Source organism: Panthera tigris, chromosome X (assembly GCF_018350195.1).
Source record: "Panthera tigris isolate Pti1 chromosome X, P.tigris_Pti1_mat1.1, whole genome shotgun sequence".
In the NCBI taxonomy this organism is placed as follows: domain Eukaryota; kingdom Metazoa; phylum Chordata; class Mammalia; order Carnivora; family Felidae; genus Panthera; species Panthera tigris.
The window spans coordinates 123,875,191-123,947,279 of NC_056677.1; the positions used below are offsets into that span (position 1 = coordinate 123,875,191).

The 72,089-nt window shown below is 41.4% G+C and overlaps 1 protein-coding gene across 2 annotated transcripts; it reads right to left on the reverse strand.

Moving 5' to 3' along the window:
* Positions 1-28,835: 28,835 nt before the first annotated feature.
* On the reverse strand, positions 28,836-44,708 carry GABRE (gamma-aminobutyric acid type A receptor subunit epsilon). 2 transcript variants are annotated; one of them, XM_042974518.1, is made up of 9 exons: positions 44,396-44,708; positions 41,972-42,189; positions 41,479-41,546; positions 37,896-38,116; positions 37,095-37,177; positions 35,610-35,747; positions 31,183-31,335; positions 30,859-31,058; positions 28,836-30,565 (listed from the first exon to the last, which is right to left on the reverse strand). In XM_042974518.1, coding segments are annotated over exons 1-9 (1,374 nt in total). In that variant the 5' UTR covers positions 44,398-44,708; the 3' UTR covers positions 28,836-30,274. The 2 variants fall into 2 exon arrangements, with proteins under 2 accessions (XP_042830452.1, XP_042830451.1); XM_042974517.1 differs by having other exon boundaries at positions 28,836-30,569.
* Positions 44,709-72,089: the final 27,381 nt, after the last annotated feature.

The window sequence follows — 72,089 nt, forward strand, 5'->3', positions numbered from 1 at the left end:
TGTTCTCAGTTTTTAACAGTCTCTTATGCTTTGGCTCTCTCCCACTCTAACCTCTTTTTTTTTTTTTTTTTTCTTTCCTTCCCCTCCCCCATGGGTTTCTGTTATGTTTCTCAGGATCCACATAAGAGTGAAACCATATGGTATCTGTCTTTCTCTGTATGGCTTATTTCACTTAGCATCACACTCTCCAGTTCCATCCATGTTGCTACAAAAGGCCATATTTCATTTTTTCTCATTGCCACGTAGTATTCCATTGTGTATATAAACCACAATTTCTTTATCCATTCATCAGTTGATGGACATTTAGGCTCTTTCCATAATTTGGCTATTGTTGAGAGTGCCGCTATAAACATTGGGGTACAGGTGCCCCTATGCATCAGTACTCCTGTATCCCTTGGATAAATTCCTAGCAGTGCTATTGCTGGGTCATAGGGTAGGTCTATTTTTAATTTTCTGAGGAACGTCCACACTGCTTTCCAGAGCGGCTGCACCAATTTGCATTCCCACCAACAGTGCAAGAGGGTTCCTGTTTCTCCACATCCTCTCCAGCATCTATAGTCTCCTGATTTCTTCATTTTGGCCACTCTGACTGGCGTGAGGTGATATCTGAGTGTGGTTTGGATTTGTATTTCCCTGATAAGGAGCGACGTTGAGCATCTTTTCATGTGCCTGTTGGCCATCCGGATGTCTTCTTTAGAGAAGTGTCTATTCATGTTTTCTGCCCATTTCTTCACTGGGTTATTTGTTTTTCGGGTGTGGAGTTTGATGAGCTCTTTATAGATTTTGGATACTAGCCCTTTGTCCGATGTGTCATTTGCAAATATCTTTTCCCATTCCGTTGGCTGCCTTTTAGTTTTGTTGGTTGTTTCCTTTGCTGTGCAGAAGCTTTTTATCTTCATAAGGTCCCAGTAATTCACTTTTGCTTTTAATTCCCTTGCCTTTGGGGATGTGCCGAGTAAGAGATTGCTACAGCTGAGGTCAGAGAGGTCTTTTCCTGCTTTCTTCTCTAAGGTTTTGATGGTTTCCTGTCTCACATTCAGGTCCTTTATCCATTTTGAGTTTATTTTTGTGAATGGTGTGAGAAAGTGGTCTAGTTTCAGCCTTCTGCATGTTGCTGTCCAGTTCTCCCAGCACCATTTGTTAAAGAGACTGTCTTTTTTCCATTGGATGTTCTTTCCTGCTTTGTCAAAGATGAGTTGGCCATACGTTTGTGGGTCTAGTTCTGGGGTTTCTATTCTATTCCATTGGTCTATGTGTCTGTTTTTATGCCAATACCATGCTGTCTTGATGATGACAGCTTTGTAGTAGAGGCTAAATTCTGGGATTGTGATGCCTCCTGCTTTGGTCTTCTTCTTCAAAATTACTTTGGCTATTCGGGGCCTTTTGTGGTTCCATATGAATTTTAGGATTGCTTGTTCTAGTTTCGAGAAGAATGCTGGTGCAATTTTGATTGGGATTGCATTGAATGTGTAGATAGCTTTGGGTAGTATTGACATTTTGACAATATTTATTCTTCCAATCCATGAGCATGGAATGTCTTTCCATTTCTTTATATCTTCTTCAATTACCTGCATAAGCTTTCTATAGTTTTCAGCATACAGATCTTTTACATCTTTGGTTAGATTTATTCCTAGGTATTTTATGCTTCTTGGTGCAATTGTGAATGGGATCAGTTTCTTCATTTGTCTTTCTGTTGCTTCATTGTTAGTGTATAAGAATGCAACTGATTTCTGCACATTGATTTTGTATCCTGCAACTTTGCTGAATTCATGTATCAGTTCTAGCAGACTTTTGGTGGAGTCTATCGGATTTTCCATGTATAATATCATGTCATCTGCAAAAAGCGAAAGCTTGACTTCATCTTTGCCAATTTTGATGCCTTTGATTTCCTTTTGTTGTCTGATTGCTGATGCTAGAACTTCCAGCACTATATTGAACAACAGCGGTGACAGTGGGCATCCCTGTCGTGTTCCTGATCTCAGGGAAAAAGCTCTCAGTTTTTCCCCGTTGAGGATGATGTTAGCTGTGGGCTTTTCATAAATGGCCTTTATGATCTTTAAGTATGTTCCTTCTATCCCGACTTTCTCAAGGGTTTTTATTAAGAAAGGGTGCTGGATTTTGTCAAAGGCCTTTTCTGCATCGATTGACAGGATCATATGGTTCTTCTCTTTTTTTTTGTTAATGTGATGTATCACGTTGATCGATTTGCGAATGTTGAACCAGCCCTGCATCCCAGGAATGAATCCCACTTGATCATGGTGAATAATTCTTTTTATATGCTGTTGAATTCGATTTGCTAGTATCTTATTAAGAATTTTTGCATCCATATTCATCAGGGATATTGGCCTGTAGTTCTCTTTTTTTACTGGGTCTCTGTCTGGTTTAGGAATCAAAGTAATACTGGCTTCATAGAATGAGTCTGGAAGTTTTCCTTCCCTTTCTATTTCTTGGAATAGCTTGAGAAGGATAGGTATTATCTCTGCTTTAAATGTCTGGTAGAACTCCCCTGGGAAGCCATCTGGTCCTGGACTCTTATTTGTTGGGAGATTTTTGATAACCGATTCAATTTCTTCGCTGGTTATGGGTCTGTTCAAGCTTTCTATTTCCTCCTGATTGAGTTTTGGAAGAGTGTGGGTGTTTAGAAATTTGTCCATTTCTTCCAGGTTGTCCAATTTGCTGGCATATAATTTTTCATAGTATTCCCTGATAATTGTTTGTATCTCTGAGGGATTGGTTGTAATCATTCCATTTTCATTCATGATTTTATCTATTTGGGTCATCTCCCTTTTCTTTTTGAGAAGCCTGGCTAGAGGTTTGTCAATTTTGTTTATTTTTTCAAAAAACCAACTCTTGGTTTCGTTGATCTGCTCTACAGTTTTTTTAGATTCTATATTGTTTATTTCTGCTCTGATCTTTATGATTTCTCTTCTTCTGCTGGGTTTAGGCTGCCTTTGCTGTTCTGCTTCTATTTCCTTTAGGTGTGCTGTTAGGTTTTGTATTTGGGATTTTTCTTGTTTCTTGAGATAGGCCTGGATTGCAATGTATTTTCCTCTCAGGACTGCCTTCGCTGCATCCCAAAGCGTTTGGATTGTTGTATTTTCATTTTCGTTTGTTTCCATATATATTTTAATTTCTTCTCTAATTGCCTGGTTGACCCACTCATTCGTTAGTAGGGTGTTCTTTAACCTCCATGCTTTTGGAGGTTTTCCAGACTTTTTCCTGTGGTTGATTTCAAGCTTCATAGCATTGTGGTCTGAAAGTATGCATGGTATAATTTCAATTCTTGTAAACTTATGAAGGGCTGTTTTGTGACCCAGTATATGATCTATCTTGGAGAATGTTCCATGTGCACTCGAGAAGAAAGTATATTCTGTTGCTTTGGGATGCAGAGTTCTAAATATATCTGTCAAGTCCATCTGATCCAATGTATCATTCAGGGCCCTTGTTTCTTTATTGACTGTGTGTCTAGATGATCTATCCATTTCTGTAAGTGGGGTGTTAAAGTCCCCTGCAATTACCACATTCTTATCAATAAGGTTGCTTATGTTTATGAGTAATTGTTTTATATATCTGGGGGCTCGGGTATTTGGCGCATAGACATTTATAATAGTTAGCTCTTCCTGGTGGATAGACCCTGTGATTATTATATAATGCCCTTCTTCATCTCTTGTTACAGCCTTTAATTTAAAGTCTAGTTTGTCTGATATAAGTATGGCTACTCCAGCTTTCTTTTGGCTTCCAGTAGCATGATAAATAGTTCTCCATCCCCTCACTCTCAATCTAAAGGTGTCCTCAGATCTAAAATGAGTCTCTTGTAGACAGGAAATAGATGGGTCTTGTTTTTTAATCCATTCTGATACCCTATGTCTTTTAGTTGGCGCATTTAATCCATTTACATTCAGTGTTATTATAGAAAGATATGGGTTTAGAGTCATTGTGATGTCTGTATGTTTTATGTTTGTAGTGATGTCTCTGGTACTTTGTCTCACAGGATCCCCCTTAGGATCTCTTGTAGGGCTGGTTTCGTGGTGACAAATTCCTTCAGTTTTTGTTTGTTTGGGAAGACCTTTATCTCTCCTTCTATTCTAAATGACAGACTTGCTGGATAAAGGATTCTCGGCTGCATATTTTTTCTGTTTAGCACACTGTAGATATCGTGCCAAGCCTTTCTGGCCTGCCAAGTTTCAAAGGAGAGATCAGTCACAAGTCTTATAGGTCTCCCTTTATATGGGAGGGCACGTTTATCCCTTGCTGCTTTCAGAATTTTCTCTTTATCCTTGTATTTTGCCAGTTTCACTATGATATGTCGTGCAGAAGATCGATTCAAGTTACGTCTGAAGGGAGTTCTCTGTGCCTCTTGGATTTCAATGCCTTTTTCCTTCCCCAGTTCAGGGAAGTTCTCAGCTATTATTTCTTCAAGTACCCCTTCAGCACCTTTCCCTCTCTCTTCCTCCTCTGGGATACCAATTATGCGTATATTATTTTTTTTTAGTGTATCACTTAGTTCTCTAATTTTCCCCTCATACTCCTGGATTTTTTTATCTCTCTTTCTTTCAGCTTCCTCTTTCTCCATAACTTTATCTTCTAGTTCACCTATTCTCTCCTCTGCCTCTTCAAGCCGAGCCATTGTGGTTTCCATTTTGTTTTGCATTTCGTTTAAAGCGTTTTTCAACTCCTCGTGACTGTTCCTTAGTCCCTCGATCTTTATGGCAAGAGATTCTCTGCTGTCCTGTATACTGTTTTCAAGCCCAGCGATTAATTTTATGACTATTATTCTAAATTCACTTTCTGTTATATTATTTAAATCCTTTTTGATCAGTTCATTAGCTGTTGTTATTTCCTGGAGATTCTTCTGAGGGGAATTCTTCCGTTTGGTCATTTTGGAGAGTCCCTGGCGTGGTGAGGACCTGCAGGGCACTTCCCCTGTGCTGTGGTGTATAACTGGAGTTAGTGGGCGGGGCCGCAGTCCGACCCGATGTCTGCCCCCAGCCCACTGCTGGGGCCACAGTCAGACTGGTGTGTGCCTTCTCTTCCCCTCTCCTAGGGGCGGGATTCACTGTGGGGTGGCGTGTCCCGTCTGGGCTACTTGCACACTGCCAGGCTTGTGTTGCTGGGGATCTGGCGTATTAGCTGGGGTGGGTAGGCAAGGTGCACGGGGGCTGGAGGGGCAGGCTTAGCTCGCTTCTCCTTAGGTGATCCACTTCAGGAGGAGCCCTGTGGCAGCGGGAGGGAGTCAGATCCGCTGCCGGAGGTTTGGCTCGGCAGAAGCACAGAGTTGGGTGTTTGCGCGGAGCGAGCAAGTTCCCTGGCAGGAACTGGTTCCCTTTGGGATTTTGGCTGGGGGATGGGCGGGGGAGATGGCGCTGGCGCCTTTGTTCCCCGCCAAGCTGAGCTCTGCCGTCCGGGGGCTCAGCAGCTCTGCCTCCCTTTGTCCTCCGGCCTTCCCGCTTTCCGCGCAGAGCTGTTAACTTATGACCTCCCAGATGCTAAGTCGCGCTTGCTGTCGGAACACAGTCTGTCCGGCCCCTCCGCTTTTGCCAGCCAGACTCAGGGGCTCCGCTTGGCCGGCGAGCCGCCCCTCCGCCCCGGCTCCCTCCCGCCAGTCCGTGGAGCGCGCACCGCCTCGCCGCCCTTCCTACCCTCTTCCGTGGGCCTCTCGTCTGCGCTTGACTCCGGAGACTCCCTTCTGCTAATCCTCTGGCGGTTTTCTGGGTTCTTTAGGCAGGTGTAGGTGGAATCTAAGTGATCGGCCGGACGCGCGGTGAGCCCCGCGTCCTCCTACGCCGCCATCTTCAGCAGTCCGCTAATTTTGATTTCATTACTTTCTGTTCTTACTATATTATTACCATCCTTTTCTTGCCTTGGATTTAATTTATGTTTCTTTTTTATATTTTCTTACAGTAGAAGCTTAGATTTTTTAATTTGAGTTCCTTCTTCCCTATATAAGCACTTATTAACATAAATGTCCCTGTAATGCATGACTCTGGCTGAATCACACAAACTCTGACATTTTTATTTTTATTAAATTGAAAGTGTCTTCTATTTCACTGAATAGTTTCTTTTGATACACGAGTTAGTAAATATGTGTTTTGTAGTTTCCAAATAATTGGAGACTTTGCAGAGACCTCTTTTGTTATATTCTTCAGTTTAATTCCATATGGTTAAGGAACGAGTAAGTTGATTAATAGTGTTGTTAGGTTTCTTCTATATTTCCAGATATTTTATTTATCTTCTACTATAATTTACTCAGAAAGCAGTGTTTAGCCTCTGAATATAATTGTAGATGTGACTATTTCTCCTTTTAGTTCTATCAGTTTTTGCTTCATGTGTTTTGAAGCTCCAATTTCGGTGTATACATGCTTAGGATTGTCATGTCTTCTTAATGAATAAACTCTTCCATCACTATGTAATGTTCCTATCTATCCACATTAATTTTCTTCCTTATGAAGTCCAATATTTCTGATATCAATATAGTTACCCCAGCTTTCTAGTTTTCCAAATTATCAAATGGAAATTTTTTTCCTTTTGGTATACAGTTCTAAGCTTTAATGTACATATAGATTTGTGTAACCACAACCACAATCAGGGTATAGAACTCATCATGCTCCAAAAAAAATTTCATGTGCTACTCATTTATAGTCATACCTTCCCCTGGCACTTAACCTTGGCAACAACTCATCTGTTCTCCATCACTTTACTTTTGTCTTCTCAAGAAAGTCATATAAATGAAATAATAGAGAATGTAACTTGTTGAGACTGGTTTCTTTCACTCAGAAAGCTGCCTTTGTGGTTCATCCAAGTTGTATGTATCAATAGTTCATTCCATTTAATTGCTAAGTAGTAACCCATTGTATGGATGCACCAAAGTTTGTTTATCCATTCATCTGTAAAAGGACATTTGGGTAAATATGAATATATTTTGGCAAATATTAATAGAGCTGCTATAAACATTCATGTCTAGGTTCTTGTGTGAACTTAAATTTTTATTTCTCCCAGGAGTGGAATTGCTGACTCATATGGTGTCTGTATGCTTTGGAGAAACTACCAAATCATTTTCTTCATTGGTTGTACCATTTTATATTCCTACCAGTAATGTATGAAAGTTTCAGGTGTTCTTTATCCTTGCTTGCATTTAGTGATGCTCTTTAAAAATTAAAAACACTTTGGGGCACCTGGGTGGCTCAGTTGGTTGAGCATCCAACTCTTGATTTTGGCTCAGGTCATGATCCAGGATCATGGGATCTAGTCCTGCGTCAGGCTTGGTGCTGAGTGTGGAGCCTGCTTGGGATTCTTTTTCTCTCTCTCTTTCTCTGCCCCTCTCCCCAACTTATGCTCTGTCTTTCCCTCTCTAAAATAAAATAAGTTTAAATTTAAAAACATTTTCGTTTTAATTTTAACCTTTCTCAAATGTGTGCTGTGGTATTGAATCATAGTTTGATTTGCATTTATTTATGGTTTATGATGTAGAACACTTTGGTGGAGTGCTTACTGACATCTTTTGCCAATCTTAAAATTGTGTTCTTTCTTTTCTAATATTAGAGCTTTGAGACCTCTTTATATATTATGCACATAAGACTTTTGTTGGATATATGATTTGCAAACATTTTCTTTCTGTTTGTAATTTGACTTTTTATTCTTTTTCTCAGAGCAAATATTTTTAATTTTGAATATACCTAATATATCAATTTTTCCCTTTATGGATGATGCTTTTGGTGTCATGTTTAAGACTTCTTTGCCTAACTCCAGGTCAAGAAGATTTGACTCTAGGGTTTTTTTAAACATTTGTAGTTTTTCATTTAACATTTAGATCTTAATTTTGGTATAAAGTGTGATGTTTAGGTAAGAGATTCATTTTTTAACATAGATGTTTAGTTGTTCCAATATATTGAAAAGGCCAACATTTCTCAATTGAATTGGCTTTGTCCTTTGTAAAAACTCTAAGTAAAAGGTCTGTATGCTGAAAACTATAGGAAGCTTATGAAAGAAACTGAAGGTGCAAAGAAATGGAAAAACATTCCATGCTCATGGATGGGAAGAACAAATATTGGTAAAATGTTGATACTACCCAAAGTAATCTACACATTCAAAGCAATCCCTATCAAAATAGCACCAGCATTCTTCACAGAGCTAGAACCAACAATCCTAAAATTTGTATGGAACCAGAAAAGACCCTGAATAGCGAAACTAATGTTGAAAAAGAAAACAACAGCTGGAGGCATCACAATTCTGGACTCTAAGCTGTATTGCAAAACTGTAATCATCAAGACAGTATGGTACGGGCACAAAAACAGACACTCAGATAAATGGAACACAATAGAGAACTCATAAATGGATCCATAAGTGTATGGCCAACTCATCTTCAACAGAGCAAGAAAGTATCAACTGGAAAAAAGACAGTCTCTTCAGCAATAGTGATGGAAAAACTGGACAGCAACATGTAGAAGAATGAACCTGGACCACTTTCTTACACCATACACAAAAATAAATTCAAAGTGGAATAAAGAGCTCAATGTGAGACAGGAAACCATCAAAATCCTAGAGGAGAAAACAGGCAGCAACCTCTTTGATCTCGGCTGCAGCAATTTCTTACTAGACATGTCTCTGGAGGCAAGGGAAATAAAAGCAAAATGAACTATTGGGACCTCATCAAGATAAAAAGTTTCTGCACAGCAAAGGAAACAATTGACAAGACTAAAAGGCAACAGTCAGAATAGGAGAAGATATTTGCAAATGACATGTCAGATAAAGGGTTAGTATCAAAAATCTATAAAGAACTTATCAAACTCAACACCCAGAAAACAAATAATGCAGTAAAAAAAAATGGATAGAAGACATAAATAAATACTTTTCCAAAGAAGACATCCAGATGGCTAACAAACACATGAAAAGATGAATCATCAGGGAAATACAAATCAAAACCACAATGAGATACCACTTCACACCTCTCTGAATGGCTAAAATTAAGAATGCAGGAAACAACAGGTGTTGGCAAGGATGCAGAGAAAGGGGAATCCTTTTGCACTTTTGGTGTGAATGCAAACTGGTGCAGCCACTCTAGAAAACAGTAGGGAGGTCCCTCAAAAATTAAAAATAGAACTACCCTATAAGCCAGCAATTGCACGCTAAGTATTTATCCAAAGGATACAAAATGCTGATTCAAAGGGGCCCATGCACTCCAATGTTTATAGCAGCACTATCAACAATAGCCACAGTTTAGAAAGAGCCCAAATGTCCGACTGATGAGTGGATATATTTATGATACATATATGATATATATGATACATGATATATATATGTATATATGATATATGTATGATATATATAATGGAATACCACTTGGCGGTCAAAAAGAATGAAATTTTGCCATTTGCAACAACAACTTACATCCAGGAACTAGAGTATTATACTAAGAGAAATAAGTCAGTCAAATAAAGATAAATATATGATTTCACTCATATGTGGAATTTAAGAAGCACCACAGATGAATATAGAGGAAGAAAAGGAAAAATAAGATAAAAACAGAGAGGGAGGCAAACCAAAGAGACTCTTAAATACAGAGAACAAACTGGGGTTGCTAGAGGGGAAGTGGGTGGAGAATGTGTTAAGCGAGTGATGGGCATTAAGGAGGGCACTTGTTGGGATGAGCACTGGGTGTTGTATCTAAGTGATGAAGCACTGGGTTCTATTCCTGAAACCAATACTACACTGTATGTTAACTAACTTGAATTTAAATAAATAAATTTTATAAAAAAGCTCCACAGGCATTTTTGTATTAATCAATTTCTGGACACTCTAGTTTCATTGATCTGTATGTCTATCCCTTAGCCAATACCACATGGTCTTGATTACTATAGTTTTATAGTAAGTCTTTTTAATTTTTTAAATGTTTATTTTTGAGAGAGAGACAGAGACAGAGACAGAGAGCAGTGGAGGGACAGAGAGAGAGGGAGACACAGAATCAGAAGCTGGCTCCAGGCTCTGGCTCTCAGCACAGAGCCCAACGTGGGAGTTGAACTCACAAACTGTGAGATCATGACCTGAACTGAAGGTAGACGCTTAACCAACTGAGCAACCCAGGTGCCCCTATATTAAGTTTTAAAACCAGGTAGTGTGGTTCTTCAAACTTTGTTTTACTTAAAAAAAAAATTAGCTCTTATAGTTCCCTTGCCCTATGATAAACTCTTTGAATCAGCTTGCTTATATGTACAAAAACTTCTGCTGGGATTTTGATTGGCATTGCTTTTACTCTATAGATCATTTTTGTGAGAATTGACCGCTTTACTAAGTTGAGCCTTTCAGTTCATGTTTTCTCTATTTATTCAGTTCTTCTTTGATTTCTGTCATTAGCATTTTGTAGTTTTCAGTATACAGATAATATATTTTGTCAGGTTTATACATAAGTATTTCATTTATTTGAGGTATTGAAAATAGTATTTTAAAAATTTTGTGTTCCAATGTTTATTGTTGTTATATAGAAATATGATTTACGTTTGTGATTTACCTTCTATCCTAAGATTTTGCTAAGCTCACTTGATAGTCTAGGAGTTTTTTATAGTTTCCTTGAAATTTTTACATAGATAATTGTATCTTCTGAGAATAAGGACAATTGTTCCATGCCATCCTGTATACTACTTGTTTATATTTCTTGCTTTATTCCACAAGTAAGAATTCCACTGCAATCTTGAATAGGAATAGTAAGATCAGACATCCTTGCCTTGTTCCTGATCTTAGTAGGAAGACATTCAGTGTTTTACTAGAAAGTTTGATATCAGCTCTAAGTTTTTTATAGATGTCCTTTATCAAGTTGAGTAAGGTCCTTTTTATTTTTTGTTTTCTGAGCATTTTTATTATAAGTGGATGTTGTGTGTTATTGTGAAATATTTTTTCTGCTTCAGTTTAGATGATTATACAATTATTTAGCCTGTTAATATGGTATATCATACTGATAAATTATGAAATACTGAGCCAGCCTTGCATTTCCCAGATAAATACCATTTATTATTTTTATATGTTGCTGGATTCTATTTGCTATTATTTTGTTGAGGATCATTGCATCTATGTTCATGAGGGGTATTGATCTTGTAGTTTTCCTATTCTTATTCTATTTTATCTTGGTCTTAATATAAAGGTGATGCTAGCCTTATAAAATCAGTTACAACAATCTTTCTCCTGTTCTATTTTCTGGAAGAGATTTTATAGAATTGGTGCTAAGTTTTCAAAACTTTGGGAGAAATCATCAGTGAAACCATCTGGATCTAGACATTTCTTTTTCAGAATGTTTTAAAGTATTCCACCAAGTTATATAATAGTGTATAGTACTGTTCCAGTTATCCATTTTATCTAGGATGGCCTTTGGTGGTTCCTGATTTTTAAGGAATTATTCAGTTTCATCTAAATTCTTGAATTAGTTTACATAATTTTTTCTTAGTATTTTTTTATCCTAATGCCTGCAGGGTTAGTAGTGATATCTCTTGTTTCATTCCTGATATTAGCCATTTGTGTCTTATTTCTCTTTTGCTCTATCTAGAGTTTTATGAATTTTCTTGATCTCTTCAAAAAAACCCAGCTTTTGGTTTCCTTGGTTTCCTCTTTTTTTTTTTTTGAATTTTAATTTCATTGATTTCTTATCATTTATTTCCTTTCTTTTGCTTGCTTTGTTTTTTTTTTCTTTTTTCCCCAGTTAAGGTGGAAGCTTAGATCATTGAATTGAGACCTTTCTTCTTTTTTAATCTAAACATTAAATGCTATAATTTTCTCCCTAAATATTCCTTTAGCTGCATCTCACAAGCTATGTTTCATTTTAATTCAGTTCAGTGTGTTTTTATTTTCTTAAGACTTATTTTTGACCCATTGACTATTTAAGAATGTGTTGTTTAATTTCCAAGTGTTGTGGTATTTTTCCCATTGTATTTGTTATTGTTTGATTTCTAATTTGATTCCATTGTGCTCAGATAATATACTCTCTATAGGTTCAAGTTTTGAAAATTTGTTGATGCTTGTTTTATGACCATGAATATTGTCCATTTTTGTGAATATTCCATATGTGCTTGAAAAATAGGTATTTTGCTGTTGGTGGGTAAAGTGACATTTCTTCCATATGTACTTGATTTCTATATGAGTAAGCTGGGGTTGAGTTGAGGACTTGATACACAACTTGATGGAACACCTTTCTCACATTCCCTGTTCTCAACGATCTCCACCACACTCTGGCCCCTAAGGAACTCCTTTTTGGTCTAGCTAGAAAGTCTGTCTGTAGTCTGGTTCCTGCCTTGAATGGTTCTCCCCAATGGCCACATTGTGGGAGAATAAAAAATAGAAAAAGGGGTTCTTCTCACCTCACAGTTTTTGGGCCAACATTCTTGTTAGAGAGATAAATTCCCCTCTGAGAGTTTTAGGTGCCTACACAGGTTTTGCTGAAGCTCCCACCACAAGATAATAGCTAATATTTCAGTTTTACTTATTTTTGAGTTTTATGTAAATAGAATCATAAAGTCTTATGTCTGGCTTCCTTAATGCAGTCTTGTTTGTTAGATTCATCCATGTTGTTGATATAGCATTAGTTTATTCATTCCATTGCTGTTTAGTTTCTCATTGTATAAATAATCACCATTTAAAAATATAATTTTACTAGTTATGGATATTTTGATGTTTTTCTAGTTTGGAGCATTATGGATAATTTTACCATTAAATCTATTAAAAATGTCCCAGAGCAATTTCTGGGATATAAGTATGAACATGTCTTCAAATCTAGTAATACCCTAATATTCTTCCAAGAGATTATAGTAATCTACACTCTTACTAGCAGTGTTTAGGTCTTACTGGTGCTCTACATCTTTATTGACACTAGTTTTTGACTAATTATTTTATCAATCCTGGTTGGAATGTTGTATCTAGTATCTTATAGTGGTTTAATTCTGCATTCCTGTGTTTACTAAATAGGTTGACCACCATTTTACATGTTTATTGTCAATTTGAACATCTCTGATGAAGAGTCTGTTGTAGTCTCTTGCACATTTTACTATTATGTCATCTTTTCAGTATATGAAGTTCTAGAATTTCATAAATATTATAGAATATAGATGGTGGGCATATGTGCATTCATTATATAATTCTTTAATTTTTCATGTATTTGAACATTCTCATAATTAAATGTTGAAAAAATCTCCATTATCACCCACAATTCTATGTTGGGTACATAATACTGTAATGGAAACAGTCAGAGGCAAGAATATTTTTTTTTCCTTTAGAGGGAAAAATAATTAACCACCCTACTTCACAGACACAGTCATTATTATTCCTACACAGTGAAGATATGTGATTTTCCAAAACCTTACAAGAGTCACTTCATTCTAAGCAATATAAAAGATAATTACAGTATAGGTTTCTAGTATTCCATTTTTCCACCTGCAAGGAGGTCCTCACTGAATTTCAGCTCAAACGCCACTCCCAAAAACTCATTGTGAGGGCCTATCCCTTGGGAGCACTCCTAATACAAGAGTTATATCAGGCAGTGCCCAGCCTGGAAAACAGAAAGGGGGATTAAGTACAGAAAGTTGTTACACAGCTAATGAACAAACTGAGTGAGGCAACTCAGTGAAGAAGAGTAGAAAATCTCTACCACCTCCAGGTCTGGAGGGACAATGGAGGAAGTGGTAGAACCTGAGAAAACCAGAAGCTGGTGTAATCCATTAAGAACCACAGTAGGGTCAGTCCTGTTGGACCTGGGACCCAGGAGGGAATTGAGCAACCGTCTGATAGGCTGTTCAGAGCTAAGTGAGAGAGAAAGGAGCGTCCTGGTTTCTCTGCTTCTCTTATACTCCAGTATTACACATCAAGGCCTCTTCTTAACTGAACCTATATGAAAGCTGGTTAAAAGGTAACCTGAGAAATATACTTCCCTACAATTCAGAGCAGTACATGCAAAAGGGAAAGCATATGAAGGCAAAAGGGCTAATGATTGGCATAGGGAGAGCTCTCTCTTTTTTCTTTTTTTTTCCTGAAAGATTTTCTTTAATATTGATGTTCTTTATTCCTTAAATATTTAGTAAACCTTGCTGATGAAGATATCTGTAGCTTTTTCTGAGAAAATTTTTAATTAATGATTCAATTTCTTTAATTATAATGTAACTATTGAGATTTAAACATTCCTTCTAATGTATATTTTGGTAAGCTATATTCATCAGGATTTTGACAATTTTATTTAGAATTAAAAGCTTATTAGCAAAAGTTGTTTTTAATATCTTTCATGATCTTTTTTTTTCCTTTTATCATTCTTTTCTTAGGTTTATTAATTTATTTTCAGAGAGTGAGAGAGCACATGCACGTGTATCTGCATGAGCAGAGGAGGGACAGAGAGAGAAGGAGAGAATCTCAAGCAGGTTCTGTGTTGTCAGCACCGAGCCTGATGCAGGGCTTGATACCACAACCCTGCGATCATGACCTGAGCCAAAATCAAGAGTTGGATGCTTAATCAACTGAGGCACCCAGGCGTCCATCTCCTTTTATTATTCTTGATATCAATTATTAGTACCTTCTCTGATTTGTTCTTAATATAAATTACTAGGATTTTATCAATTTTTAAAAAATATTTCATCCAGAATCACAGGAATCTACCCCAAAAACCAAGAGCACACTTTGCACACTCTATGTTAGCCAATTTATGATTGTATGACTGACCATTGTATGACTGCAGCTCACTGGTGTTGCCCAGCATCAGGAGAGAGGATTATCTTATATATATATCACTAGCTAGGAAAAAGATAAAAATTAAAAATTCCAAGTACAGTTTCTCCTGAATGCGTATCACTTTCATGCCATTATAAAGTTGCAAAATCATAAGTAGAGCATTGGTAAATCAGGGACTGGCTCTATGTACATTTCACCTACGAATTTTTCCTTTACACATGACTTTTTTCTGAATCTCACAGGTGTTCATATATAATATTTTCGTTGTCATTACACCTAAAATATTATTTAATTTTTATGGTGATATGTTCTTTGACCCACGAAATATTTATGAGTACATTTCTTAATCTCCAAACCCATGGGCATTTTCCAGTTATCTTTCTGTTTTGTTTCTAGCTTAATTTTATTGTAGAAATTACTCTATATGAGAGACAACTTATATAACAGAGGACATACTTTATATGATTTCCATCTTTTGAAATATGAGGTTTCCCTTATGATCTAGCATTTGGACAACTCTGTAAATGATTCATGATCAATTGAAAATAATATGAATTTGCACTTGTTGGATGCAGTATTCTATAGATACCCACTAAATCTAGTTCACTATTTGTATAGGTCAAATATTAAATGTACCGTATTTACTAATTTTTTTGTCTGCTTGATCTTTTAGAAACAAAGGCGGTGTGAAAAAATCTCATACTACGATTGTGAATTTGTCTATCTCCATTTTTAGTTTTACTGATTTTTATTTTATGTTATATTATTATATTTAATTATTAGATAAATACAAAATTTGAAAAGTTATAGCTTCTTGGTATCTTGAAAATTTAACATTAATAACTGTCCCTCTATTTCTAGTAATGCTTTTCACTATGAACTCTACTTTGAAATTAATATAGATATGCTGAATTCCTTTTGATTTGTGGCTTTTATATCATACTTTCTCATCCTATTACTTTCAACTTTCCTGTATCCTTATATGTTATATGTATCTCTTGTAAACAGCATTTTATTCTTTCACAGTTACTATAATTACTTAAATATTTGGGATTAAGTAAATCATCTTACTTTTTGCTTTATTTTTGTCTCACCCATTCTACGTTATTTTCCTCTCTTTCTTTGCATTTTTTTCTGGATTGGTTGAGTTTTTTCCCCTGATTTTTCTCTCAAATAACTTGGAAGCTATGCATTCTTGTACTGTTGTTTTTATGCTTATCCAAAATATTCCTCTATACTTGCTTGAGTTATCAAATGCTTGTATAAATTAGTAATTATGTCTTTTTCTCTAATAAATGTTTGTATAAATGAACAATTATGTCCTTTTCTCTAATAATGCAAGAGACTTAGAATATGTTAACTCTAACTCTTCCTACTTCCAAGTATTTGTTGTTATTTTAATTATATATTTTTATTGTACATGTATACACATATAAACAAATATATAAGCATCCATGAATAATTATATTGTTTTATACAGTTAATATTTATTTAAATTTACTGATAAAGTATTTACCATTTTTTTGTTCTTTGTTACTCTTCATATCTTTGAGCTTCCAATTGGAATAATTTTCCTTATGCTGGAAAAACCTATTTTGGTATTGCCTTTAGGAGAGATCTGATGGTGATAAATTTGCTTTGTTTTTGTTTGTCTGAAAACATCCTTATTTCACCTTCATTCTTGAAGTATATTTTTTCTGAGTATAGAATTCTAAATTGGAAACTATGTTTCTTCTGTGTTTTGCAAACACCATACCATTGTGACTTCCAGTTTCTGGTGAGAATTTAGCTGTCAGTCTAATTATTGCTCTTTTTAAAAGTGTATTTATTTATTTAGAAAGAGAAATATAGTGTGAGTGGGAGAGGGAGAGGGAGAGGGAGAAAGAGAGAGAGAGAGAGAGAGAGAGAGAGAATCCCAAGCAGGGCCTGTGTCATGAGCACAGAACCCAATAATGGGCTCAATCTCACCAATCATGAGATCATGACCTGAGCCAAAATCAAGAGATGGATGCTTAACTGATGAGCCCCTAATTATTGCTCTTTTGAGGTGTGGTAGGCTGAAGAATGCCCTCTAGATGATGTCTTTGTCCTAATCCCTATAACTTGTGTATGCTACTTTCTATAGCAATTTAAAGATCTCGAAATGGGGAGGTTATCCTCAATTATCCAGATGGACCCTAAATGTAGTCACAAGTGTCCATATAATAAAGAAACAGAAATAGATTTGACACAAACAGAAGGGAAGAGGGCAATGTGACCACCGAGGCAGAGATTGGAATGATGTAGCTACAAACCACGGAATGCTGGCTGCCACAAGAAGCGGGAAGAAGCAAGGAACAGATTCTCCCCTAGATAATCCTGCTCATGCCTAGATTTTGGCCCTATGATACTGATTTCAGGCTAATGATCTTCATCCAGAACTGTGAATGAATACATTTCTGTTGCTTTAAGCCACAAATTTTGTGGTAATTTGTCACAGCAGACATGGGAAATTAATACCTGAAGATAATTTGTTTTATTTCCATATTTGGCATGATATACAATAGTTTTAGAATAATGCATCTAGAATAGCTTTATTTTTATCTTCCTTGTGTTCATAGGACTTTTTGAATCCATGGATTAATATCCTTTGTCATTGTAGAAAAGTTACCATTATCTCTTTAGATATTGTATTCACTCCATTCTCTCTCTCATCTCTTCCTCAATTCTTTTTACACTATGTTATACCTTCTCCCTGTGTTCTTTATGTCTCATTTCATCATGTATTTTTCATCTTTTTATCTCTACTTCATTCTAGATGTTTTCCTCTGATCTATTTCCCACTTTATTAATTTTCCCTCCTACTGTGACAAATCTGTTGTTATACCTACCTATTTGATTTTACTATCAGTAATTCTATTTTCTGCTTTAGAATTTTCATTGTATTATTTTCATTAATATTAGTTCCCTTAAAAAACTCACAATACATTTCATTTCCTTGAACACATAAACATGGTTATTTAAAAAAATTTGTTAATATTTATTTATTTTTGAGAGAGAGAGAGAGAGAGAGAGAGAGAAAGTGGGGGGGCAGAGAGAGAGAGAGAAAGGAGGGGCAGAGAGAGAGAGAGGGAGGCACAGAATCCAAAGCAAGCTCCAGGTTCCAAGCTGTCAGCACAGAGTCTGACGTGTGGCTTGAACCCACAGAACGTGAGACTACGACCTGAGCCTAAGTCGGACACTCAACTGATTGAGCCACCCAGGTGCCCCTAAACATGATTATTTTAAATCTGTGACTAGTAACTCTTAAACCCAGAACCCTCTGACTCCAGTTTAATCATCTTTATTAGTTCATTTTTTGTTATTGTTTTCTCTTATTTTGGGAGTCTCTGCCTCACTGAACTGGGAAGTAAGTGGTAGGGGTTGGGGGAGCAGTCTTTATTTAAATGCCATAGATTCTTGCCTTTCTTATGGAATATTTGTAGATGTTCTCAAATAGATGCTTCTTCATGTGCTGCTCCTGCTGGACCATTTCCAGGGGCATTAAATGATTGTTTTTGTTGTTTGTATAGTTTTCATTGTTTCACTTTGGAGAAGGTCAGCAGAACCCTTCACACTGTCATTCAGGAAGATTATCTCTATCCTTCATTTTTAAATTAGCACAACTCCACAGATCCTTAGGTCAATACCTTTCTCCCAGCCTTCTCCAAAGGTCATATATATGAATGTTTTTCTCCCATGGACTTGACAAAAAATTTGTCCTTAATTTTGCTACCACCTAAAGTGCTTGCTTCTTCTCTTACTGTCTCTTGGATTTAGATCTAGTCAACATCTAAAAATAGAGCATAATCACTTTTCTCATGAAGGTCTGACATTTCCTGGCATGGTATTAATACCAAGTTTTTCCTGACAGGTTGGATTTGAATTTTGACCAGCATGTGGCAGGCTGCTAATAGTTCCTTTACTATTAGTCAAACTTGGTGATAAAGATGGGGAACATCTAAGTGTCCTCATTGCAGGCTGCTGTTATTCATAAAATATTAAACAGGTTTGAAATCCATACCAAGGCTAGATTTCTATTGTGGGTCAATCATTCCTTTTCTAGAAAAGCTTCTGAAATTTTGTAAAGACCATTCTTCTGGCAAAAAAACAAAACAAAACAAAACAAAACAATTTACTGTGTTACTTCCCTTGTGCCTGAGTCCTTGCAGGACTGATTCCACCTTTTGAGAAGTGCTACATGAAGCTATCATGCACTTTGGATCACCCTTGTTGTCTATTTCATGACATTTCCCTCAAGTCCTTTACCTGAAATGTGAATACTTGACCTTGAAGAAGTTATAATGCTGCATTTCCCCTTGAGTTTATACTTACTCCAGTGGGAATTATCTGTCTGAGGGTTTTACTTGTCTGCCTTTAATTCAGTTCCCTATTAGCTTCACTGGAGTCCAGGCATTTATCAAAGAATTAAGGATGCCACATGGTTGTTGAGCTCAAACTAAGAGTGTGGCAAGTCAAGCTAGATTGAATGTGCCCTGCAGGATAAGGCAAACATCACAGTTGAAATTTCCATTCTCAGATCTTACATTTTCAAGAGAGTCTTTCCTGAGCATCATCAATTAAGAATTACAAGACCTCATGGATTTCCTTTGTTTCTTTTTTTTTAAGTTTGTTTTTAAGTTTATTTATTTTGAGAGAGACTGAGACAGCACACATGGGGGAAGGGCAGAGACAGGGAGAGAGAGAGAATCCCAAGCATGCTCTGTGCTGTCAGCACAGAGTCTGATGCGGGGCTTGAACTCAAGAAACCATGAGATCATGACCTGAGCTGAAACCAAGAGTCAGATGCTTAATTGACTGAGCCACCCAGGCACCCTCTTTGAAACACTTTTTAAATTTATTTATTTATTTGGAGGGGATTTCCTTTCTGACTTGAAACTCCAGGTGCACTCCTTTTGTGCAAAGACTGAGAATTTAAGTTATACAAAGTCTCACCTGTACAATCTTATCCAAAACACCAACAATGGTTATTGGTTCAGCCTTAATAATTTCCCTTACTGATGTACTTCTCACTCTCTTCTTCCTGGTCCCAACCACCAGAAATTCTCGCCTGGACTATTGCAATAGTCTCCTAAGTGATATCACCATATATCCCCTTTTCCAGTAACAGACTAATTTTAACACTGTAGCCTGGGATATCCTTTAAAAACAAAGCCAGATCAGGCCATTTCTCTGTTCAAGAGCACTTGCACTGAGAGAAACAGCCAAACTCCTTACAAATGACTAGGTTACCTTACATGATCTTGCTTTCTTCTGCCTCTCTTACTTCTCTAATTACTCATCCTAGAGTTCAGCTGAGTCCAGCTATCCTGGTCTTCATTCTATACTTCATCCACATCAGGCATGCTCCTGCTATCAGGGATTTTGCACTTCCTATTCCCTGTGCATGGAACATTCTTTCCCCAGAAAGCCAAATAACTCACTGTCTCACCTCCTTCAGGTACCTCTTCGGTGAGCTCTTCTCTGAGCTCTCAATATAAAAGGGGCCTGCTCAAGGTACCTGAGTGGCTCAGTTGGTTGAGTTTCCTACTCTTGGTTTCAGTTCAGGTCATGATCCCAGGGTTCTGGGATTGAGCCCCACATTGGGCTCTGAGCCCGGAGTCTGCTTAAGATTTTCTCTCTCTCTTTCCCCCTGCCCCTCTCCCCTGCTTACTCTCTCTCTCACTCAAAAAAAGCATGCTCAAAAAAAAGCTTACTCAGCTCCCAGATACTACTTAATTCCTTTATTCTGCTTTATTTTTCTTCATGGCATTTATTCATAGGCACACAGTAGGAGCTCACTCCATATCTCTTGAATGCCAAAGGTAATGATATTGCTATAAAAACCCTGGTGCCTGGGTTGCTCTGTCAGTTGAAGTTCCAACTCTTGATTTCGGCTCAGGTCATGATCCCAGGGTTGTGGGACTGAGCCTTGAGTCCGGCTCCTTGTTGAGCATGGATCCTGCTTAATATTCTCTATCTCTGCCTCTGTCTCTGTCTCTTTCTCTTCCTCTGCCCCTCCCCCCCCTCAAAACAAAACAAAACAAAACAACAACAAAAACACACCGGTATCAGAGAAATGGCAAAAATCTATGGGTAATAATGTTGAGGGGTGCCTGGGTGGCTCAGTCAGTTGAGCATCTGACTCTTGATTTTATCTCAGGTCATGATCTCACAGTTCATGGGTTTGAGCCCTGTGTTGGGCTCCGGACTGACAGTGTAGAGCCTGCTTGGGATTCTTTCTTTCTCTCCTTCTCTCTTTATGCCCCTCCCCAACTTGCACTGTCTCTATCTCTCTCTCTTTCTCTCTCTCAAAATAAATAAATAAACTTAAAAAATAATGTTGAGATGCTAGGCTAGCCTCTACATTTCATATCTTCAAGGCATGAGACTTGTGGCCACTGGTCTGCCTCTGGCTCAGTTCTTGCTGTCCAGCCAACTCCACGGAAAGTCTGTCCTGAGCTCATGAACACACAGCGACATTTTTCTATTTGAGATATAATATTATGAATCATATAGAGATATATTATTCAAGTAAAATTGAACATTTAGTCATACTCAAAATTCCTAATATGCTATCCTATATCCAAATTTTTCAAGTCAGTATAGCTAAAGATGGCCAGATGTCTCATTCTGGTGTTCTTTAGTTGTCCTTCTGAGCTAGCTGAGACATTCATGCCTCTGATAATTTAACTTCTCTCCAGATCCTGGACACAGTTATTTATCACATTCAGTATAAAATGGCTATAAGTGGAAAAGAGGAATAATATATATTCTTTCTATTTGATATGAACATTGAGGATTTGGGCAGTTTAGTGTGAGACACCCAGGAGTTTCGTCATGGCCTGCTCAGAATATCAAAAGAAGGCAAAAGTTGTAAAAGCAGTTCTTATAAGTCTTTCTACACATCAATCACCCCAATGACCAGGAACCCTCTTCCCATGGCATTTGGTTATATCTGACTATTATACTGGGAGGGACATAGGACTGTTGAAAGGAAACATGGAAAATTATTTTAATTTTAAAGCTCATAAAATCCCCAAGAAAGCCTCTTTCTCTGAAAGTCAGCTTGGAAAAGGGTTTTTGCTGCACTCCAACTATGATGATACATGTTTATCCCAATAAAATTATCTATATTTCTGTCAGTCAAGTTGTCTGTTTCTTTAATTACATTATTCTTGGTGCCTAGGGTCTTCAGCTACAGAGTCAGGATCAGTCCTGGAAACCATTGCATTCTCCTTGTTCTGCATGACTCCAATTCTTTTTCTATCAATTTGTCTCCTCTGGGTCTCTTCTTTCTACAAGACCACATAGTTGTTATATATATATATATATATATATATATATATATTCTTAGCTCAGGCTGCTATTAAAAATAACATAGATTGGATGGCTTAACAACAGCCATTTATTTCTCAAGTCCAAGATCAATGCCCCAGCAGATTTGTTTCTTTGTGAGGGTTCACTTCCTGGCTGTAGATGGCTGCCTTCCTGCTGAGTGCTCACAGGGTCTTTCCTCAGATTGTGCATATGGAGAGAGAGAAAAATTTTGTGTCTCTTCCTCTTCTTATAAGAACACTAATCCTGTCGTGAGGACTCCACTCCGATGACCTTGTCTAAGCCCAATCACCTCCCAAAGGCCCCACTTCCAAATAATATTACATTATGTGTTAGAGCTTCAGCATATGAATTTTGGTAGGACATGAATTGCAGTTCATATGAACTTTAGCAGGATACAAATTTCAGTTCATGAACATATACTATATATGTTTATACATATTATTTCTCACCTTGGGTCACTCAGCCCTGGGATTGGGCTGTGACACTGTATCAGATATTATCTGCCTCAAATACCACACACAGTTAATGACTACCGGTCTTGTACTTACTCTTGCCTTCTGGTGTTGCTTAGGCTCAGTTCAGGATGCATTGCTACTGAGTCAATCTTTGTGACTTGGTGGGTCTAATAGCAACTAGCTCCCAGACACAGAGTCACTTGGAATCCCATAGTCAAGCATTCTGTCTCTACCAAGGCCCAGAAAAGCACACCAGATTCTATTTCTAGAAAGGTGTATGGCACAGCCTTGTTCCAGAACCCCAGGTGTTGGGGTGGTGATTCTCCTACACAGGCATGCCTTGAACTCTATACTGCATTCTTTCCCCCTGCTGATACCTCTGACACCATGGGGTCGGCCAAATGAGATGGTTCAAGTGACTGCTTGCACTGCAGCCAGGACCTGCTGTAGATTAATCTCCTGCACCTGCCTTTCTCAAAGATCTCAGCCTTCTGTGTCACCTGATATATGGACAAGAACAATAATCCTGAGGGTGGAATGTTTTGTCCACAGAACCCAAAGAGGCCTAGCAGGTATACTACTTCCTTCTTTGTGGTAGAGGATTCAAGATATAATTTGTGTTTTACTTCAGAGGAGGCATCCTGGCATGCCCCTGACTACTGGACTCCTAAAAACTTCACTGAATTGGTAACATTCTGAATCTTTGCAGGGTTTATCTCCCACCCTCTGGAACATGTGTCTTACAGAAGCCTTTTACTTATCCTCTCCATCAGTATGATGGTGTCAGTATAATGGATATGGGTGATGTTCTGCATGATATCTTGACAGTCTTGATCTTTTCTCACTAGATTATGACTGGGGTATAAGAATTAACAAATTCCCAAAGAAAACTATAAATAAATGTTTTTATTCTGTCCATTGTTTTTTAATCTCTTTTCTAACTGGAATGGAAAAGCACACATTTGTCAAATCAATTACTGTATATCATGTACCTAACCTACTCTAGCAACAATATGGCAGAGCAGCTGTAATCCAAACTGTTACTTGCTGAAACCTGTGGTGATATATAGTCATTATCCAGGATCTATGCAGTTTCTTCAGGGGCCAGACTGATAAATTAAATTGAAACATACAGGGAACTTACTTGAGATGTATAAGGGTGGCACTAACTACCCCCATCTGGCTTGTGATGTTTTTGCTTTACTGTCTTGGCTGGGAAAGGGCATTTTTAGAGGTTTCCACTTGGCCTTTCCCACTATGATAGCTCTTATAACACAGATCATGGATTCAATGTGGAGGGTACTCCAACTTCCAACTATATCAAATTCAGTATGCACTTACAGGACTGGGAAGATCACCACTGAATGAGTCTGTAGATCTGGTCATCCCACTGTGAACCTCTAGCTACAATTCAATTTATTTGTTGGTCTCCATAAGTCTTCAACTCTAAGATGGAAGTCTAATTATAGCCTTCTGGTATCAAAATTAACTCAGACATATGTCCAATAGTCCTTGAGATGTCTTGCTATCTCCCTCTCTCCCAAGTCTACAGTCATCTGAGTAAGTGGCTGGAAAATCCTTTTACAAAGGAATGAGGATGTAATTACAGTTATAAGGATCTTTCTGTAGGTCATCAATACAATTTAGTAATAACAGACCAACTCCACTCTTTTTGTATACAATGTTTCTGCTATAGCCTTCAAGTGCCTGAATCAGCAACGGAGTTCCCTTCATTAGCATGTTTTCCCAGGTAACCATCATTGAATTGGGATTGGGCTGTCACATTGTGCCAGATGCTATCTGTGCCTCAGGATGGGTTGCTCCTTGCCAGCCAGATGGTGAGTGATCCCATCTCAGAACCCCATTTTACTGTGGTTTCAACTGTGTCAGTTTAGGTCTTCTGGGAAACAGATGTCAAGATGGGATTAGAAGAGCAAGAGATTGATTGCAGGAAATGTTTGTGAAAGGTAAAGGAAGAAGGAACAGGAGTAGACTGGAAAAACCTTTAAATTGGAATGAGGTCTGACACCTGAAAAGAGACAGAGAAGCAAGGACAAATAGGAGACCCTGAGACTGCAAAGCACGTTTGATGAAGTCTCAGCCAGGCTTATGGGAAGCTTGGGTGCAAAGATTGCTTGTTGGAGGAGGTCTTCTGCATCTGGCAGAAGTGTCCATACTCTGGTACCCTTCTGTGCTCAGTCTCGGGCTTGGAGCAGCCCAGAGTCAGTATGACCTCAAATGAAGCATACTTATAATAAAATTTATTTGTTATTTATCTAAAATTCAAATTTAACTGGATATCCTGGATTTTCATTTATTTTATTTGGCAACCCTATCATAATGGCAAGGTTGAAATTATATGTTAGCACAACAGCATGGTCACCTACTCACTAAGGCTGATTTAGGTACTGACCCTGCCCACAACTGAGACCAGTGGTGAGTCCCCAGTATATCACCATTCTCGAAGGAAACCAAAAAGCAACTTGGGGATAAGTTGATGACACTGAGCCTCTTCAAAACTTCATGGGACAATGATTCATCTTGACTGTAATCCACATAATTTCCTTTTTTTAAATGTTTATTTATTTATTTTTGAGATAGAGCACACTAGCGTGATCAGGGGAGGGGCAGACAGAGACAGCATTCCAAGAAGACTCCAGGCTGTCAGCTCACAGTCTGAAGTGGGGCTCAAACTCATGAACCGTGAGATCATGACCTGAGCTGAAATCAAGAGTCAGACGCTTAACTGACTGAGCTATTCAGGCATCCCAACATAATTTCTGAATACGAGTTTGCCTTTCTTTCCTGGAGGGCCTCAGCCAGCACCACTATTTAAGAATGTAGAGTGATCTACTGAGATAGGATTTTATCTAAGACACAGGATTTGACCCAGAGGTCCACTTTCTGACCAAAGGAGTTTAACATTGGGCACAAGGCCTGGGACTCTATTACATACTGCACCACTAAAAAGGTGCTAACCAGATAGAGTAATGAAATAGTATGTTGAAGGTACAGCTGAAATGTCAGTTTGGAGATGATACCCTGAGAGGGTGGGCCATCACCCAACAGAAAGCAGTATACACCCTAAGTCAATGACATCCTAGATCAATATTATATGGAAGAGTATACAAGTTTGGGTGTGGGAGTAGGAGTTGTATTGTTTGTTATCACTCCCGGTGACCTACTTGGGGAATTTGTGCTTCCCACACTTATAATTCTGTATTGTGCAGGTTTGGAGTTGTTGGCTCTAAGATTGCAAATGCTTTCTCCAGGGCACACAGGAGCCCCATTGAATTTTAATCTGTGGTTGCTACCTGGTTACTTTTAGCACCAGCCAAAAGAAAACAAGCTGCCTGGTCACGTTTGGCACCATCCAAAAGAAAACAAGTCAGCATCATATCACAGGAAATTGACCCTAATCATCAGGAGGAAATAGGGCTATCACTATACAATGGGGGCAGGCAAGAATAGATTTTGTGTCTCGGTGACCCAGTTAGGTATCACTTGGAAATGACAAGTCTTCCAGCCATGGCCCAGAAAGGGCATGGTGTCCAGAGTCTCAGACCCTTTAGGATGAAGCTTTTAGTCACTGCACCAGGTAAGATACCTAGATGAGCAGAGATAGTGGCAGAGAGTAACAAAAAATCTGGAATTGGTAGTGCAGTACAGGGATAATGAATATCAGTTAAGGTCCTAAGACCAGATCCAGTGGCTGGTGCTATAATGTCTTTCACTGATAAGTTTTCCTCAGGAAAAGAAACTTGACATAACCATGGGATAATTGCTGCAGAATTTATCTATATGGAGCAAATGAGCCTGAGAAAGGTGAGAAATGAACGATAGTAGATGCTGTGGTGTGTTGTCAAGCCCTTTTATATCCATGCTCCTTTGGCACAGAAGCTCGTATTTCTCCAGCTTCTGACACTGTTGGAGGCTGACAGGCTTCAAGTGAGTCCTTCTCTAGACATACCTGACTTCATGTATTTCCAAGTTTATGCTCACATCCAATGACTGGTCAGTACAAAAGTATAGAGGCCCAGCTCCCTTGCCTTGATTTGCAACAATTTGGAAGGCTCATCCCAACTCCAGAATTTACCATGTGTTCAGCTGAGGCCCTTATTGTGACTGCATCACAGGCCTGGCTCCCTTTCACTATCTTCAAGGGTGTTGACCTTAAAACCAGTTCCTAATCAACCTCCTGCGTTCTAATCTTAGTCTCAGAGACTGCTTCCCAGAAAAACTGATAAGTAACAGTGTGTTTTGGTATATATTACTTTTTGCTTTTGCTTCAATGATTGCTATTTCTTAGTACAAAAAAAATTTCAATATTTTCCTTTATAGTTTCTGGTGTTTTAGGCTATGCTTAGAAAGGCCTTTTCCATCCCAGGATTATAAACATACCCATATTATCTTACGGTTTCCTTAAAACATCTTCAAATTTTTGATTTATCTGTAATTTTGATGTAAAGAGAGAGGTAGTGACTCAGTTTTATTTTTTGTTTTTTTAAATGTTTATTTACTTTTTTGAGAGAGTGTGAGCTGGGAAGGCACAGAGAAAGAGAGAGACAGAGTGGGAGTGGGAGACACAGAATCTGAAGCAGGCTACAGGCTCTGAGCTGTCAGCTCAGATCCTGATGCGGGGCTCAAACTCAAACCTTGAGATCATGACATGAGCCGAAGTTAGACACTCAACTGACTGAGACACCCAGGCATACTATTTATTGTTTTTTAAATGATTCTCTTTACACTGGTTTTTTTAAAATTATCTTTCCCCCCAAATTTTCTAAGGTATAATGTGTTTTTTGTCATTTATCCAATTTCTAGGTTTCAATACATAACTCATTTTTCATCCATTGTGATTACAAATTTTTGTGAGTGCAGTGTTGGCTGCATCCCATGTGCTTTGATATGTAGCTTTTCTTCATTAATTTTAGTTTTTAGATATTATACACCCAATTTCAAATTATTTTTTGAAGAACTGTTTACATGAGCTTTTTAAAATTTACAAATGGTAGGAATTTTATTTGTTCTTAGCTTTGTTGTAGTGTGATTAAGGACTATGTTTTGCACTATTTCTATTTCAAAAACATAACCTGGCTACTTTTTTCTACATCTTTCTTTTTTTTAAATATAATTTATTGTCAAGTTAGCTAACATACAGTGTATACGGTGTGCTCTTGGCTTTGGAAGTAGATTCCTGTGATTCGTCCCTTACATACAACACCCAGTGCTCATCCCAACAAGTGCCCTCCTCAATACCCATCACCCATTTTCCCTGCCCCCTACCTCCCAACAACCCTTAGTTTGTTCTCTGTATTTAAAAAGTTTTCTTCCTTCTCTGTTTGAAACTATTTTTTCCCTTCACACACAATGAAAAAGAATGAAATCTTGCCATTTCCAACAATGTGGATGGACCTGGAGGGTATTATGTTAAGTGCATCTTCCTAATGTAAGTAAAAGTGAGGAACTATTTTCCTTGTTCTAAATTTTACTTATATTTTCCCATGGGTTAGAACATCAGAAAATACACAGTAAAAGCATCTGGGTTTCTTACAAGAAGGTTTTTGAACATCCTTTTAAGAACTTTATGGCAAAAATGTTGGCTGTTCACATGCCATTTTTGTCTCCTAGTTGGTTCTTGTTATTTTTTCTGAGTTCCCTTAGGGTTGGGTGTATCACAGGATTCCAGGGCCAACATTCTTCAATATAACCTTTAGAGAGTTTTTGTTTAAAGTGTGGATCAACTAAGCTCTCCAGACTTAGTCCTACATAAGACAGGGTGTTAGGATTCCTGAGGTCTGGTCCCTTCCATTATCTGCTTGTGTGACAGTAGACATTCCTTTCTGTGCCTCAGCATCTGCATCTTTACATGGTGGTAGTGGAAGAGGAGTGTTCTGAGTCTGATAATCTGGAGGAAACTTCTGGCTTTCTGACTAGGTGAGGTTAGAATGATAGACAAAGCAAAAAGGACATGGCGGGGAGCACGAGCATAGAAGCAAGTAAGAGAATCATTAAAAGGGGGCCACCACTTGGTCACTGTCTTCCCTTCAGTTCTCCACTGACAGAAGGTACATGGTACATGCTTGGCAGGTCTGGGAGTCATGGATGGGAGAGGAGAACAGATAGGTTTGGGTCATTGATTTAGGATTTAAACCCTGAACTGAGAACAAACTTGAATGCCATACCTTCCATGCTTTGCTGATATATTTATTGATACATTTCCCCTTTTCAGGTGATGGTGACAAAAAGCAGATGAGTCCCCCTACCCTACCCACCCCCCAATAAAATACAGACACAGATTTCATTCAGCATATACAAGCATTGGGGCGTGTCCAAATTCACCTCACTGGGTTACTGGAGCCAGGAGAGGTTCGGTCTTGGGGGCCCAGGAATTGAGCAGCCAATGCTAAAGAGAGGCTGCTACTCTGGGCCTTGCCACTGGGGTGCTGGCAGAGGCAATAGAATCAAATCATGGTGAACAGAGTTGCTTAGCCCTGTCATGTAGTCTAGAAGGTGACAGTGGGCTCCTGGGTACTTTCCAGTGAGATCCACAGTCCCATAGAAATCTGTGCCTCAGGGTTCTCATCTGCAAAATGGGGATAAGAATCCTGCTCTGAATCACAGGCTATGATAAGGCTCAAAATAGAAATAACTTCTCAAAAGTGCTTTGCAAAAGGTAAAGTGCTATACAAATTTAAGGGAATTCAATTAATTGCGATTGTGAGCGCCCCAGGATAACAGTGGACTGGCTCATGGGTCCAGGGGCCAAGGAAGTGATAAAACTCTTATGTTGTGCCTTTAGAGGGCACCAATCAGTGCTGGTAATGCCCACTGCAAAGCAAAGTTCTCTTAATTTCTTGGCCCCAGGAAGTCACCATGGCCTAGCACCTGGGTCGGGGCTGGGAAAGTCACTAGGGAAGCTACAGAAAATGTCACAGGGGTCAAGGAGGAGGAAGAAGGTGGCATCCAAAGCAGGGAGTCGTTACTATTATCACACACAAAAATAGATACCCAATGGATGCAAGGCATTGAATTTGTAGTGCAGATGAAGAATGGAAGCGGGGGGTGGAGGGAGAAGGAGGTGGCACAGCAGCAGAGGGAGATACAGTCCCAAGGGCTCTCAATTGCTGGCTCCCTTCCTCCTAAATGGATAATATTGGTGTCTATCTGCAAGGGAAGGGAGGGCAGGAAGAGAAAACCAAGAATATAACACTGGACCTAAGGACTAGGATCCTCTTACCCTTTATACTGCTGCCCAGCATTTTAAGGTGTCAGGAACAGGCAAGCAGCTGGTCTATGCACTTTGAGGCTGAGGCCAGAACTGGGCCTGGAGCACCACAAAGGCAGTATTATTTCTGGAAAAAGGCAGTGGTTATCAGCACTGTTGTCGATAGCTAATCTGCTCATATTTGGGCATGGTCTTAGGGAGCTGGTCACGGACTGCCTGTGATTTTTAGGTCTGAGCATCATTAATGCCCCTTGAGGAACAGAGAGGTGGGCCATTTTACTTGAAATTGGCTGCCATGGAGAGTCAGTGAATGGGCCAGGTAGGGGAGACGGCCAGCAAAGAGGAAATCTCTACAGGCTTATATTTGAGGAATGGGGAAGGAAAGATACTGTCTTGTTGCTCCTGCTGCTGCTGCTGCTTTCCCCTGACTCCCTTGGCAAGGGGCGTGGGACCTCCTGGAGAACTGGGGAGGCTGCCCACAGGGTACCAGCTGGTACCTACAAGTTAAGGCAAACAAGCCAATACAGCACATTGAAGAAGAAGAAGGTCACTGGGAAAACAACTCGCGAGTAGTTATCCAGGCGGTAAATGTGGATGAAGAGGCGGCCCTGCTGCCAGATACTGCCCTCACACCTGGGGACCACACAGACATACTTCTTGCACCACTTGCAGCAACCGCCAGGATTCTGGATGCCACCTGGGCTGAGAGACTGCTGGGCTGGGCAAGATGGGCCCTCCTCTCCATCACTCTCATCAGAGTCCTCAATCTGGCACACAAAAGCATCAGGATGCTGATGGGCACTGGCACGGGGAGGCATAAGGGCACGGGCATGAATATCTGGCTGAAAAGAACAAGGAAAGAAGTGGGAAAAAGTCAAATGAAGGTGAATCAAGCCTAGGTGCTGTCTCAGGATTTCTGGAGATTCTGGTCTTGGCACACTGTTTTTTGTCCACCCTCTGCAATTCCCGGCATCACATCCAAAAGTTTATTCAACTACTACCCCCAATGCCAGGTTACCCCCACCCCATAACTTGGTGAGCTGGCCTCCCATGTGCCATGAGTCCTAGTGCCCTCACTTGCATGCCTCCACACCCCAAAGGCTTGCCACCACTCCCATACCCAGGTCATACATGGCGAAGTTTTGGAGAAGCACGGGGTTTTGTCCGGTTGTAGGTCAGGAAGTTGAGCACAGCAAACTCCATCAAAGCACAGAAGCAGAAGACAAAGCAGATGGCAATATAGAAATCCAAAGCGGTGATATATGAGACACGTGGGAAATTCTTACGGGAAAAGGTGCCCAGTGTGGTCATGGTGAGTACAGAGGTTATCCCTGTGAATGCACAGAAGTAGAGGTGGGCTCAGCTACCGATCCCTATGTTACACTGCTGAAAGGCCCCTCAAGAAGGCAATTCTGTGCCCATTTGTATGCCCATTTGCATGTATTACCCACTTACCTAGAGAGGTTCTGGCTGGAGCAGAGTCTTTCTTGATCCAAAAGGAAACCCAGGAAAGCATTGTAGTCACAGAAGAAGGGACATAGTTTTGAAAGGCTATAAAGCCAAATCGCCTGCTCACATTGAAGAAAAGTGTCATGACCATGAAATCACCTGGAAGACATTAAAAATACCATTTCATTACAGCAGATGAGGGTCTCCCCCAGGCAGGACATGCATAAGGGTCTTATTCAGCTCATGGGATTCCCACCAAAGTCCTAAAATAGAGGTAGATTATTCCAATGCCATATACAGAGAATCAGAAGAAGCCCAGAGAGGAGACTCACTGTAAGACCCATTGTCAGTTAAGAGCTGAGCCAGGGCCACAAACTTCGTTGCTTCTTTTTCAGCCCACTTCCCCACACTTCAGGGTGGCAGAAGTGTCAGATGAGAGTGAAAAAATCAGTTACCCTTCTAGCTATCAACACCACACAACTAATGTCCACATGGCTGACTGAGACCTTCACGCCCATTAAGGTGCAATATCTAGTCTGCAAAATCACAGCCTGACACATGCACTACTGGTCTTTACACTGTATACTCTCAGGGGATAAGCCAAGGATGGCCTATTATGTGGTGGGAAAAGCATAGAATCAATTTGGCCTCCTTCCTATTCATTTGTATGCTGGTAAAATGCTTTAGTTGCACTGTTGTACCAAAGGCCAAAAGAACTCAGTTGCACACCCCCAAACTTTTCCTGGTTCCCTATTCCACAAAAAAGCTACAGAGTCAAGTGTGCACTTTGTAACCTCATACTAAATAAAGGCTCACCATGACTTGGCTCCAACTGACATCTTACACACACACACACACACACACACACACACACACACAAACACACACCTTCCTGTAGGCTCATCTCATACACTCTCAGATTCCCTGAGATAGCTTGCATAGTTGCACCAATATTCAAATTCTAGACTCTCTGTTCCTTAGTCTATTATCCTAATCCAAATTGGCTGCTGCAAAAAAATAGAAAAATTAGCTGAAAGTGAAAATTAGGGCATCATGTCCTTGATGTTGCCTCTTTCCCTACAGAGTGATGGCTCTTATAGTACTTATGACAATAGAAGAATTAGCATCTTCTATTATACCCTTCATGCTGCCTTATGCTCTGACATGCTCATCCCAAACACTCTACATGCTCATCAGGACTGCAGAGATTCTGATGGCTTTCCTAGAACCCAGAACTCCCCATTTCACTTTCAATATCACATAGGGTTTGTGATAGCTCAAATTCTGTTAGTGAAGCTAAGCTCCAAACTTCCACCTAAGTGATGCTGTAAAATTCCTTGGCCTTGAGTTAGGTGGTCTTTTAAAACACTACAAGGTTTAGACTCCTCATGGAAGCCCTGTGGCTTGGCTTTTGCCCATCCAAGCCCAGCATGGGCTGGAACCTAACAGATGCTCAGTGACACTTACTACTGACTGACAACAGCTTTGTAAGCAGACCAGAACACGAACATGTCTATGTGTCCTTCTATTTTGAAAAGTATATCACCTGCCTTCCAGGTCTGGGTATACTGGAGCTAAATGAGAAGAGAAGTCTTTCCTACTCACCTTGAAAGTACTGACATTTAAAGGGCAAGACTTCTTGTGATCTTACAGAAAAAAAGGTAAGGAAGTGGTCTAGGGTCAGTAGAATATGTGTAATCAGAGTAGTAGATTTGGGGATAGAACTCCTCTTCCAGGCCTGCTACAACCACTCCATTCAAAACTTATATATTTTTGTTGGAAGATGTATTATCCTATCAGCTTTTTCCATATTTATTTTCTTTATTCCAGCCAAAGAATGACCTTTTCCACTGGGTAAGCTTTGGAAAGCTGAGAGAAGGATACCAACATACAATTTATTATTTGTGAGGAATGAAGGAGCATGGGTAAGGGAAAAAGGATATCTGGGGCTGAGAAGACAAAGTCAAAGTCAAAACAAAACAATCCCTCCCACCAAACTAAAGATGCTTTTGCTTTTCTCTCGTTTGGCTAGACCAGAGTTTGTCACTGTACTGTCACAGGAATGCAATTTAAAAGACTGAGTCTAGAGTACTGGGACTAGAAGAATGAGTGGACCCAAAGCTTTGAAGAACAGGGAAGGAAAAGGAAATAGGCTGTAGAGTCTATAAAAGATTGTGACCCAGAGCTGGGACCATAATACTAGTAATTTAATCTTGACCCTGGAGAAGAGTGGGCTTACCACAAGTTCAGTAGTTCTAAGGAAAAAGAACCAGGTAGGAGTCCCAGAAACTCCAATTTCAGATGAACAGCAACAGTTTTCCAATGGACAGAGTTGTCCAGAGATGGGTGAAACTCTCTTAAGAGAAAGTGAACTCCTGGTCATGGGTAAGGTCCCATCAGAGTCTCAATAGCCACCAGTGAAAGTTACCTCACTCACTGCAGGCAAGGGTGGAGTCTCTAAAAGCCTCCTGAAGCAGTGAGAGTCTCTGGTTCAAGGCCCAAAGTGACCAAAGTAGCAAGCTACCCCCACATTCTGACCCCTTAGAAGCTGAATATGTAGATAGATAGATGATAGATAGATAGATAGAACTGCCCAGAGGCTGATGGGAAGAGTTTCAGACCAACCTCAAAAAGAACTATGATACTGGAGAAACTATAATTCACAAGCAACTAGCCTCTAGCAGAAGAGAAAGAAGCCCTCCTCTTTTTTTCCCAAGAACAATCTTTTCTCCTAAGGAGGGCCAGTGCTTACCTACTGTCATTTCTTTGGTGATGATGCTAGCTCTGGGGCTTTGTAGTCACTAGGGGGCCATTTTGAAACAATGCACAGCCATCTACTAAACAGAATCACTAGTGACTTGAAAGCCCCTGGGCCTTGTCTCTTCTGCTTCTTTTGATGATGGGTCCCCACCTGTCTGGGAAAACTGAGGTGCAGAAAGGCAAGAGGCATGCCCATGGTTAGCTGGCAGAAGAGCAAGGTTAGAGTGTAGTATAGTATAGTATAGTATAGTATAACTGCTTACCCAGAGACCCTGAGAAAAAGAAAGGCATTTGTAAAACAGCCCTCTGCCCCTGCCCTAGTACTGTGGAAGCAAATCTCTGGCCAGAGGAGCATGACCCATCCCTCCCCCCATGACCAGCTCAACAAGTACAGTGAAAGCAGATTTTCTGCCTAGGCACAGAAGCAAAGCAAGACTCCTCCTATGGCAAATGGCTGGTGGGGTGACTGTCTCCATCCGCATCCTGGAAATGATGAGTATACTATACTATACTATACTATACTATATATTATACTATACTTGGTCAGTTCGTGTGAAGAGGGTTTCCAGGGCTGCTCTGGGAGAAACCCTGGGGAGGTCCCTTAGATTTTCATTGAGATCACCTAGGAACCAAGCAAAGACACTCATACCTAATTGGAAGCTGATGGTGAAGAGACCCAGGACCTCCCCTTTAGTCCTTGTTAGGTACAAAGTCAGGAAACCAATAATAACCATGTCCATGTTGAATCCACCGTGAAGGCTTTGACAGGAATCTGTGCTTGTAAGAGCTGCGCTGTTATTTTTTTAATATAATTTATTGTCAAATTGGTTTACATACAACACCCAGTGCTCATCCCAACAACAGAGCTGCTCCTTTAAAATAAATGTTGATGCAATAGGAATTGTAGTTGCTGAAATTTCCCTTATACCATCTGAGCCCTCACCTAGCTCACATTAGAACTCTAGCCTCTACTTCCTATTAGGACCAACTTTGTTTCCCACTTAACCCAGCTTGGATTGGTTCTGGGTACGAAGAACTCACATGAGCTCCATTCCCCAAAGTCATCCAATCAGGTCGGTTTTAACAAAGATCTAGAAACTGGGGGCATCTGGGTGACTCAGTTTGTTAAGTGCCCGACTCTTGATTTTAGCTCAGGTCATGATCTCTCAATTTGTGAGATCAAACCCTGTGTCAGGCTCTGTGCTGACAGCGTGGGGCCTGCTTGGAATCCTCTCTCTCCCTCTCTCTCTGCTTCTCCTCCACTCATGCTCACTTGCTCTCTCTCTCTCTCTGTCTCTCTCTCTGCTCCTCCCCTACTCTCGCTTTCTCTCTCAAAATAAATAAATCTTAAAAAAAGACGTAGAAACTGAAGGGTCTGCATGACAAAGCTAGTTGCAAATGTTGACAGCAGTAAACTTTATCTACTTACCTACCCTCTCAGGGAGTTGGCAAAGCACTTACTCCTTTGCAGATGAGAGTGAGATGTAGTTACAAAGTCTCAGTTTCCTCTGCAAACAGTTGTAAGTGGTTAACGTTTACAAGACAGGAGTCATGTTCTATAAAATTTCCATGGGATAATTGCATACATTTATATATATGGATGGTCACCCCAGTCATTCTTACCACCCCCTTACCAGACCTCTACTAAGCCCTTGTTCCATAGGTACACATACCAGTTGGGGTTGAGACTGTTTCAGTAATGTTGGTCACTCCTGTAAAATCAAACTGAAAGAGCTTCCAGGAATTCTTCTCATTGATTTCAAGCTTGAAATCTTCCCATTTGTAGATCATCTCACTCTCAGGATAGGAAACTGTAAGGCAACGTGGGAAGGAGGGTCATGTGAGACTGGGAAACCAAGCATGGAGTCTGAGAAATGCCTTGGAGTCCTGACTCTGGCCTCACGAGCTGTGGGACCTTGCCTTTCTTCCTCATTGTTGAAGTTCACTCAATATGTGCATTTATTGAGCATTCCTTAGTACCAGGCTCTGTGCTGGAAATATAGAGATGAGCAAGGCAGAAGCCTTGCCCTCATTCACATTTAATTGAATAAGATAGTAAATATACATCTGTAATTGTTGGAGTTGCTGAGAAACTTCCACCCGTGGGACAGTGGAAAAACAGATGAGGGAAAGACCACCTGGAGACCCACCCAACAAAAATTTTATACAATAGTTGACATTTCCAATAAATCTTAAAAGCTGAGTAAATATTCTCTGTATGGGTGAGGCTGGAGGGGTGAGGAGGGTGTTGTATGCACAGAAAGGTGAAAATGCCTGATGGATTATGGAAATGCCAAAAGTTCAGGATGGCTAACTCACAGATGCTGGATGAAGCATACAGGAATGGGTGGCAGGGGCCAGTAAATGAAGTACCTTGAGAGTCATTATAAGGAATTAGGAATTGACCCATGAGATTTCAGGGAGGATTTGAAACTAAAACACGACCTAGTCTAGATGATGCTTCAGCTAGGTCACTCTTGTCATTATATGAAGATAGCTTGTGGACAGGGAGACCAGTTTTAGGAGGCCAGTGCAGTAATCCAGGCCCAATAAAATGAATGAAGGCAGGAATCAAAGCTGTGGCAGTGAGAATGCAGAGAAATAGGATCAATAGAGACTCAGGAAGGAAAACCAACAAGATATGTTGATTGATTAGATATAGGAGGTGATGGAGAAAGAAGCATCAAAATTCTTGGCTTGGACAACTGAGTGGCTGATGGTGCCTTTCAATGACACAAATGAGAACACAGAAGCAACACATTTGTTTTGGAGGTAGAGGTTGGGAGGAGACAATGTATTTAGCTCTGGACATGTTCAGTTTTAAAATAAAGATGTTGTGAAAGCCCAAGTGGAAGATGACAAAGACCTAAACCAAGGTACTGACAGTGGAAATGCAGAGGAGTAGACATACTTGAATTACATTTCAGAGGTGGGTGACTGACTTGAGATGGAGTGGAAGGAAGACGGAAGAACCCAACACGAGGTCCAGGTGAAGCAACACAGTATTGTCAGCAAGAAAGGAGATAGAGGAGGCTCTGGGAAAATCTGGCACCATTTTAGGAGAAAAGCAGAGGCAGAAAAATGTAAAGGGCAAGGATGAGAAAAAAGAAGGGGCTCAGCATGACTCTGGGGCCCCAGAAATCTAAGAAGGTACTCACAGCTAGAGAAAGACAGAGGGCAAGAGTGAGAATCCATTGGAAATTTGAGCATGTGAAGTAAACATCCAGCATCAATGGTCATCCTGGAAGGGAGAAAGGAGCCTCATTAGGCTGGCCTTGAGCACTTAGGTATCCACCCACCTTGGGCCTGGGCACCACCACCAGTGAGTGGCAACATTGGGATTTGAAACAAAGAGCTCAAAGGAGAGACAAAAAGGAAGAACAGCTTGAAAGTATCTGGCTACTTTGATTTTCATAATCAGAGAAATGTGTGGACCAATTTAGATGGGCTTTTTTTTTCTTGCCCATCCCAGCTTCCAGGACTTGCCAACACTTTCTCACTCTCTACCACCTTCACACCTCATACCACCCATACAAAATCTTCCCCGGCCAAGCATTCAAATGTCCAGCCTGTTCTTAGATAGACATGTTTTCAACTGCTGTGTTGCTGCTCTGCCTGGACAATTCCAACACCATGGATGTGTCTTTACAGCCAGTGCCCACTTGGGATGGAACTGTCCAGGCAATGTAGTCATACTGTACATTCTAGTGGGGGGACTTGTGGACTGGGAGCCAAGTAACTGGGTACCAGTCCCAGATCTGCCATGAACTTGGTGTGTTGCTTTAAGCAATATCTTTCTGTTTTGAGGCCTGGTGTCTGTGTCTATACATGAGGGGGTTGAGCTCATGGTCTAGGAAAGCTGGAAAGGCCCTTAGAAGTATCACTGAGGATGACACCTATGTTCATGATTCTTTGGCAAAAAGAGTCCCAAGAGGTAATATTCCAGAGGTTTGACATACCTAATTGTGTACAACACCTTGCCATCCTTGTGGATGCGAACCATCTGGTTGGGCATGGTGATCACATGCTCTTGGGTCCTCTTAGAATTCCTAAAAAACGTGTCCGGGATCCATAACTGGCTCACCATGTTGCCATTCAGAACAAAGCTCTCAAAGCTGCCATTGTAACGGAGGCGTTCATCATACCAGGTCTGGCAGAAGGTGATGTCAATGGTGTATTCCTGGTAGGATGGGTAGAAAAGCACACACCTAGATCTGTACAGGCAAAGAATATTCCCATGCCATTCTGCGAAGGGCCCATCAAGCAGATAGGAGACTACTTAGGTTTGCACAGAGGACAGCATGAATTAGGCTGTAGGAACTTTTCTATTTCCAGGTATTCCCAAAAGAAAGGAACATTCCCAGATAAACAACAGTCAGTGAAGACACATTTCATCTAGAAACAGACAGGCAATGGTTGTGTAACTGCACAGGCTGGGCTCATCGCATCACCACCACCTTGTAGGGTTATGGTATTACTCCAGCCAGGTAAATGCCCTCTCAGTCCCCACATTTCCATAGCAAAACAAAGGTCTCAACTCAAAATCATTTTAAACATTTACAAACACACACCTTTGGTTGTATATGGTGAAGATTCCCCTTTCAGCTTTTATTTGGAGAGCACAGATGTTAATTAACCTCAATCCTTCATTCTCCAGAGTTATATTTAAAAATGAAGTGCTTTGAGTCATAAGAGAGGTGTGTATTTAGTCTCATGTTTTTTAAATCATTGTTTTGTTTTGTTCTTCCTTTTAAACAAGGGCACCTAACCTCTGAATGTGTGTGTGCATGTGCATAGATACACCTATGATTATTTGGTCTCCAGATCATATTATCTGTCCCATAAACTATCCATTAAATATCAAGAAAGATATTTAATAGGAAGAAGCATGAGAAGCTAGAGATTTGCACTACTGGTATTGGAGGGTAAAAAGTAAAACAGCGTGAAGAGCAAGTGCCAGACCTAGGCCAAGGGGGAACCTTGAGGGTTATCCAACCTCCTTTATTTCAGTGGTAAGGAAACTGAGGCTCAGAGAGAAAAGGACCTGTCCAAAGTCACACAAAGACAGCATACTAGTTCTGATGCTCAGAGCACCATTACCATGACGTTGTCCTGGGATGGCCTTCACTGATTTCCCTCTCAATGGCTTATTTCACTTGCACCAATAATCCCTTTGGGAACCAAGGTCCAATTTCCCCATATAGAATCCCTAGGTCTTTCTCCTGAGTTATCCTGCATCAAACAATGAACACTAACCAGAAACCCATAGTGCTGGAGGCCATTGGAGCCCTCAGGGGAAAGGTCAAGACAATCCCAGCTTGGCTTTGCTGCCTAGGCCAAAAGGTGGTGATAGCAATTGCCAAATTGCTGGAAGCTAGCCTCCCAGACTGAGAAGGTTCCCTGGAGTAGCTCAGAGAAGCAGACAGAAAAAAGCATAGCTACTATTCACATGGGAGCCCACAGCCCTGCCCCACACAGCCCAACCAACCTTCATAAGTGGCTTTCAGAGTGTTTCTACAGTCCCAAGTAGCTTGCAGTTCCAACTTGGCATACAGAGCCTTCTTCATTTCCAGGCCATGTGAACTAACCCACACTACGCTCCTGCTCTGTGTTATACTGTTTCAAATAAGCATTTAATTTCTATTTAACAAGATACCAATTGTAAGGTCATTACACAGCAACTGATAACCAAAAGTTCGGTTTTTCCCCAATTTGACAATGGTACTTGGGTTGTACATCTTTTTTAGCTCAGCTGAAGCTCTAGAAATTCAGCGTCAAGAAATTGGCTTAATTAGAATTGCCTGCAACAATTATCACAGCAAGAAGCCTTAGCAACTGTTGGTGTTATGATGGGCAGTCATTCCCAGACTGGTCACTGCCTTCTAAGCTCAGGCTACGTGTCTCAAAAATTCAACCAAGAAACTGGTAGAAACATTTGATTTAAATCTCCATGCTGTGGGCTCAGGTTTCTCTCTTTAAGGACTTATCCTATGCTCTACACAACATCTGATTGACTGAGGGGTGTGTGAACTCCCCTCAAACAACCATACCTCCTCTGTAACAATGTTTGCTGAGAGGCTCAATTGCTTCAAATGTAAAATAAGGATCCCAGTGGTAGCTTGCCTGCCACACAGGCTGTCATGAAGATCCAAGGAGACAAGTGTGCTCTGTTCATTGGCTGTGCGAGAGAGACATACACTCCTTCCTTACTAAGTACAAAACTCCACAGTGTCACCAGGGAAAAGTAGACTGTATAAGATCTATCACAGTTTTAAAGAACTATTTGGAACTATGTAAAAGACCAGACTTCTTGGGTGAAGTTTAATACCATATGTGTATCTGGCATCTTATAAAGGCCCTTGGCCTAGGCTAAAGCAGCACTTTATTGGCCAAAGAAAATCAAGCTGTTTATTCCTCTTTGGACCAGTTCTGTGTTGTATGCCAGGTTCGGTGACTACTGAGTTATTAGACTGTATCCCTTGGGATACAGTCAGGTATCAGGGGGAAAAATGACTTTTATAGAACATCTTTCATAACTCATTTGCTCAGTTAACATATATCGAGTCCTTGACACCAAGGAACCCATAATCAGGAGAGTAAGGCAGACATAGAGCACATAATTACAATACAGTGAGATAGGGAAGATCAGGCAAACAACTGTGATATAAGCTAGAAAAATCTGAATGTTAAAGAGAGGGGTGTGGTCTGAGTAAGAAGGGAGTAATTAATAGCTGTGGAGGTAAAGGAAGATGCCATGGAAGAGAAGCCATTAGAGACAGACCCTGAAGGATAAGGCTATGACATGTAGAAAATTGGAACAATGGCATTCCAAACAAGAAAGAGTTTGAACAAAGACTCAAAGGTACAAGGTGATCTGGGAACACCCATACTCTAGTCACTAGGGCATGTGGTCTCTAAAGGGGGGGGAAAGAAATAAAGCTCTGGGTTGGCTCCAGCCATGGAGGGCCTTGACCACTAGAGTGTGATGTTGAACTTCATGCTTTAAGCCAGGTCCCAGACCTGCAGGAGGCACATCACTCAGGAGGGCAGGTCAGTAGGTGGACTGAGGTAGGCAGAAACCTTGAATTTTGCATATTTCAAGGAGAGATAATAGAGGCTAACTGGGGACAGTCCTGACAGTAGAATGATAGCAATAGAAAAGGAAAGAAGAAACCAGGCCAAAATTAGAGAAGCAGTCTTAGAGCAAGAGTTGGTAACTATAGACTTAATTCTACAAAAATCATTAGAAAAAAAAGAGCCATTCCACTGTGATGTTTAAAGTTGCTTTATTACTTTTATTTTGAACAAAACACTAGAAGATATGGTCAGGATTCTGAAGGTCCTCTTCAGACAGCAAGGGACTTACCTTTTCCTGACTTCCAAAGTCAGTGTTGGTTACAATCTCCCCTCTCCAAAACAAAAACAAAGTAAAACCACAAAACTCTTCTTATGGACACACAGAGCAGAAAAAATAAGTATGTGAAAGGCCCCATGGTGAGCTTCCTGGGCTACAAGACACTGTAATAAAAAATCAGTACTCACCATGTCCAGGATAGAAATAGGACCAAGGGTGTTGACAGAGAGCTCCACAGTGACCACAGTGGGCTTTTCTGTAAAGGAAGCAGAAGTGGCAGAGGTAAGTGTCAAACAGGGACATGGGACAGGGGAGGGCGTGGTCAGAGGGGAGAACAGGTGAAGGATAGAGAGATGGTTTCAACATCACTCCTATTTCTTTCTTTGTTCTTTCATAGCAAGATCCAATTCACAGACTGTTAAGAGTTGGACATACCTTGAAGGCCAGTCATCTAGTCCACTCATTTTGCAATTGGAAAACTGAGGGTGAGAAAAGAAAAAAGTCTAGACCTAGGCTAAGGGTACTGCTGACACTAGAGTTGATATGTCTTACCCAACAGGTCAGCAACAGATTCCCTGGCCCATGTGCATGGCACCCTCACTTATACCCCAAACCCATTATCCACACCTATGCCCTCAACTTCCTGCTCCAGGAGGGGAATAGCTATGTTCTGATACTCACCACCAATGCCAGGGCGAAGTTTATGGTCATAGTTATTCAGGATACTGTTCAGGATGTGAGTGGCTGCTGGCAGTTTGCCAAGTGTGCTGTGGGGACCACTAAGAGTGGGCTTTGTTTCTTCAGAGAGGAGCTTCTCTTCAGCAGCCTGGGGCCGGGGCCCATAGACATCATCATGGGCAGAGGGTCCATTTTCTGATTCAACATGAGGTCCTTCACTCCTAGAACATACAAACACACAAAAAATGAAGCTCTGTTCTCCACTCCGTAGGGGTCACAGATGAGGCCTCTTGGGATAGAAACAAACCAAAACAAGTCTGAAACGCAAGACATAAAGAGTGACTGGTAACAGCAAATTTTAAGCCACTAACATAATATTTGTTAATTTCTTCTAAATCTTGCTACTCTTTGGGGACTTTGGGTACTATCCTTCCTTCATGGTAATTCTTTATTTTTTTTAAACCCAACAACAAAACCAAGCTCAAGATTTTAAAAGAATTTCTCAATGTAAGATGAAGAGGGCATTGGTGTATGAGCTCTGGCCAAGCTCTTCTGCTGTTACTAACACTAGTGTCCAGTCTGCCTTGACCAGCACCACTGGGGAGCAAATGGGCAGGAAGAAGTCCAGGATTTCTGAGGAACGCTCAGGAAAGCTAGAACAGCCTCTCCCACAGAAGGCTAGAACACCTTGGGAATATTCTGCATTTCTTTGTTTTTGTGAAATTCATTGCATTGGACTTGGGGGCCAGGGGTGAGGGAAAGCTCTGAGCACTAAGAAAAGGTTAGAGTCCCTTATGCAGAGACAGTCATCCAGGAGAGAAGGCCAGCTAGAATCCTACTTGAGTGCCATGCACGACAGCCAAAAACTAAGAATTAAATTAAGCAAAACAAAAATGTAAAAAGCCATTTGACAATGTACAAAAGTCACTGATGGTGTTAGAAGTTAGGGACCTGGTGCTTTTGCTGGAAATCAGTGAAGAAGTGAGCACCAGGGGGCTTCTGAGGTTCTGGTCATGTTCTAGTCCCTGATGTGGCTGCATTGATACCAGTGTCGTCATTTTCTGACAGCTCATTAGCTATACAGTAATGATTTGAGCACTTTTCTGCATATATCTTCTAATTCAATAAAAAAGTGTTTTGAAAAACAAAAATGCTAATAAAAATCTGCTAATCTATGGATCTTATTTGGATCTTGATTTTAAAAAGCAAACTAAAACAAAACAAAACCCATTTATGACACTATATGGGAGATTTGAACACTGGATAGTTTCTTCAGTATGACAAAATTATTCTAAAATTTTTGGTGTAATAGTGATATTTTATTATGTGTTTGGAGTCCTTATGACTAGAAATGCATAGTAAAATAATTGCATATGAAATAATATGATTTGCTTTAGAATATGATTTGCTCATAGAAATATGAGATTTGTTTTAGAATAATTTAAGCTGAAATGGAGAGTGTGTGAGGGACAGAGAAATTAAGTGTGGCCATGAATTGATAATTAATGAGGCTGGTGATGGGTACATGAGGATTCACTCTATTGTTCCTTCTAGTTTTATATATCTTTGAAAAAATATATAACTAAAAGCTTTTTCAAAAGCCATCAGCAAAAGTAATCTATGATGTTGTAAAGCAGGAGAGTGGTTTCCTTTGGGTAGGAGAGTGTATTGGGAGGGGGCATGTGGTCAAGCTTGTGGGGATTGGGTGGAGGGGACTAGCAACATAGGCATGGCCTCTGTGGTGCAGACCAGGAGCCTGACACTTTGTGCAGCAAAATGAATTTTTCTGCAGTATTTGAAGCACTTAGAATTGCTTAACTGGCATGTAGTGTGCCAGATTCATGCCATTTCTTGTGTCTGAAGTGGCTAATTCCCACTGTGGACAAGGGAAGAAATGGGCTTGACAAAAGCAGTTTCCATTTCCAAATAGCACATGCAGAGATGTCCTCTTTCCCTGAGGCTTTCCCCCCAGTCCTCTGACTAGATAATGCCAGCCACTGTTGCAGGGGAGGAAGAAAAACAGAGGCATGAGACCCTGCAAAATGAGTGACATGGCTAGCAGCATGGCACAATCAACACTGGCACTGCCAACCAAGACCACCCAAGAGCCTGCAGCAGCTCATCCCAGATGTCTAAAGCCAACAACAAGAGCCCCGAGGTTCAAGAGGCAAACAAACAAGCAGAGTCCCAGGGACCACTGAAGACCCTGTGTTGCCCAACTACTACATCTGCAATGAAAATGTCAGAAGGTGAGGTTGGTGTAATTCTACGATTAGCTTTTGTTAGTAACATAGAAACAAAACAAACATGCTCATCCTGGGATCCTTGAGGTTAAGGAACTGCTGGCACTGACAGCATACCTTTCCTCAGCCAGCCATTAAGCCCCCTTTGAGGGCTAGAAATAATAAGAACTTGAAAAATACTCACATACTGGACTAGTGAAATCTTTCCATGGGCCCTTTTCATGCACCCACATGCCTTTAGATGCAATGATCCAAGATGGAGCCGAAAGTCTGCACCCACTCCCACTACTGGGGATGCTCATCCAACTACCAGTGGGCAAGGGAAGGAGAGGGGGAGGGGACTGGCAGTGTCCTAAGAGGGGCCCACTGGATTCTTTTTTCCTCCAAATTAGCCCTCTTTTTCACCTTACAAGATGAAGAGTCTGAGGCCCACATGGGGGAAGGGCTGTGCCCAAAGTCACACAACCCACTTGAGGCTGAGCCTGGACCAGAGTAAGGTTTCCTGGTTTGATGTGGCCTTTGCCAACACACCTCACAGCCACCTCTTCAGCTCTTTGTTGACATCATGGGTTGCCATGTTGACAATGTCTGAACACCAGTTACTGCGGCCCTTCCCCCCACCTCCAAGGGTAGTATCCATCTGCTGTTTTTTCTGCTCCCCCTGCTTCCTTCAGCCCCCACTCCCAGACCCCTTTTGCCCTAGCCAGTAACCATGCCAGCTTTCCCAAACACTCCAACTCATACCTGGAGGGATGTAGATGACTGAAAATTCCTAGCACGCATTCAGAAATACTTGCCAAGCCCCTGCTGAGGCCAGCCCCCACAACTCAGGGCACTAGTGAGCCAGCAGGGAGCCCCACAGCCCCTCCCCTGAGGAGCTAAAGCAGTCTGTGGTGAAGAGAGAAGCCATCTCCTCTCTCCCCAAAACAGATAAGGAAGTGCCCAGTGCTGTGGAGACTTCTAGAATTGAAACCGTCTCAAAAATATGAAGCAGTCATCTTCCACTCAAAAAAGTCAGAAGTGCAGGGGGCAACCTTCCTAGCAAAATCCCAGGGCCAGAAGAGAGTGTGAGGGAAGCTGGCTGCTCAAGGGGAACTTGCTGTTAGCCTTTGGAAAAGGGGGGTGGGGACTGAAATCTAGGACCCAAACCTCAGACCTCAGAGAATAACATCCTTGGCCTCAGGTTCCAGTCTGCCCGGAGCTCTAGAGCCAGCAGGGTGGGGAAAAGGGGATGAACGAGGAAAGGGGAGGCCAGTGGCAGAAATGGGGTGGATAACTGGGGCGGGAATCCTTGGACTAAACTGGGGTTCCCGCCTAGGACTGACACCAAGAGGAGCGGCAGGAAGGTAAGCAAGTAAAGTCAGAGTTATCTGGCACAGTGCCTGGTGGTTAGTAGGCACTCAGAAAAAGAAATCTGAAAGAGAGGACAGACTAGCCAACACTCCAGCATTTAGGTACAGTTCCGCTCCCGGAGCCCGAGCGCCTTTCTGGGCGCCACCTTTACAAAGTCTCTCCCGGTCCTCAGAAGCGCGTGTCTACCCAGGTCGGTTATCCCGCGGGCCACTCGCCTCTTCTCATGGAAGACTCAGAGAGGGAGAGGCGTGCTCATCCCCTGGCTGTCGCCGTGGTTTTGGAGACCGGGCGGGAGTCTGGAGACGGGAGCAGCCAGGGGACAGGCGTCCCACCTTCCTTCCTGGACACCCCTTCAGCCAGCACATCCTAGAGGGAGTGGGTTGGAGGCTGGCGGCGCGTCGCGTGGACCCAGGGCCCGGCTAGCCCGCACGGGGGCCAGGAAAAGGTGGGCGCGGGATTAGAGGAACACAGGGGCGTGGGGGTCCGGGTAACTGGCCTACCTCCAGGGGAGAGAGAGCTGGGCGCGCAGGGTTCCTAGGTCCCGGGATGGAGACTCACCTAGACGGAAGGATGATGGACAGGCCCAGGAGGATCAGGAGAACTTTGGTTAACATCGTGGCGCAGACCCGCGCGACCCCCTGTGCGGAGGTCGCTGCGCACGGTCTGGCGGCACAGAGCGCGTAGTGCAGGGTTTTGTTGGGCTCCAACTTCCACTCCTCCCACTCGCCCCGCCCCGCGACCCCCTCCCTGGCCCCGCCCCCTGAGCCCCGATGGAAATCTCCGACGACGTGTTCGCAGCAGCGGAGGAGAGTGGGATGGATAGGCTCCAGCGGGCGGGGGCGGAGGAGAGAGGAGGAGGGAAAAGAGGAGGTAGCCCTGTCGCCAAGGCCCCCCCGCCCCCCGCCGCCACTACGGCAGCGCTGCCAGACAGCCAGGCGCGGGGGACGGGGGAAGGGAGGAAGAGGCGAGCTGGCCGCGAGGGCCCCAGGCAGGGGAAACCAGAGGCCCGCGGCTGCAGCTGCAAGGGCGGCCGCAGACTGGGTCGGGCTGGGCAAGATGAGGGACTGGGTGGGCCCCTGCCTCCTTCTAGACCCCCTCCAGCTAGGTGGCACAGTGTAGGGTAGAACTGTGGCCTGCGGCCCTTGGCTGCCTCCCTATCACCTGTTGCTTCCCCAGGTCCCTGACCTCTGAGATTTCACCTACCCTCACTCCAGACCTTCCAGTCTTTCAGAGTACATCTCTTGGCACCCAAAGGAAGCTGGGTAACTGAGTAACCTCCTTGGCACAGGGGAAGAAGAAAAACTTGGGGAGGTCTCCCCAACAAGCTTTGAGCTACTCCACAGACCAGTTTCCCAGGTATTTGGGGCAGGGAGGGACCCAGAAGGAGGACCAAGCCTAGGCATTCCCTGGAGCACTTTCCCTGAACCGCAAGGAGGCACTGGCCTGGGTGTGAGAGGGACCATCTGGGATAGAGGGACCTTGGAAACCTCTCCAGGACTGGCTGGCCAAAACTTTCTGGAGACTTTGCTCCTAGTCATGCCAGAAGTAGAAGTGAGAAGGAGCTAGGGGTGTGGTCATGGGGGTGGTGGGTGGGCTCAGTGCCCCCATTAAGGATAGCTGAAGAGTCTCAAGCATCCTTGGACTTTCTCTTTGTTACCTAGACCCTCATGATTCACTTGAGAGGGGAAAAGATTGCGGAGATTTGCCTATCAAGCTGATGTCAAACATTAACAGCATCCTCACCTGTTGCTCTAGAAGGGGCTGTGTGCATCTTAGCTAGCAGGATGGCTCTCCACCACCCTACCCCTATCCCGTCACTCTGCTTTGTCATCTCCACAACATTGCCCACGAAGTAACGATTTTCTTGGACATTTTGGGGGGAGCTTATTTACTGTGGGTTTCCTCCACTAGTGTAAGATCAGTGACAGGAACCAAGCCAAGCCAAACCAAACCAAACCAAACAAACAAACAAACAAAACACATCTCTGTCTGGTTTCCCACTATATAATTCTGAAACTTAGATGAGTTCTGGGCACACAGTAAGCACTCAACAAATACCTGTTTTTGACCTGTGTGCAGCTGTGTGTGTCCCAGTGCCACTGAGTTTACTGGGACCTGGGTTCCCCTCAGCCTCTGTGCAAGACAGAGGAAAAGATTACAGGACACATTCAGGCCTCTTGTGTGCATGCTTCCTAGCCCTGTGGCAGAGCAAGCTTCATGGGTTTGTAACTTGTGCAGAAGGGCCCTATTTTGTTTAACGCTTTGCTGTCCTCTTCTTGAAATTCTTAATAATTTTTGAATATGTGGCCCTGCATTTTTATTTTTCCCTTGCCCTGCAAATTACTTAGCCACTCTTGCCCTAGGGAGACATGCTGCAGAGCAGAGACCAGGCAAACACAGAGCATTCCTGACCTCACTACAAGGAGAAAGCTGCCGACCATCTGCTTGCCTTTCTGTTCAGCACCAGAGTGCTGTGCAGAGATGCCTTGTGCTTGAAGTGTCTCATATGGATGTCTCTTCCTCCACTGACATTGGAGTTCCAAGAGAGGCAGGTTTGTCTGATTTCTCTGTGTTCTTCTAGGTTGAGTGCAGTGCTTAATGACTGGCATTAGTTATATTTGCTGAATAAGTGACTAAGTCCCAGGCAGTCAAAAGAGACAAGGGGTTATAGCTAACAGGTCAGAGGACCCACCTGGGGCACTTTTCTCATAAGGGTGGAGATTAGTCACACTTTGCCATCTTCCTTACTCACATCCAGTAGGAGAGCTGCCAGAACCTGCAGAAACTCCTGAGCCTTACAAAAGGCAGGGCCTGATTATTGTGTTGCACTCTCCAAGTACTTCCTGTGTGCCTGTCTATGAGAGGCCATGGACTTGGCAATGGAGGGATATACAGTAATGGTCTTGGCTTTCACATATATGGTTCAAGAGAGAAGAAGGGATTTCTCTCAAAAATTACTAGTACAAGGTAGAAAATCATGATTTCCCTGGAGTTCCCAGAAAGACACACCTCCCTCTGGCTGGGCAGTTCTGGAAACTTCAGGCAAGAGGAGGAGCCTATGCTTTACATGGACTTGAGACCTGCAGCAATACATAGGCCTTACTGGCAGAGGTGCAGACATGGGCATTCCAAGCATAGAGCCAGCCAAGGTGTTGAAATCAGAAATGTGTGGTGCTTGATAGAAAACAAGTAGGAGTTTGCGGGAACATTTGCATGAAGAGGCATTGTGGGAGATAAAGCTGGAGTGGCAGTCTGGTCAGGCTAGTGCTGGGCCTTGAATGCTGAGCCAAGAACTTGCACTCTGTATTGTAAGCAAAGGGGAAGTTACAGAAGAATTTCAAACAGGGACATTGCATGTCAGAACTGTTCTTCAAGGACGCCCCTCTGATAGAAGCAGGCAACAGTGTTTGCAGGAAGGAAAGACTAGAGCCTTTTTTCACCCGGAAAGGGAGTTGTATGGATCTGAATGAGAGCAGAGCCATCAGGATGGTTAGAAGGGAGAGCTCAAAATGGGTGAGTTTTAACTGACACAATTATGACTAATTAGATAGAATGGGAGAGGAGTCAAAGGAGATCGGGTTGCTAGAGAAGATGCAGGGTCTTCCTCAGGTGACCAGCATGGTAGAACAGTAATAGGGAAGGTGAAAGGAGGAGGGGGAGGGCTTTTAGTCACAGTAATGAGAACAGTCCCTTGCATTTTGTGTTTCAGTTTCTAAGTTTCCAAGAACCTGCACACTTATTGTCTAGGTGTGTGTGTGTGTGTGTGTGTGTGCATGTGTGTGTGCGTGTGTGTGTGTGTCTACTTCACTATCTTGGGCTGATTACTTCAAATATATCTCTCTACAACTTGATTTTCATGCTGGAGAAAAACAAAGAAGTTAATATAGTGGCTGTATTTTCATAACTAAACCAAGCTACCCATTGGTCAGAATAGCCATGAGCATCCCCTTTGTCAGTTGTGAATGATCACATTTAATGACCAATACCAAAGCATCCTGTGTCCTGCTATACATGTGGTTTAGGGGTAAAACCAGAGCTGCCTGCCATAAAGTCTGTGTTCCTGTCCAGCTTGGTCCAAAGTATAACACATGCACAACGTGTTTTTCCTACTAGGCCAAGGGAAAAATACCAGCCCTAACAAGTTGTGTAAGATTCTTAGCTAGTTAAGTATGGCTTTACAGCAAGACCAAAGTGGCTGGGACATTGGGGGAGGCAAGCTGGAGGAAGAACTATTTGCAGGGCTAAGATGGGAGCTGAAATGGATGGAGAAGAAAGCAGGGAACAACCAGGCTTCAGAGCAGATAGACGGTAGAAGTAGAGGCAGCACAGGGCAGTAATTAGGTCTGTGTGCTCCACTCTAGATAGGACTGGGGTTGAATTTCAGATCCTCCATTAGATACTAGCTGAATGAACAAAAATTATTTGCCATTCTCACCATGACTGTTATTAAGGAATTACTGATAAATAGCAGTGCAGGCACATCTGGTATTCCTGAGATCTTGAACAGCACCTAGGAAGTGTCTGACCAGGGAGCAAGGGCCCAGCCCCAGATATGCATAGCAGAACAAAGCTCCTGTTTCAGGAAGGAGGTAGTGGAGTTGACAGAACAGATTCTTGATGTTGAGGAATTGGACCACTGAATGAACACCCCAGGATGGTGGTACAAGGGAGGAGAGGCATGGCTGGGGCTAGAGATTGAGAGTCTCAGCACATGGATGCTATTCAAATCCATGGGACTAGGTGCAATCACCCAGGGAGAAAAAAGATGGCATAAGCCTGAGTTCTGAGAGCTGTCACAGCAGCCAACAGAAGAGAGGAGAGTTTCTACTAGGATGGCAGGTTCAACAATGTTCTAGTAAGACAAGGATTTAATGATACCCATCGGTTGGTTTATTAACAGGGAAGTCATTCATGAGCTTTGACACAGCTGTTGCAGTGGAGCAGTGGGGTGGGGGTCAGTTCACAGAGGGTTGAAAAGTGCAGGAAAGGGGCAATGAGAGAAGGGAGAATATGAACACAGACAGCTTATTTGAGAAGTCTGGTTGGAAAGCAGAAAAAGTTGTCACTATCTCCCAGACCAAAAATGGGGATGGGGGCTTAATGCAGGGGCCATGTCTGATTATTCACTGGGTCAGGCTCCAGGGCCTTGTAGAAGAAGAGAAAGAGGTTCAGAGGAAGAGCTAACAATGGTGGCAAATGCTGCTGGGCAGCAGCTGAGAGTAATGAGGTCTAGAAAGTGCTCTGAGGAGTGAATGTGTGAGGTGTAGATGTGGGATAAGAAAACAGACAACTTCTCAAGAAGTTTACCTTGAAGGAGGAGAGAGTGTAACAGAGGGAAAGAAATATTTGGAAAATTCTGAGTTTTGTGTTTTAAAGATGAAAGAGACCTAGCATGTTTATAGGCTACAAGGAAGAAGCCTATCGAGAGGAATTGGTAGGGGAGTAACTTCTTAAGGAGGTAGTTGGGTAGAGTCAGAGCCCAGTGTACAGAATTGGTCTATTAGTAGAGGATGAACACATCTTCCTCAGAGGAGAGAGAGAGGAAAGGAAAGGAGATGAAAGTGACAGGCTCATTAATTTATTCAACAAACACATGTTACCACATGCCAGGCACTGTCTTAGGTGCCAAAGAAGGGAGAAAAAACAAAATTCCTGCCCTTGTGAGGCACACATTCCAGGGGAGGAGGCTAACCATAAAAAATACATATAATAGGTAAATTTATAGCACTTTAGACAGTAATAAGTGGATTGTATAAAAATAACAAGCAGAGTAAGGTAAGTAGGATTAAGAATTCTGGGGAGAGTGGGTTACAATTTTACATAGGATGGTTAGGGAGAGCATCACTAAGAAGGTGAAACTGAGCTATGCAAACGTCTGAAGGAAGAGTGTTCTAGTACCAAAGGAACAGACAATAAAAATTATCTAAGGGCAGAGAATGCCTGGCATGCTCCAGGAATAGCAAGAAAGCCAGTGCATCTGGAGCAGAGTGAACAAGGAGGAGTTAGTGAGAGATGAGGTCAGAGAGATAATGGGGTGGGATTGGCAAATCATATGTCAATGAAAGAACATTAACGTTTACTCTGCTTAAAAATGGAAGCCATTGGGAGGGTTATGAGCAAAGGAGTGACATAATATGGCATAGAGATGGCATTTAAAGCAATGGGACTAGATGAGATGAACAGGGGAGTGAGTGTAGCTACAGAAGTGAACCAAGGACTGAGCTCCAAGGTACTCTAATAGTAGGAGACCAGGGAGAAGAGAAGGAGCCAGCCAAAAAGACTGAGCAAGTTACCAGTGAGGTGAGAGGATAATCAAGAGTGAGACATCATGGAAGTCAAGGAGAGAGGAATTCAATTGTCAACTGCTGCTAGAAGGTGAAGTGGGATTAGACTAAGACTTGTCCATTGCATTGAGCAATATAAGTCATTAGTGACCTTGACAAAAGAAGATTGTATGATGTATTTTTTGGAAAGCTGGGGCATTGGATATAAGGAGCATAGACAATTCCTTGGGGGAGTTTTGTTGCAGAGAACAGCAGTCAAATGGGACAGTTGTTGGAGAAGGAAGGAGGCTCAAGAGGTTATATGGGAGAAGTGACAGCATATGTATATGCTGATGGGAATTCCCAAGTATAGAGTGAAAACTTTATGCTACATGGGAGTGAGGGTAAGGATGATGTCATTAAATGAGCAAGAGGTAATAAGATGTAATGGTTTGGAAGCAGTGTTGCAGAAGGTGACAACCATACCTGAGACCCTAAGGGACAGAGAGCACAGGAGAATAAACCATTTCACATGGCCCCCAGAGCTGATGCCCTATCCCAGTATATTGACCAGATAAATGTCTGAGTGTGTGAATGAGGGGCCTGCACGTGAAGCCATGTCTTCCAGGTGGAGAGGAGCTAGAGCTGGATATGGATAAAGAGGTGGGAAGGTGGAGGAATCTGTCTCATAGAGCAAGGTGCTGGTGGGAGGTTTTGAAAATGTAGAAGGATGCTAGGGTGGTCAGGGGTCTGATTAAAGTTGCTGAAATACACAACAGTGCAGGGATGGGCATGCTGTATAAAGAGAAATGAGCATAGAGACTTACCGTGGAAAACTGGGGTGTGGCATGTGGTGGGTCTTGTAGTTTGAGAGAGATGATTACCTGCACCCCTGTCCCTTCCTGTCAAAATTCAGAGTAATTTAAAAATAAGATACAGGGGTCAGGCAGATAGAGAACAGATACTTCCCCACATCCCTTAGTAAAAGGAGCAGAGGCTCCAAATAAGCTTCTAGAAATGCCACCTATCCCTCACCCCTGCCTCAAATTAAATATAACTACCTTTCCTGAGGATAGGCAGCTGCAAAAGGTGTATGGTCTTCTTATGTACCCCAGAAGTCTGACAAAGAAGAAATAAGGATCTCTATGTTTTCCTTTGGTCAGGTAGGCTACTGCTTCTCCTTAGGGAAGAGTAAGAGAAGAAGCAGAAATGTTTCTCACATAGGGCAGGCAACTGAGGTTTCTTGTTATATGAGCAAAGTAGAGACACTAAATAGAAGAGGAATCATTTCACTTATAATCTCCAGGTTTTTGTTCCTCTTAGCCACTTAAGCTTAATGATTAAGTTCAAGATAAACTATTGGTTGAGCTACAACCCTCATGTTTGTAGCAGGAGTTGGGGTGAATGTGATGATATGTCAAAAAGCCCCTGCTTACAGAAAGTCCTGTTCTCCCTTTCTTTTTTTTAATGTTTTTTTAAATTTATTTTTCAGAGAGAGAGAGAGAGAGACAGACAGACAGAGCATGAGTGGGGGAGGGGCAGAAAGAGAGGGAGACACAGAATCCGAAGCAGGCTCCAGGCTCTGAGCTGTCAGCACAGAGCCTGACGTGGGGCTTGAACACAGCAATCATGAGATCATGACCTGAGCCAAAGTCTAATCCTTAACTGACTGGGCCACCCAGGCGCCCCTCTTCTCCCTTTCATGAAACTCTTCCCTGGTTACCAAATCCTTCCCTCTTTGTGTATTCTCCTTCTTTGTGCAAGGAGGGGTTAACACTTTGAGCCTCCCCTCTCCTTTCTCTCAGATGCTGTTCTGGGTGCTGGGGATACAGTGACAAGCCAGACTAAGCCCCTGCCTTCATGAAGCTTACATTTTTATGCAAGAAAATAGGCAATACACAGACAAGGAAATAAATATAATAATTTCTGGTACAAAATACCATGGAGCCATTAAAACTTGTAATGTAGCCAAAAATAACTGCAAGAGAAGAACAGTAGCCTGTCAATCTGGTCGGAGTGCGGAGAATGTCCTGGGATCCTTCTGGGCCTTCTGGGCAGCTTGGAAACTCAGGGCAATCAGCTCTGAAACCAGCTTTACCATCTCTAATTCCACCATGGAATAAAGGGAACACGAGGAAGGTAAAATGACCAGGCTATTAATATATGAGAGGCTGCCAAGCCATTATCATTTATTTCAAGTGGTGGTAAAAGCAGATGACTCATCCTTCAGAGCTGCAGGACTTTGCAGCAAACAGTGTGGATGGTTTGCTGGCTTGCCTGTTTTTCTAAGCTCAAAGTTCAGGGGACAGGGATTCTCAGTGCAAACAGCCTTGAGGAGCTGGATTTCTTCACCCTAGCACTGAGAAAGATTTTCCCAACTGTCAAAGGTCCCAAGGGGGAAAAAAAAAAAAAACCAGATTCTTCAATGATGACTGGGAACAGGGTGTTTTCCTGGTGGGGATGGAGCTAGGCAGCTAGATGGAAGAGTCTGTGTTTTACCTGCCCTCCCTCAGCAGACACACTTCCTTGCCTTGTAGGTTAAGGAGGAAAGAAAGGAGTCTTTTGTTAGAATTCCCAAGAGAGGCACCTTTTCTCTGCTGCTCTTGGCAAATGTAGCCTATTTCATGAAAGGCATTTCTCCTCCTAAGGCTTTGGAAAACTGATTGGCAAGTGCATAATGCCTGCTGGGCCCAGCTGCCAATCATTTGTAAGAATTTGGAGTGTTGACCTTGGTTAAGTGGACTCAGAAGCTCCCTGTATGGGCACTCCGCCATTGATTCTTCAATGTGAAGCGGCCTGTTCTACAAAAGAGATTGGTTCCAACAGACTGGGAGGTGAATTCTCAAGGAAGTATGTAGTTTTGATGTAAAAAGGTCTTTGTAAAGAACAGGTGTCCTTTCTTTTCTGATGCATCATCAATAATATTACTGGTTGGGCCTCAGTTCCAAAATTATTAGGGCTAGTGCTCTTATATGAAACAGAAAGGGATCCAGGGTGGGCCAAATAAATTTGATACTTCTTATTTCTATTAGCAATTTTGACAGGAGAAAAAAATAGAGAATATGTTTTCATCTCTAGGGGTTTAGTATGATGGGCTGTAAAAGGAATCAAGATTTGGAATGGACTGTAAAATATTTGATGAAGCTGGCACTAACCTCCTCCTGAAATAGGAATCTCTTTTATAGTCTCCCCTCACAAGTGCGGCATTCAACCTTAGATTGAATCAGGGATAGACTTCCCACTACTCGTAGGGCATGCTGTGTCACTTTTAGACTAGCCGTAACAGTAAAAAAGTCCTTTGACATAAGTAATTACCTGAGAAAAGGTATATAGGCCAGTCAGACTCTTTGCTTTTCAACTCTTAGTTGGCCAGGACAAAACATTTAAAGTTGAAATTAGAGAGCCCATCCTTACTACTCTTTTTCCCTGCCCACATAGGCAGGCATGGTTTGAGGTCCCCCTCTATTGATAGGCACTCTGAGACATTCAGGGATCATTTTAACACACACAAATAAGAAGGTAATACATTATACTAATGCTTCTGATACTATATAGACCAAAGATTAGTCAAGAATATAGAGATATTGCACTCATCTGGATGTCTCAAAGTTAGCACTAAAGCCTCTGCCATTTCTTCATAGGCAAGCCCTTAGGACTTCACTCAGAGCCTCTTTACACTTAGTATACAAACAGTTCTAATCCTGTGGAAATCTGGTTACCCAATCCACTGCAATTTAGTAGCACAATTAGAAGGGACCAGGGCTTATTCACCAGATAATCCAGACTGAAAATAATTTTTAGTGTTGTCATAATCAATGCAATTAGCCATAATTTTCAGTGTGTTCTTGGGGAAATTGCTTTACTTCTCTTAGCCTATTTTTACTTTTATTTATTTGCTTGATTGATTTGAGAAAGATGATAACACCCTTGCATACTTTACAGGCCTGTTTTGCTTGAGTCATCTATTGTGTTGGAACATTTACAATGCTTTTAGGTGCAAGTAATGAAAACTCTTGCTTAGATTGACTCAGACAACAAAACATTTATAACAGGAGGTCCAAAAGTATGGGTACTGTTTAGTTCCTTAATTCAGCAGCTCAACAATATCATTGAGGACCATCTCACAGACAAATCAATGTAGCTGGCTCTTTTCTTTAGTGGAAGAACTTGAACTAGAACAAGAGCTGGACTTAAAGGTGTCTGACAATTAACCCAGAGCCCTGTCCGGTGCTCCTGCTCTTAGGAATTTGGGTATCCCATAGTTAGCAATTACCTTCTGTGTGAGGCTGTATTGGGGAAAAAAAATCACTGGAAGTTGAAGAATGCTATGTCAGGGAAACCTTTGATATCAATTGGTTGTAAAGTTCCATAACTCCATGAAGATCTAATTCTATGATAAGGTTGAAGGCATATGAGAATAGAAAAGGGTCATGGAGGTTGGAGAGACATGGTCTGTTTAGGATGCTTCTGATTAGGAGTGGATATTTAGAGGGATAGGGTGGGAAGTGAAGCTGGCATATATCTTTAGTGCCAAGGTGCTAACACTGGGTTATCTCTCTTAGGGAACATTGCATGATTTAAGTAGAGGAATTTGGCACAGTCAAATTTATGTTCTTGAAAGACTAGTATGACCGTCATGGCAAGAATGAATTTGGAAATGTAGAGTATGAGACCAGACATAGGTGAATCTCTTAAGATGCTATTGCAATGTTCCAAGACAGAAGTACTGAGAATGTGACATAGATCAGAGCAGAGGGGATAGAGAGAAAGGGCTAAGAGTCCTTCAGGTTTTAGTCTCAGCTTGGTTGTTGCTGACATATTGGATGTGGGTGGTGAAGGAGGATTCATCCTATGGGAACTTTCAAGTTTTAGGTGTGATCCTGTAGTGCATCAAGTTTCCTTCACTGAGATGGGCTCCAAAGGAGAGACAGAATACCCTGCAATGGAAAATAAAAGTTTTTGTAGTTTGGAATATGTTGACTCTGAAGTGTCTGTAGGATGTCCAAGTGGAAAGTTCTAGTAGGCAGTTGAATATATCAAGCTGGGGCTTTAGGGCAGAAGTCTAGGTTTGAGATTGACTTAACATTATAGATGATATTGTATAGCACTTTGTGTTTTAAAAAGCATCTCATCTTCATTATTTTATTTAATCCTTACTGTAATTCTAGGAGGTATACATTATTTTTCCCACTTCCCAGCTGAGGCAACTGAGTCCCAGAGAAATTAGATGACTTGCCTCAAATCACCCAGCAAGAAAGTAACAGAGCCAGGACTAGAATGCAGGTCCAGTAATACAGAATACCACACATTTCCTACTGTTATTCAAATAGGAAAGTCATCTGCATAGAGATAGTGGGAGAAGCCATGGGAATTGCTGAAGTCCCTCAGAAAACTTATGAAGAACAAGAAGAGAGTTGGGAAGAAAATGGGACCCTGGAACTTTCATGGAAGTAAAAATGAGCTGGCTGCAGGTGGGCGTACAGAATTCTGATCAGTGTGATGTTATGATTCCTCTTGCCTTTGGACTTTACTGGGCTCCTGGCCCTGGGAATGCTGCAACTTAACCTTTACAAGTTTTCCTCCCAAACCTACTCTAACCCCCTCCTCCCTGTGCTTCTACTGATGTTACTCGGCTTTTATTTTGGATCTTGGCTCTGTTAACTGTGTCTTGAGGTTCTGAACCCTGGCTGCATCCCTAGATTGTTGACTCACTGGACCCACCCTGGGCCTCCCTGTTTGGGTTTTGGACTCTCTAGGGCTTAGGCTGGCTGGGCTTCAGGTTCTGGGTGCCAACACCCAGGGAGTGTTATGGGGAAGGAATAAATTCAGACATGTTTCTTCATCCCCTCTCAGACCTGCTTCATCCCCTCTCATGACCTGAGCAGGTCATGGAGAATGACTATGACTTGCTTGATTGGCAAACAAGCACCAATGAAGGGTCACAAGGCATGTTAGGCAGAAATGAGGCCTTTATAATCTGGAGGGTGATTTTCCAGCTGGTCCTCGTGGGGAGGCAAGAAAAAAATTCAAAAGGCAAGCATCAAATTGGGGGCGAGTTGGAGGAACGAGGGTGCCAAGGGAGACAATGGAAGTGCCTGTTCATGTTTTTAAAACTGAAGGCAATTTATTCCCATCCTCAGATCAGGAGGAAGTAAGCAGCAGAACTGTGTTGAGAACAATAATACTTCTTATATCACATTTTCCAGCCTGGGGAGTGAGAAACCTGCATGAAGGCATCTAAAGGAAGTTCACCACTTTAAACATCAAGGTTTTGGAGAGAGAGGGAAGATGGCAGCTTAGGAGGACGCTGGGCTCACTGCGCGTCCTGCTGATCACTTAGATTCCACCTACACCTGCCTAAATAACCCAGAAAACCGCCAGAGGATTAGCAGAACGGAGTCTCTGGAGCCAAGCGCAGACGAGAGGCCCACGGAAGAGGGTAGGAAGGGCGGCGAGGCGGTGCGCGCTCCACGGACTGGCAGGAGGGAGCCGGGGCAGAAGGGTGGCTCCCCGGCCAAGCAGAGCCCCCGAGTCTGGCTGACAAAAGCGGAGGGGCCGGATGGACTGTGTTCCAACAGCAAGCGCGACTTAGCATCTGGGAGGTCATAAGTTAACAGCTCTGCTCAGAAAGCGGGAAGGCTGGAGGACAAAGGGAGGGAGAGTTGCTGAGCCCCCGGACGACAGAGCTCAGTTTGGTGGGGAACAAAGGCGCTCGCCAGTGCCATCTCCCCCGCCCACCCCCCAGCCAAAATCCCAAAGGGAACCAGTTCCTGCCAGGGAACTTGCTCGCTCCGCTCCGCGCAAACACCCAACTCTGTGCTTCTGTGGAGCCAAACCTCCGGCAGCAGATCTGACTCCCTCCCGCTGCCACAGGGCCCCTCCTGAAGTGGATCACCTAAGGAGAAGCGAGCTAAGCCTGCCCCTCCTGCCCCCGTGCACCTTGCCTACCCACCCCAGCTAATACACCAGATCCCCAGCACCACAAGCTTGGCAGTGTGCAAGTAGCCCAGATGGGCCACACCACCCCACAGTGAATCCTGCCCCTAGGAGAGGGGAAGAGAAGGCACACACCAGTCTGACTGTGGCCCCAGCGGTGGGCTGGGGGCAGACATCAGGTCGCACTGCGGCCCCGCCCACCAACTCCAGTTATACACCACAGCACAGGGGAAGTGCCCTGCAGGTCCTCACCACTCCAGGAACAATCCAAAACGACCAAACGGAAGAATTCCCCTCAGAAGAATCTCCAGGAAATAACAACAGCTAATGAACTGATCAAAAAGGATTTAAATATAACAGAAAGTGAATTTAGAATAATAGTCATAAAATTAATCGCTGGGCTTGAAAACAGTATGGAGGACAGCAGAAAATCTCTTGCTACAGAGATCAAGGGACTAAGGAACTGTCACGAGGAGCTGAAAAGCGCTTTAAACGAAATGCAAAACAAAATGGAAACCACGACGGCTCGGATTGAAGAGGCAGAGGAGAGAATAGGTGAACTAGAAGATAAAGTTATGGAAAAAGAGGAAGCTGAGAGAAAGATAAAAAAAATCCAGGAGTATGAGGGGAAAATTAGAGAACTAAGTGATGCACTAAAGAGAAATAATATATGCAAAATTGGTATTCCAGAGGAGGAAGTGAGAGGGAAAGGTGCTGAAGGGGTACTTGAAGAAATAATAGCTGAGAACTTCCCTGAACTGGGGAAGGAAAAAGGCATTGAAATCCAAGAGGCACAGAGAACTCCCTTCAGACATAACTTGAATCGATCTTCTGCACGACATATCATAGTGAAACTGGCAAAATACAAGGATAAAGAGAAAATTCTGAAAGCAGCAAGGGATAAACGTGCCCTCCCATATAAAGGGAGACCTATAAGACTCGTGGCTGATCTCTCTTTTGAAACTTGGCAGGCCAGAAAGGATTGGCACGATATCTTCAGTGTGCTAAACAGAAAAAATTAGCAGCTGAGAATCCTTTATCCAGCAAGTCTGTCATTTAGAATAGGAGGAGAGATAAAGGTCTTCCCAAACAAACAAAAACTGAAGGAACTCGTCACCACTAAACCAGCCCTACAAGAGATCCTGAGGGGGATCCTGTGAGACAAAGTACCAGAGACATCACTACAAGCATAAAACATACAGACATCACAATGACTCTAAACCCGTATCTTTCTATAATAACACTGAATGTAAATGGATTAAATGCGCCAACCAAAAGACGTAGGGTATCAGAATGGATTAAAAAACAAGACCCATCTATTTGCTGTCTACAAGAGACTCATTTTAGATCTGAGGACACCTTTAGATTGAGAGTGAGGGGATGGAGAACTATTTATCATGCTACTGGAAGCCAAAAGAAAGCTGGAGTAGCCATACTTATATCAGACAAACTAGACTTTAAATTAAAGGCTGTAACAAGAGATGAAGAAGGGCATTATATAATAATTACAGGGTCTATCCATCAGGAAGAGCTAACAATTATAAATGCCTATGCGCCGAATACCGGAGCCCCCAAATATATAAAACAATTACTCATAAACATAAGCAACCTTATTGATAAGAATGTGGTCATTGCAGGGGACTTTAACACTCCACTTACAGAAATGGATAGAGCATCTAGACACACGGTCAATAAAGAAACAAGGGCCCTGAATGATACATTGGATCAGATGGACTTGACAGATATATTTAGAACTCTGCATCCCAAAGCAACAGAATATACTTTCATCTCGAGTGCACATGGAACATTCTCCAAGATAGATCACATACTGGGTCACAAAACAGCCCTTCATAAGTTCACAAGAATTGAAATTATACCATGCATACTTTCAGACCACAATGCTATGAAGCTTGAAATCAACCACAGGAAAAAGTCTGGAAAACCTCCAAAAGCATGGAGGTTAAAGAACACCCTACTAAAGAATGAGTGGGTCAAGCACGCAATTAGAGAAGAAATTAAAAAATGTATGGAAACAAACGAAAATGAAAATACAACAATCCAAACGCTTTGGGATGCAGCGAAGGCAGTCCTGAGAGGAAAATACATTGCAATCCAGGCCTATCTCAAGAAACAAGAAAAATCCCAAATACAAAATCTAACAGCACACCTAAAGGAAATAGAAGCAGAACAGCAAAGGCAGCCTAAACCCAGCAGAAGAAGAGAAATAATAAAGATCAGAGCAGAAATAAACAGTATAGAATCTAAAAAAACTGTAGAGCAGATCAACGAAACCAAGAGTTGGTTTTTGGAAAAATAAACAAAATTGACAAACCTCTAGCCAGGCTTCTCAAAAAGAAAAGGGAGATGACCCAAATAGATAAAATCATGAATGAAAATGGAATTATTACAACCAATCCCTCAGAGATACAAAAATTATCAGGGAATACTATGAGAAATTACATGCCAACAAATTGGGCAACCTGGAAGAAATGGACAAATTCCTAAACACCCACACCCTTCCAAAACTCAATCAGGAGGAAATAGAAAGCTTGAACAGACCCATAACCAGCGAAGAAATTGACTGGTTATCAAAAATCTCCCAACAAATAAGAGTCCAGGACCAGATTGCTTCCCAGGGGAGTTCTACCAGACGTTTAAAGCAGAGATAATACCTAGCCTTCTCAAGCTATTCCAAGAAATAGAAAGGGAAGGAAAACTTCCAGACTCATTCTATGAAGCCAGTATTACTTTGATTCCTAAACCAGACAGAGACCCAGTAAAAAAAGAGAACTACAGGCCAATATCCCTGATGAATATGGATGCAAAAATTCTCAACAAGACACTAGCAAATTGAATTCAACGGCATATAAAAAGAATTATTCACCATGATCAAGTGAGATTCATTCCTGGGATGCAGGGCTGGTTCAACATTCGCAAATCAATCAACGTGATACATCACATTAATGAAAAAAAAGAGAAGAACCATATGATCCTGTCAATCGATGCAGAAAATGCCTTTGACAAAATCCAGTGCCCTTTCTTAATAAAAACCCTTGAGAAAGTCGGGATAGAAGGAACATACTTAAAGATCATAAAAGCCATTTATGAAAAGCCCACAGCTAACATCATCCTCAATGGGGAAAAACTGAGAGCTTTTTCCTTGAGATCAGGAACACGACAGGGATGCCCACTCTCACCACTGTTGTTTAACATAGTGCTGGAAGTTTTAGCATCAGCAATCAGACAACAAAAGGAAATCAAAGGCATCAAAATTGGCAAAGATGAAGTCAAGCTTTCGCTTTTTGCAGATGACATGATATTATACATGGAAAATCCGATAGACTCCACCAAAAGTCTGCTAGAACTGATACATGAATTCAGCAAAGTTGCAGGATACAAAATCAATGTACAGAAATCAGTTGCATTCTTATACACTAACAATGAAGCAACAGAAAGACAAATAAAGAAACTGATCCCATTCACAATTGCACCAAGAAGCATAAAATACCTAGGAATAAATCTAACCAAAGATGTAAAAGATCTGTATGCTGAAAACTATAGAAAGCTTATGAAGGTAATTGAAGAAGATATAAAGAAATGGAAAGACATTCCCTGCTCATGGATTGGAAGAATAAATATTGTCAAAATGTCAATACTACCCAAAGCTATCTACACATTCAATGCAATCCCAATCAAAATTGCACCAGCATTCTTCTCGAAACTAGAACAAGCCATCCTAAAATTCATATGGAACCACAAAAGGCCCCGAATAGCCAAAGTAATTTTGAAGAAGAAGACCAAAGCAGGAGGCATCACAATCCCAGACTTTAGCCTCTACTACAAAGCTGTCATTATCAAGACAGCATGGTATTGGCACAAAAACAGACACATAGACCAATGGAATAGAATAGAAACCCCAGAACTAGACCCACAAACGTATGGCCAACTAATCTTTGACAAAGCAGGAAAGAACATCCAATGGAAAAAAGACAGTCTCTGTAACAAATGGTGCTGGGAGAACTGGACAGCAACATGCAGAAGGTTGAAACTAGACCACTTTCTCACACCATTCACAAAAATAAACTCAAAATGGATAAAGGACCTGAATGTGAGACAGGAAACCATCAAAAGCTTAGAGAAGAAAGCAGGAAAAGACCTCTCTGACTTCAGCCGTAGCAATCTCTTACTCGACACATCCCCAAAGGCAAGGGAATTAAAAGCAAAAGTGAATTACTGGGACCTTATGAAGATAAAAAGCTTCTGCACAGCAAAGGAAACAACCAACAAAACTAAAAGGCAACCAACGGAATGGGAAAAGATATTTGCAAATGACATATCGGAGAAAGGACTAGCTCACCAAACTCCACACCCGAAAAACAAATAACCCAGTGAAGAAATGGGCAGAAAACATGAATAGACACTTCTCTAAAGAAGACATCCGGATGGCCAACAGGCACATGAAAAGATGTTCAACGTCGCTCCTTATCAGGGAAATACAAATCCAAACCACACTCAGATATCATCTCACGCCAGTCAGAGTGGCCAAAATGAACAAATCAGGAGACTATAGATGCTGGAGAGGATGTGGAGAAACGGGAACCCTCTTGCACTGTTGGTGGGAATGCAAATTGGTGCAGCCACTCTGGAAAGCAGTGTGGAGGTTCCTCAGAAAATTAAAAATAGACCTACCCTATGACCCAGCAATAGCACTGCTAGGAATTTACCCAAGGGATACAGGAGTACTGATGCATAGGGGCACTTGGACCCCAATGTTTATAGCAGCACTCTCAACAATAGCCAAATTATGGAAAGAGCCTAAATGTCCATCAACTGATGAATGGATAAAGAAATTGTGGTTTATATACACAATGGAATACTACGTGGCAAGGAGAAAGAATGAAATATGGCCTTTTGTAGCAACGTGGATGGAACTGGAGAGTGTGATGCTAAGTGAAATAAGCCATACAGAGAAAGAGAGATACCATATGGTTTCACTCTTATGTGGATCCTGAGAAACGTAACAGAAACCCATGGGGGAGGGGAAGGAAAAAAAAAAAAGAGGTTAGAGTGGGAGAGAGCCAAAGCATAAGTGTTAAAAACTGAGAAGAAACTGAGGGTTGATGGGGGGTGGGAGGGAGGGGAGAGAGGGTGATGGGTATTGAGGAGGGCACCTTTTGGGATGAGCACTGGGTGTTGTATGGAAACCAATTTGACAATAAGTTTCATATATTAAAAAAAATAAAAATAAAAAGACAAGAATAAAAAAAAATCAAGGTTTTTGAACAGAATTATTTAAACTACATATTAGGAAGACATAAACACATCTTCCAGGTATGGCACATTTTTCTACCTTAGCAAAACAAAGCACACCTGACATGTGCAACCTCTTCCTAATGACTCTGGGCTATTATTGTGAACCTCATGTCCTGTTCTTGACTGTGACAATTGTTTTCTTGGTTGATACTTAGATGTAGTCACTACCCCTCTGGAAAACGTCCCAGATGGATGTGTTTTTTGAGTCAGTGTATCTCTTTTTACAGGGTTTCTTCTCTTCCTTCACTATTAATCTCTCAACTGCCACTTCTCATAATTGTCAACAAGTGTTCTTCTTTAATAAAATTACTTTTTCTTGGCATTTATCATTTGTTTTGACCCTGGAATTCAGATATGCATGTTTCACCGAACTTTATGTAACCTAAAGTTTCTGTGCTCTGTTTCAAATCCTGAATGTCCCCTACCTCCATGAAAAAACTGTGGAGCTTGAGTCTCATGATTGTGATTTTAGTTGCTCTGAGGCTTTCCTTTCCCCCAACTCAGTTGTATTCTCATTAAGCAGGGATTATTCATTCTCTTATCAAATATTTTCTGAGTACCTGCCATATGTCAGAGATTGTTTTAGAGGCTGTGGATATAGAAGTAAGCAAAGCAGAAAATATCCCTGGCCTCATAAACCTTGCATTTTATGGGAGGAGACACTTTAAAAATGTGATATCTTAGAAGATGTAAAATGCTATGAAGAGAAATAAGGCAGTGGAGGGAAATAATGTAGTGCTGAAGTTACAGTTAATTATTTAGGATGCTGTGATTTGTAAGGGGATCAAATGGAGGGAGTGGGCTATGTGGATGTCTAAGAGGAAAGCATTCCAGGCAGATGGAAATAGGAATACAAAGGCTCTGAGGTGGGTGGGTGGGTGCCTGCCTGATATGTTGGAGAAATGGCACTGGGCCTGGTATGACTTAAAGGAGAGTGGGCAAAGGGGAGAGTCTTAGATGGATGAAGTCATGGAATTGCCAGGGCTGGATTCTGAAATATCTTCAGAACCATTGAAAGGAAACCACTTTTCACTCTGAAATGGGGTATCATTAAAGGGATTTTGAATAGAGGAATGGCGTTACGAGTTGAATTGTATCCCTCCTAACTTTTATGTTGAAGTTCTCTCCCCTAGTACTACTACAGAATGTGACTGTTTTTTGAGCTAGGATATTTAAAGAGGTAATTAAGGTAAATGAAGTCATTAGGGTGGGACGCTAATCCAATATGACTGATATCCTTATAAGAAGAGGAAATTAGGGAGGCACCTGGGTAGCTCAGGTGGTTAAGTGGTTAAGCTTCTGACTCTTGATTTCAGTCTCAGGTCATGATCTCAGGGTTGTGAGAGCAAGCCCCTGTGAGGTTACATGCTGGGTGTGGAGCCTGCTTAAGATTCTTTCTCCTTTTCTCTCTCTGCCCCTCCCCCTCCTGCATGCATGCATACTATCTCTCGCTCTTTTTCTGTCTGTAAAAAAAAAAAAAGAAGAAGAGGGTATTAGGACATAGACATGTACAGAGGGAAGACTGGAGACACAGGGAGAAGATGTCTATCCGCAAGCCAAGGAGAGAGTTCTTAGAACATCATGCTGACACTTTGATCTGGGACTTGGAGCCTCTGAAACTGTGAGAAAATGTCTGTTGTTGAAGCCCCCTAGTCTGTGGTACTCCATTATGGCAGCTCTAGTGGACTCATACAAGTGTCATGATCAGACTTAAACTTTAAAAATAGCACTCTGGCCCCTGTGTGATGAATAAGGAACTATTGAATCACAAGGGTGGCCACATAAGTGGCCTGGGGATATGAATATTGAGGAAGCATAGTGAATGTTGTTCAGAAGTGTGTATTGGGCCCAGAGTTGAAGAGGTAGATGAACAAAGGCTTTAACAGATCAGAATGGAGAGTATGCCAAAGAGTGCAAATGACATGTGTAAAATGATTAAGAAACTGTTTTAAGCAATAGTACAAAGGACAGAAAACATCTTGGTCTGGCTATGCCTGAGTCCCCATTGGGAACACACACCATCATATTGCCAAGGTAGAGAAGTTTCTATTTTTGTGTGGCTTTGACCATTTCCTGGGAGGAGGGGACTATAGGCAAGGCAGAAATGGAGGTGAACAGCTAAGAACCATATAGCAGATGATTATTAGAAAGGAAGATAGAGGAATATAAGATACTGAAAAATTACAGGTTCTTGGAGTTGGAAGATCAGGGTTTTCACTGCAGAGTTTGTCACCAGGGGAGGCAGATAACTTCTTCTTTGAGTCTTGCTTTATTTCTCTTTCCATTGGAGCCCCAAATTCACACCTTGCCTGCCTCACAGTGGTATTGGGAAGGCCAACTGTGCTAAAGGCTAAGAAAGTGGTTGCTAAGGTAAACAATACAGAGATTTTTAGGCATAAGTGCAAATAAAAGTTCCAATCTACCTTCTGGGTATAGAAGAAGCAAGAGGAAATGGGTGTGGTCAAGACTGCTAACTGTGCACTTGAATCTAGTTTCATTTTCTTCCATAATAATAAAGTTGTGACTGAGCACATGGCTTCCCAGCTAGACCACATTTCTAAGAATCTCCATAGTCAGGTGCTATCATGTGACTATATTATCCCTAATGGAATCTGTGTACCTTAAGACTACGGTATGCCTCCTCCTTGTCCTCTTCCCACTTCACACCACCTGGACCCATTTATGGTGGTTACTCAGATTTAATTAGGTCAGTTATATCAATGCCCTAATGGATAGGCAAGTAACAACTTGGAAGGAACCTGGGTTTGTAAATGATTTCAAAGCAGCAGAACCACTTGCCAGCCAGCATTCTTCACATCAGGACTGTTAAGTGAGAGAGAAACTGCTTTGCTATCTCAATCATCCTATTGGTGGGTTCCCATTAGAACAATTCTCCCTTAACAATTCTACCTTAACTAAAGTGGACTTGTACCTTGAAATAGGGTACTATTGTAGAAAACAAACAAAAAACAAAACAAAACAACAACAAAAAAAACCTAGCAGGTAGGTGTGTGGAGGGGGACAAAGATATTGATATCATAGAGTAGAAAGTAACTTCTTTAATGCCATGGCAAAACATGGTAAAACTGTCACGTAAACTAACCTGGAATTCAGTCTAATGCTTATTGAGACTCCAGCACTAGAAAAAGTCATTGGAAAGAGTCAGAATGCTTGTGTTGGCTGCATCTTGATGCTTTTAGAAAAGTATTAAAGGGGCGCCTGGGTGGCTCAGTTAAGCATCTGACTTCAGCTTAGGTTATGATCTCACAGTCCATGAATTTGAGCCCCACATTGGGCTTTGTGCTGACAGCTCAGAGCCTGGAACCTGCTTGCACTCCCTCCCCTGGAGGGAGGACTTCGGTTCAGGTCATGATCTCACAGTCCGTGAGTTTGAGCCCCGTGTCAGACTCTGCTCGTGCTCAGAGCCTGGAGCCTGCTTCAGATTCTGTGTCTCCCTCTCTCTCTGCACCTCCCTGCTTGCACTCTGTCTCTTTCTCAAAAATAAATAAACACTTAAAAAATAAAAATGTTAAAAAGAAGTGATCTTGCCATTTGTTTTTTTTTATTTTTAATGTTTATTTATTTTTGAGAGAGAGAGAGATAGAGTGCAAACAGGGAGGTGCAGAGAGAGAGGGAGACACAGAATCTGAAGCAGGCTTCAGGCTCTGAGCATGAGCAGAGTCTGACACGGGGCTCAAACTCACGGACTGTGAGATCATGACCTGAACCGAAGCCAGATGCTTAACCAACTGAGCCACCCAAGCGCCCCTAATCTTGCCATTTGTGACAACATGGATGGACCTAGAGGGTATTATGCTAAGTTAAATAAATCAGAGAAATACAAACAGTAGTATTTCATTTATATGTGTAATTTAAAACAAAACAAAACAGAAGCAGAAACAAACTCGCAGATACAGAGAACAAACTGTTACAAGAGGGGAAGAGGATGGGAGGATGGATGAAATGGGTGATGGGGATTAAGAGGTACAAACTTCCAGTTATAGAACAAATAAAACATGGAGATGTAATGTACAACATAGGAGATATAGTCAATAATATTGTAATAAATTTGTATGGTGACAAGTAGTAACTAGACTTACTGTAGTGACCATTTCATGATGCATATAAATATCAAATCACTATGTTATACACCTGAACTAATATAATATTGTATGTCAATTATTCTTTAATAAAAGGGTAAATTTTAAAAAAGTGATCTCAGGCAAGAATTTCTTCAGTCTGCAACCTGGCATGAAAGGGAATGCAAACCTTTGCATTGAAAGCTTTGAGAAAGACAACTACTTAAGAAATTCCAAATAACTGGAGAGAAGACTGGCCAACCAAAATGAGGTGGACTTGTGGCAAAGATTAGACTAAGGGAGTTACCTTAATGCCCAAACCTATTGTTTTCAGATTACCTCAGGTAGTCATCATTAAAATGGTGAAGAGAAACGTAAACCAAGCAAAGATGCAAGGAAATAAAGCAAGTTTAAGAGCTGTGTCTATGACTAGAACATAGACGTGATTAGAAGCAAAGTACCAGAAGCTTAACTAATTTTGTGTTTAAAAAGTGTTGGTGAATAAGAGACTCTTAAAAATTGAGAACAAACTGAGGGTTGATGGGGGGTGGGAGGGTGGGGAGGGTGGGTGATGGGTATTGAGGAGGGCACCTGTTGTATGAGCATAGGGTGTTGTATGGAAACAAATTTGACAATAAATTTCATATTAAAAAAGTGTTGGTGAATTTGGATTCATTCATACTCTCACCATTTCCCCCCAACTCTCCTGTGATTACTAACAAATGTTGTTGTATTTAAACTTTTTAAAATTGAATAACCCACATATACAGAAGAGTGCACATAATCTAAGTGTACAGTTCAATGAACATATCCTCATAACCAGCACCCATTCTCAGGGAATTGAACATGATCAGCTCTCCAGAGCACCCTTCCAGTAATTAAACATCCCCAGCAAATGACCACATTATTGTGATTTCTGTCTCCATCGAATAGTTGTGTTTGCTTTGATTTTTATATAAATGGAATATATAAAGGGTGCACTCTTTTGTGCCCGGCTTTTATTACTAATCATAATGTCTGTTGAGGTTCTTCCATTTTGTTGGGTATATCAGTAGTTACTTCTTTTTCATTGTTATGTAGTATTACATTTTATCAATATACTATATTTAAAAATATACTATAATTTTATTGGACATTTGAATAGTTTCCACTTGGGGGTAGTTATTGTGAATAAATCTGCTATGAAAATTCTTACATGTGTGGATACATGTGTGTATTTCTGTTGGTTATACTCCCAAAACTACAATTGCTGGGTCAAAGGGTATGCATATATTCAGCTTTGGCAGATACTGCTGAAGAGTTTTCCAAAATGGCTGCACCAATTTGCATTCCTGCCAGCAGTGTGAGTTCCCATTGCTCCACATCCTTGTCCATGCTTTGTATGGTCAGGCTTTTTCATTTTAGCCACTCTATTGGGGATGTAGTAGTATCTAATTATGATTTTAATTTGCATTTCCATGATGATATTGAACACCTTTTCATACGGTTTTTTACCATTTGGATATCCTCTTTCTCTTAGATTTCTTTTGCCCAGCTTTTATCTTGGGGTTTCTACATTTTTATTTTCTTTTAAAATTTTTAATGTTTATTTTTGAGAGAGAGAGAGAGTGCAAGCAAGCAGGGGAGGGGCAGAGAAAGAGGGACACACAGAATCCAAAGCAGGCCCCAGGTTCTGAGCTGTCACCACAGAGCCCAATGTGTGGCTCAAACTCACAAACCGCGAGATCATGACCTGAGCCGAAGTCGGATGCTTAACTGACTGAGCCACCCAGGTGCCCTCTACATTTTTCTTATTGATTTTTAAAAGTTCTTTATATATTCTGTGAGTGAGCCCTTTGTTGTATATATTGTAAATATCTTCTCCTACTCTATGAGATATTTATATAATTTTTTCCTGTTCCAATACTATGAAGATGTGCTCCTATATTGTCTTCTGGAAGCTTTAGATTTTATCTTTCACATTTAGTTCTGTAATCCCTCTAGAATTGATTTATGTATAAGTGTGAGGTAGGAGGGTCAATTCCTATTTCTCAAAATGGGTATCAAATTGATCTATCATTGCAGTGGCACCTTTGTCATACGTCAAATGACAATATTTGTGTGGGTTTGTTCTACCGTGTTGTAATGGTTTAAATTATTTAGCTTTAAAATAGGTCTGATATCTGGTAGTGCGGTTCCTCCAGCTTTGTTCTTTATGATTGCCTTGGCTATTCGTGGACCCTGGCTTTTCATATAAATATTAGAATCATATAATCAATTCACACACAGAGACATACATACACACCCAAACTTTCTGGAAGTTTGGGAATTGTGCCGAACCTATAAATCAATTGTGAGAGAGTTGGCATCACTTGTAATATCAACTTTTCCAAACAATGAACATATTTACATGTTTTGTTTTGTTTTGTTTGTTTGTTTTGTTTTGTTTTTTAGCACCTGGGAAACACCTAGCCTGGAGGTAAGAGTGGAATATTCCTGAGCACTCTTTTTTTTTCAATATATGAAATTTATTGTCAAATTGGTTTCCATACAACACCCAGTGCTCATCCCAAAAGGTGCCCTCCTCCCTCCCACCCCCCATCAACCCTCAGTTTGTTCTCAGTTTTTAAGAGTCTCTTATGCTTTGGCTCCTGAGCACTCTTAAGGCAATGCTCTGGAAGCATCTTGGAAACAGCTGGAAAGCCTTGGAGAACCTCTGATTTAAGGCAATAACTTCAATGGGATTTCATATAGAGTGCATTATTCTTCATTAAGATTCACATCTCTTTTGTTATTGTTGAATGCTTAAAAATAATTTTAATAATTTTATACAAGCAAGTTTCCTAGGCAAGTTTCTTTTTAATACTGCTGGGAAATAGAAAAACTAATTAATATTTGGGTATTTTGTCTTTATCTATAGACACATTCATGTTTGAAGGTGAGTACACAAACCTAATTTGCAAATATACCTCCTATATATGGTACTTGTTATGTTTATGTTATATACCTCCCATATACAGTACTTGTTATGTATATGTTATATGAAAATTGAGTTAATTTTATTTTTATTGAGATATAATGACATATAACATGTTAGTTTCACATGTACAACATAATGATTTGACTTACACGTTTTTGAGAGAATCTTAAAAAACTACATGCGTAAAAAACCGCAACCACCCATATTTCCATCAGCTGATAAATTGATAAACAAAATGTGCTATCCCATATAATTAAATGTCATTCAGTCACAAAAAGCAATGAAGTACTGATACATGCTACCACATGGACGAAACTTTAAAACATTGTTAAGTGAAAGATGTCAGTCACAAAAGGTGACATATGCTTCCATTGATATAAAATATCCATAAAAGTTAAACCTATAAAGAAAGAAAGTAGATAATGCTTTCCTAGGACTGGAAAGGATCAAGGGATTGGAAATGGAGTGATAATTAATGGATATGGGGTTTCTTTTTGAGGTGATGCAAATGTTGTAAAATCGATTGTAGTGATGATTGCACAATTCTGTAAATATACTAAAAACCATTTAATTTTAAACTGTAAGTGGGTGAATATATGTTAATCATATCTCATTATATTTTATATCCTTAAAGCTGTTACACCACACACACACACACACACACACACCAGAGCCCTGGTCTGACAAATTTCTTGATTGCTTAAGCCCTATATCTGCCCCCATAAAAGACGTATTTTCCAATATTGTATCACCTAGATATTTGTGAGAATGGATGGATGCAAGAGTTGGATGAGGCTGTGGGTTGTCTCCCTTGAGGAGACAGACTGTCTTTTTTCTATGCAAGGAAGGACAAACAGGAATATTGAGGCAGATGGATAGGTGGACTGTAATGAAGATTGTTAATTGTCTATCAAATCCCACTTCCCTTTTCTTCCATTGTGATAGAATTATAAGGTGATACATGAATGTTCATGT

Bases quoted from the DNA above. Each gene is read 5' to 3' on its own strand.
- GABRE (XM_042974517.1), bottom strand. The intron at 35,748-37,094 runs GTGAGTACCTTC...GTTGCCTTACAG, and splicing joins CCCTCTGTCTTTCTCTAGCT to TTTCCTATCCTGAGAGTGAG. The intron at 30,570-30,858 runs GTATGACCTGGG...TGTTCTTTTCAG, and splicing joins CTTCTCCAAAACTTCGCCAT to CCAGATATTCATGCCCGTGC.